The sequence below is a fragment of the Acinonyx jubatus genome, chromosome D4 (assembly GCF_027475565.1).
Source record: "Acinonyx jubatus isolate Ajub_Pintada_27869175 chromosome D4, VMU_Ajub_asm_v1.0, whole genome shotgun sequence".
Classification (NCBI taxonomy): Eukaryota; Metazoa; Chordata; class Mammalia; order Carnivora; family Felidae; genus Acinonyx; species Acinonyx jubatus.
The window spans coordinates 46,419,891-46,491,979 of NC_069391.1; the positions used below are offsets into that span (position 1 = coordinate 46,419,891).

Consider the following 72,089-nt stretch of genomic DNA (forward strand, 5'->3'; position numbering starts at 1 on the left):
TATTAGCATCCTGACTGAGGGTCTTCATATGTTATGAAAGTCATGGCCCAGGAGAAAGGAAATGAGATCCAGTGCTTTCCTGTACCACTTCTAGGAAGAGATGGCCAAGGAGAATGGACTTTTTCTTCCTATCCTGTGGCCCGGGAAACCACTTCCCTGGAAATCGTCCTGGGCCTCCTCAGTTTCCCCAAGGCAGCTGAACCCTTGCCAGTACCACAGAGACACATAGTAGGGCAAGTGCGAGTTTACCAAGCTGCCACCTCTGCAAAAATTCTTCCTCCCGTTGATGACCCCTACCCCAGTTCCACAAGCTGTATTCCATGGCTTCTTAGAGAACTCAGCTGTGGTAAACAATGCCCTTTTAATAGTAAAGGTTGCATCATGTGGTCTTCTAAGTGCTTCTTGAACAATGAGGCTCATTTCCCTATACTTAAATGCTTAGAATATATGATTCTTGTCTTTAAAGTCAAAGTGACAAATCAGAGTAACCTCAAGTAGCAGCACAGATTCCTTGGTAGAAGCTGCTGATCTGTCATACTTTATTAGGGTTCTGAGGCGACAATCAAGGCCTTGATTGATTAACAATATCTGTAAGTGGGTATGGGAAGGGGTAAGTGCAGCGTACCTATAATGCATTTTCCTATCCTGTTTTACAGTCCCTTTGATTCTTGTTCAAACAATAACTTTTTTTGTAAAGGTACAAAATGGCAGACTGAATGGATTAGAGGAGCTTTTCTTAGGAAAATGATAGGACACAAACTAAAGAGTTACCCGTTCCTAAGCAGAGTGTTTTATGATTTCAAATTGGAGGGTGCATTGTTGTATGTGCAAGATGGCTTTTCTGGTGCTTATGTCTACAGGCAATGAAAAGAAAAATATGTGTTCAAGTGTACATAATCAATATGTCGTAGCTTTTACCTCTGTCTGCTAAAGTAGGGGATGCAAGCTTAAAATTTTCAGTGTTTTACTTTCCGTGGGGGTGTTTGCACAGTGTCCTCTCCCACAATGGGATGCATTCATTTCCTCCTTTCCTTTTCTCTGGAGAGAACCAACATTGGTTCTCCACCAACATTGATGTGCTGGGAAGCCACTTAATAGTGTCTTGCTGCTACAGGTACCCACAGAAGAAGTTTGATATTGGTACCAAGGATCCCATCTCCTGATGCTCCAAAAGTGTAAATCCTCCAGGGCCAGTAGCGGTGCTGTTCAGTGGGGAAATGGCCCCTTCTGTCTGTGTCATATTTTATATCCTGGGCATTAAGGCAGCACTGAACTTAATGAACCCCTAACTTCTGCTTCCGTGTGCAGACCCTGTCACACAGGGGGATTGATCACCCATGGGACTGGGTGTGGTCTAGAGGCCACTTGAGGCTCCTGTCCCATGGGTATGCCCACTGTATTTCTCGCAAACCTACTTGTGCAAATTTCCAGTTGATGGGTCTGTCTCCACAGGACATTAGCCCTTGGATAGTTAGAGTCCTTTGATGTTTTGGATCATGAGTATTTAGTGATTTCAGGTTTTCTAATTCCTCACAGCCATTTTACTTTCAAGTAAAATGTAGTTTTTATATAGCATACTGGAATATCTGGAATAGCTGGGGTATGGAGAAAGGTTTGGCATTTAGATTAGACAGTCTTCTTTCAGATTTCACTATATTCCCTTTTGTTAATTTCTACCATTTGTTAATTTTTTATTCATACACGTATTCCGCATTTATTGAGCTGCTGTGATGTATCAGGGAGTAATATTGAATCCTGAACTGATAAATGTGAATAGTACAATCTTTGCCTTCAGAAGGCTTTCACAATTTGGCAGAGAACAGGAGATAAACGTGAACTTGAAATTCTATCGATGAGTGAAAAATGAAACATGAAAGCATCTGTGTCTAGAGAACAGCCCTAGGAAGGAAAAGATTAATCTCAGGCAGATGAGGGGGGGAATAAATGACTTTAACTTTGCCACCCAGCCCCGGACACCAGTCTCTCTGGGCTGTTGTTGACTTTTCCCAGCTCACAGAGACATCATTAGCAGGCACCGGACTGCCAGGATGGTTTAAAAACTAAAACAAATTTAACAACATCCTGAGCTGGAGGAAATCTTAACTGAAAACTGCAAGGAATAGCTGCCTTAGCATAAGCTGTGCAGAATCTTAAAAGGGAGCAGGTTTTGAGGCCAAGATTTATGTTCAACAGCTAATGCTTTAGAGACAGAGTTATATGTAGAAAAGCTGACTCTGTGTTTGTCCCTTATGGATGCAAATAAGAGGCGCATCTGTAATCCATGCTTTATTTATTTATTTATTTTTTTAGATCCTGACATGTTATAAAAGGTGAGCATAAGGTAAACCAAAGGCCTGTCTGCTCACCCAGGACTGAAATACAGGGAAAGGAGGAACAAGGACCATCAAAGTCAGTTACCACATCGCCCCTAACTGTAGGGGTTGGTTAGCTGTAAATGTCAATAGTCCTAATGAGGACTGTGGAGTAATTTGTTAAATAACTGAGTGAGCCTGCCAGTCAGAAGCTGCTGGGTGAGCGTGCAGCATCAGTTAGAGACAAAGGAAGTCTTGCTTTTCTCTGCATCAAGTGGGCCCTTGGAGGCTCAGAACGAGCTGGTCCAGAGAAAGCAGAAGAAGGAGTGGGGGTGGGATGAGACAACTCAGCCTCCTGAAGTCTGCAGGGTGGTGAAGAAAGAGACCCCTCACTCACACTGGGAAAACACACAGGACCTGAGCTGAGGGTGGAAAGAAAGGCCCACGGTCCCTGGGGAACTTGATAGAGCGCGTCTGACAGCCAGACTGAGTGACCAGCCTCACCATCTGCTCCCACACGTCTCCCCCCAACAATGGGGACTCGGGCAGACCTACTGCCCCTTCCCCTCCCCCACCTTCAGCATGCATTTAAATGAGGCCCCACTACCGGGAGGTGGCTGCTCCCGTGGTGATCCCTCACACACGGAGGGAGCCAGCCCTGCGCCCAGAATGGGAGGCCTGAGGGGAGAGGTTAAAATCTCAGCTGCCCAGAGAGATGATTACGGAGCTGCTCCCAAATTAAGCTGCTTCACTGCTGGTACTTGGGCATGTGTTGGGATAATTGTGCTTGAATACTTAATGCTTGATTGACTTGGCTGTTTTGTGTTTGACCATATTTTGAAATGCGATCTCACTGTTGGGGTAGGCAATTAGCATCGAGCCCACGGGGTTGGAAAGAGTGAAACTGAGTTGCTTCTATGGTGATTTCTGCTTCTTTCCTGGATGCAGCACAGAAAGCTGAGTGTTCTGCTGGGGCTCATTTGCCTATATTTGGATCATCTGGAATTTTGATCTTAAAGAGGAAGTCTGTTAATCCTGAACTTCAGTGTAGCTACCAGCTTTGATCTTTCCGCCTGTGGTTACAGCTAAGCTTTGCTTCCATTCCAAGTGACCTTTGTTCCAGTTCAGCAGGGGAGGAAGAGAATAGGAGAGGAGAGGTCAGGGCTCTGAAAAGGGAGATTCATGCCTGGTATCAGAGAGGCTGGGACAGAATGTGAGTGATAAGTTATGACACAGAATCCAGAATTTCTAGATGGCAGTCAGCTGAGTGGCTTTCGTGCTGTGTCTTGTTCAGTTCTTTGTAACTATGTCTTAATCATCTTCGTATCCCCAGCGCATAGCACAAAGCCTGGGCATTTAGTAAGCATTTAGTAGTCATGTTTGCGAAACATGTATATTAAAGCTAGCACAATTTCTAGGAAAACAGAGAAAGGGCAATTAGCTAATTTTTACAAATCTGTTTAATTTTATTTTCAAATGCCAACTTTGAGCACCACTCAGACAGTGTGTCCCGCTTTATTGGAATAAAGTGTTCCAGTTAAGAATGATAAAAGGCAGACAATGGATCTCACAGATTCAAGAACACTTTTGGGATATCTGAAACTACTGACTCCCTATTATAAAGGAAGGCCAGGCTTCTACTCATTTAACCTCATTAACAGCTGCATAAGCAGGTACCGATTTATTTAAAGAGAAGAAGAAAGTTAACTATGGAATAGTCAGATAACTTAATGTGTATCACTTATCCCTCAGAGGAATGTGCCCAGTCCATACATGAATGTATCACAACCCATTTATTGAGTCTTATGAGAAAAAATAAGAACCAGGGACTGATTACATTTATTATGAAACCTAGGTGATGGGTCTCATAAAATAATTCCAGAAATACAGAAATGTGTGGGCCAGGTCTAAGGCCAAATGTTGATATATGCATGTGGCCGCAATGTCTTTGTTACCTTGCAGGCCAGGCAGTAGCAAAATAGGCCTCTGCGGACTAGGTATGAGCAAAATAAGAGCGGTCGTGGATTTTGGCTCAGTGATGTGAAGTTCAACATATGTGGCATATACAAACTTAATTTATTTCTAAATTGGTTATGAACACTCCTTAATCAAGGCACAACTCTTATATTCTCATTGTTGTCACTGTTTTGAATTAAACATTAAGAAAGATTCTTGGATTTGCATTTGCTCTGGGCTCTTCACTCTTTAAAGCCTTTTTCCTGTCCTGGATATTTAATCAACTCTTTCAAAATTAGTTACTGATACTGCTTCTCTTTTTGTTTCCTCATCTGGAATTGGGGATTTTAATAGCACCTACTGTGTAGAATTGTTGTGAAGAGTAATAAATAAAATATCAAAAATGTTTATAATTGTGTCTCTCATGTAATTTATGGTGATAGTATTTGCAATTATGATGTAATTTGAGCACCTTCTTGTTTGTCGAGGATATAGCCTTGTTCATATTTTTTTCTCTTGAAGTACATGTGACTCTGCTTAAGAAGACTACAGCCTTCTCCAAAAGATGGTGCAGACACATTTATTATAGTAAATACTTTTGTAAGGTCACATAATGAAGTATAATAATTCTCAGTCACTGCCCTAAATTTGAAATTCTAATTATACAATTATCATAAATTCCTAGCAGCTGGGGAGTCTGGGTTAAGTATTAACAAGGCTAAGTATTTTAGTGCATCACGTAAGGCAGAATAGAGTAGTGAATAAGCAAGTGGGTTTGAATTTTGGCTCTTTCAGTTATTAACCTCTTTGTGCCTTGAGATTCTTATCTTTTAATGGAATAATCATATCTACCTCACAAAATCGACAAAAAGATTAAATAATATATGTAAAGGACTTAGCACAGTGTTTGGCTTATATAGAAAGGACCCAATAAATGAATAAGTGATAATGCTGCTGGTGGTAGTGATGAAGAAGATGGTGATGTTGAAGAAGATGATGGTGGTGGTGATCATCATCGTAGGTCACAGAAATTGAAACGTGGGCTTTTTTTTTTTTTTTTTTACTCCTCACGAAGAAACAGTCAAGAGAAGCTTAAGGGGGGCAATTTGGCATCTTAGAAAGCATGTTATGGTTTATTGCAAAGAAGCCAGAGGACATGGATTGGAATTCTCAAAATGAATGCCAGGCTCCCAGTCCCTCTTGGAAGGTTCGACAGAGCTGAGGATGGCTTTGCTGCTATAGTAGCAAAGGATGATCTCCTTCTACCCCTTCTCCCTGCCCTCAGTAATCCCAACTACCATCAGAATAAAGGCACCATTTATTGACTTCCTTATAGGTGCAAGGACTTTACTTGCATTATTTTTTTTAATTTTTTTTTTTTTTTACGTTTTTATTTATTTTTGAGAGACAGAGACAGAGCACACGTGGGGGAGGAGGAGGAAGAGAGAGAATGAGACACAGAATCCGAAGCAGGCTCCAGGCTCTGAGCTGTCAGCACAGAGCCCCACGCAGGGCTCGAACTCACAAACTGAGACCATGACCTGAGCTGAAGTCAGATGCCCAACCGACTGAGCCACCCAGGTGCCCTATTTGCATTATTTTTAATCGCCGTAGAAAATCCTATCTGCAAGTTAGGTGTTATCCCAATTTACAATTGTAAAAAAGTCACTTTGCCAGTGGGGTGGCAGAACCAAGGATTTAGCTGGGGTCTTGCTGACTGCTGACCCTGAGATTTTACCATTGTTTTCTGGCACATGTTACCACTTTAGCACCATCTCAAACGTTACCCTTAACTAAGGTCTCTAAAAACAGTTATAAAGAAACATTTTTGACGATAATTTTTTTTCTCAACTTGAGTTGTGTTTCTCTTCCTCCCCTACAGAGTACAAAATTATCAGAATCCACACATATACACACTTGTGAAACTATAGTGTGAGTCACTACTCTGAGTGGTGTTACATGTAGTTTGGCTGCAAGAAAATGAAACTATCAGGAAACAGTTCCCAAGACCAGTATTTCTATTTTTTACTATTTTGTATAAAAGCAGATGCCAACGAAGAGTGAATCTGAACAAAGTATCCCAGCCCCAGATAGTAAATACATATAATATTAGTTCAGTGTTCTAAAGAGGTTGCTCAAGGTTGGTCCCACAGTAAGTTAGTAATGGAATCAAATTAGAATCCACCCTTGGGGTATTCTTTCCAGCACTCTTTCATGACACCTCTGCAGCTGTTCACGTATTGGAGTTCTAGAACAGAGAGAGAACAACTTTTTAACAAAAGCGGATTGTGCGGGGAAAGTGTTTAACACACTACAGGAATGTGTTAACTAAAGAGAGTGTCTAATTTTTGAGCACTTTTGGAGGTTGCCCACATCTTTGGATATGTGTATCATGTGCATAAACAGCATGTTTACCTCCAGGCCACCACTACACTGGGCATGTTGCAAGGACCATTCATTCCAACTAAACATCTCTGCAGGTGTCAGATGTAGCATACTGTCCCTGGTGGCCTCTCTCTTTTTCTCTCATGGTCTTCTAACTCCTTTTGATATGTCTACTAGCCACCCCCCCCTCCCCCGCCCCGGCAGCTTCTGAATTCCTATTTGTATGTTTTGTTACTGAACAGTTTGTTCTGACATGAGAACTATTTTTAATGAAATTCCACAAAAACTTATCTGCTAATAGTAATCACTTGTATTTGTATAGCTTGTTACACTGTATAAAGTATCCACATATGCATTATTTTATTTGTCTTGTTAACTCTGCCAAGTGGACCAGATAACATGGGTTATCCACATTTTACTACCAATGAAACAGGGTTGAAGAAGCTTTTTAAGACTTACCCAAAGTCACACTGGGTAGTCAACAGTGGAGTTGATCACACTCCTGTCTTCTGAGACCTAACAGGACATTCATCACTGAGATGCATAAGAGTATTTTCACTTCTAGAAAAAATGCCTGAGAAGATTGAAAAGTGCTTAATGTAAAGACTGTGGCCATGTAATTTCAGGCTTTATGGCAGAAATTGGGCAAAGATACTTTGGCGGGTGTCACCTCTTGATTCATACCAGGGACACCTTAATGAAGGAAGGTCATAGGAAGCATTTCTCTAAGATCTTATCCTGCAGTAAATAACTGATAAATTTTTTGTTCAGAGAAAAGGAAGTACATTTTTATCAGTGTCAAGGTTAAACAGAAGTCAGTATCAAGTCAAAAATACTCAGTATTTCTTCCAGTTATGTTCTAGAGCATCTTCATTAGAGGTTTTTAAGTTCTGAAATAGATGTTAACTAAATGAATAGGAGCAATGGAATTTATGGGAAATTCAGATGCAACTAACATGAAATGGTGAAATTAACTACTGGCCATATGTTGTGTATCTATTGGGTCACAAACTCAGGAATTTCCTGGGTGAAATCTGTACTCGCCCTGGTACACGAGGGCATGGAGAGACTCTAAAGAAAGAGGCAGGTGAGTCCAGATTGGTAGGTGGCAGTTTTAATAAGCAAGGGAACTTGTCTGCCCTTCAGCAGCCACAAAAGTTTTGTCTTCAGCAACCACAAGATGAGTAGATCTCTATAGCTGGCCCGCCTCAATCTTAAAAGTCTATATAGAAGCCTTAACTGTGGCCAGTCCTTATGGTTTCAACAGTACCTTACTGTCAAAGATTATGTCCTTGAAACAGCTCCTAGTGGGGGAATGGTGAGTGGAACATACATTCCAAGGATAGGGGAGGGGGTGAGGAGCCCCCACCTGCCTGGATCCAGCAGTCAGGTCAACTGACAGTCATGTGCTCTCAGTGACCTCTTCACCAGCATCATGTTGGCTGTGGATCCCTCACAAGATTCAGTGGCATCATAATTTCTTAGGTTCTTTAGAAAATGAGGGCAAGCACTATAAATACTTTGAGGTGATAGCTGTATTATTTTGGAGCTGTTTGCTTGTATACCCTGAGGTATACAACTTGTATACCCTGAGGAAGAAAAGGTGGCATAGCCATAGTTACCAGTTATATAAAGCTATTAACAGAAGAGATAATGTTGTTGTTAATTGTTATTTTTTCATTTGAATTGAGAATTTGGAATTGTTTGTAGGTGCATTTTTATGATGGTTGCTTTAAAATTATAAGATAATTCTAATATCTGATTAATCTTAGTGTTGGTAGGTGATTGCCTTCCACAGATACAAGGCAACTTACAACTTATTTAAGTTGTAATATACCTGGTTCTCAGTATGACGAATTTTTTTTTTAATTGTATCCGGGACATTTTGGTTATATTTTATGATACTTTGGATCCTATTTAATCTTTTTTTTTTTTTTTTTTTTTTTCAGTAGGGAGTCTCCCTGTTGAGATGTAGCTTGGGGGCTGGATTGGTATCTATGTCTGGCTTCCTGATGCTCTGCCAATACCTCTCTTGCAAGAGTGTGGGGTGGAAATTCAGCTCCCCATTTAGTCCTACTGACCGCTTCCTGAAGAAGGTGGGACATCAGCTTGTACTGCCTGCGTTGTCTCCATGTGGTGTGGTAAGATTGAACCCTGCTGACACCACGGAGGGGGAAAGCAGAGGCCTGACTTGCCTACTTTGTTCTGCAGGGCAGGGCAGAAACTCCCTGCTGGCACCCAGAGACAGGAAGCAGGGCAGAGTGCTGAGTGCTAACTAACCACCCGCATCCCCCTCATACTTCCTGCCACCACCTCACTGATGCTGGGTGGGCATAGAGGTTCAGCTGCCCTCTGGGCTCCACTGACATGGGGGCGGAGGGTGCTGGATTCACTACCCAGTAGGAATGGGAGGCTTTGCAGGCCACTGGACCTCACAGACTATCCTGGCAGGGGTGTCCGTGTGGCACCGATTACTGATGTGGGGAGGAGAGTGGGGTGCGGCAGAACATCTGCTCCCTACTCAGCCCCCTGAAACCATGGGGGTGGGAGGAATGCAGTTTTTCTTTTCCAATTTCCTAGAGTACGGCAGTATTGCCAAAAAGGTTTTCTGCTGATAGGCTACCCTTTTCCTAGTTTGGCTGGAAGAATAGGCTTTTCTTAGAGTGCTTCCCCCCACACACCCCCCGGTCTGTGCATGTTGGTGGTTTCTAGTTAGAGGCTTCTGCAGCGCCATATCTGGTGTGTATGGGGGAGCGGGGGTGCCATGTGGTTCCTCAAGTCTGGAGATTCCTAGGAAGTCTGTCTTCTTCTTCCCACCTTTTGGAGTTTTTCAGCTTGTCTGTGCTCTTACGTTCACGAATTTTTACCTGTGAGAGAGCGGACCTTTGCCTTTGTAAAAGGGAGAAATGGGACTACTCCATCTTAGAACTAGAGGTCCTGTAACCATTTTTAAAGAACTCTCTGGCATTCAGTTTGGTCAGAATATCTGCATGACCTTGTCAAAGGAGTCGTGTGTGTGTATGTATGCTCACAAAGATGTATTTGAATGACTAAAATTGTCCTTCTTCTAATACCCATTATATTTTGCTTCCTTTCACACACACACACACACACACACACACACACACACACACACACATTTTGTGGTGTTCTTGTTGATCTGTCTTGAAAGTTTACTTGCACTTTTCTTTTACCCCAACTCCAAGCTCTTTCCATATCTTTCCCCGTGATTCCTTGCCTTCGGTTTGATGTAAAAAGTCAAGAGTAATCCCAAGTATCTACCTATTATTTTCCATCTGTTTGCTCATGTTGTGGGTATTATAATTTGTCTTAGTGGCCATGCATGGAGCTTAAGCTCAGAACTCTGACTATTCACCTTTGTATCTGTAGCATCTGGGCTCAGTACCTGAGACCTCACAGATTCTCAGTGACTATTTGTTGAATAAAGTACCCATATAAGCACATCATCTATTCACACTTGTATCTCTATGGAAACCCTTCTTTGCATAGCCTTATTTGCAGCTTCTTAATTTATTTGAGAGTGAAAGGTATGGCCTCCCTGATATTGAGCCATCTCACTGTGTAACCTTGGGTAGTTCAGTATTTCAGTTATCTATTGTTGTGTAATAAGATACCTTATCAAAAACTTAATAGCTTTTGGTGCGCCTGAGTGGCTCAGTCAGTTAAGTGCCCAACTTTGGCTCGGATCATGATCTTGTGGTCTGTGGGTTCGAGCCCTGCACAGAGCCTGGAGCCTGCTTTGGATTCTGTCTGTCTGTCTGTCTCTCTCTCTCTCTCTCTCTCTCTCTCTCCCCCCTCTCTCTCTCCCTCTCTCTCTCTCCCTCTCTCTCTCTCTCTCTCTCTCTCTCTCTCTGCCCCTCCCTGGTGTGCACTCTGTCTTGCTCCATCTCTTAAAAAGAAATAAACATTAAAAAAATTTTTTAAATACCTAATAGCTGTTGTGTTTTGTTTTGTTTTTAAGGGAGAGAGAAAATGCGTGAGGAGGGGAAAGGGGCAAAGGAAGATAGAGAATCCTAAGCAGCTCTATGCTTAGTGTGGAGCCCAATGCACAGTTCAATCCCACAGGGTCATGACCCTGAGATTATGACCTGAGCTGAAGTCAAGAGTTGGATGCTTAACTAATTGAGCCAGCCAGGTGCCCCAAAACTTAGTAGTTTAAAACAATAATGATTTTGCAATTTGAGTAGAGCTTGATGGAAACACCTTATCTCTGTTCCATTTACCATCAGGTGGAGTGTTCTGACTTGCTCTAGAGGATATACTTCCAAGGTGGCTCACTCACATAACAAGTCGGTGCTGACTGTTTGCTGGGAACTCAACTGAACCTGTCAGCCAGGGGTCTTGATAATTCTCCACATGAGCCTCTCCACATGGTTGCTTGGGCTTCCTCACAACATGGTGGCTGGATTTCAAGAGGTAGAAGCTGCCTTATTAATCCATGGTTTAGAAGACTTGTAATATTTCTTTCTTTGCACAATATTGCACAAATCATTCTTAGATCTAGCATAGAGTCAATGTAAGGAGGGAATGTAAGCTCCATCTCTTTATGGGAGTTGCAGTTTGTATGTAGAGGGAGAAACTGAATTATTTGGGGCCATCTTTGGAGACTAACTCTCTTCCTTCAGTTTCTTTATCTGTAGAGTGTCAAATGGGCAACAATAATGCATATATCATAGACTAACTATGAATGTTCTAGGAGAAAATGTATGTATCAAGTTTAGAATGATTCTTGGCACGTGGTAAGTGGTCAATACATTTTAGCTACTAAGGCTAATTTTTCTTGGTATGAGAATGGAGAATTGCAACAAAATGCTAAGTTAGAGAAGAACATACCTTTTCCTCCATGGAATTTGTGATATCTTCTCATGAAGTCCAGTTAGACAAGTTTAATATTTCCTTTGATCGCTTCAATTAATGCATTTTCTTTGATTTGCTTCTATTTCTTAAAAAACCAATAAAGGTTTAAAAAAAAAGAGAGAGACCTCAAATTAGTAGCCATCAAGTGGAAGGAATAACCCACAATTTTGTTGTCTAATAACTTTTGGTGTCTTTGTTAGAATTCTTTTTCTTTTCACACTCACTTGCGGGTATTCTTGTTCTTGATGTCACTTTTCAGTCCCTCCACATTGCACTTTGAAAAAGCAGTTCTCTCAAGAGATATAATGAAGGATATTGGAATGGCATGCCCTGGGAAGCTGCTCTTGGCCCGGTCTTCGGAAGCACTCATGTGCAGAGTTATTCCTTTAGGAAAGTTACATATCAGCAGAGGTCATCAGCCAGATAAAATCCAAGGAATAACCAGGTAACTTCCAAGTCACGTAATCTCTACGTTTTAGCAATTCCAGCAAAGTAATTTCTTGTTACTATAGACAGGGAGTGATGCAGAGTGCTGCTAAAATTCTTAAGTTCATTATTTCTAGCAGTTGAAATGTCAGCCAGGTCAAAGTGCATGGTGTCTTTGTAACTATCTTGATTTTGTACAAAAAGATCCATCATGTTTGTGCTAGGTTCTAATAGCACTGCTATCCTCTATTCTTGTATTTTGATTCTGTGTCTATACCTGTAATTTTTCCAAGTGATTAAGACCACGAGTTATTTCTTCTACAGCTGACATTTCCTTATGTGATTATTCATCTCTTTAGTTGTTTTAACAGCCACGTTTTATTAATGATCATTTGCTGTGCAGTAATAAACTCTGTATCATTTAGTCCTTCTGGAATTTCCTGATCCTTGATTACAGTGTAACATATCGCCTGATTAATTGCTCATCATTGCTGTTTTCAGCTTCTGCATGAACTAGTTAAGGTTATTTTTTCCCTTTTTGGTTTTACCATCCCCTGAAGATTTTCATTTTCAACAAATGTATTAGTTGTCTTCCACTTCTGTCACTTACTTTTTTGCATTCCCTGATAGCACAGAGCATATACTGACTCCTTGCAAATGGTTACCGTTTACTCGTGTTTCAGTCGAGCACAGTGATTCTCAGATTTTAGTGTGCCTTAGAAGCACTTGGAGGGCTTGTTAAAACATAGATTGCTGGGTCCCACTCCCAGAGTAGGTCTGGGTATGGCCAGAGAATTTGTATTTCTAGCAAATTCCCAGGGGTGCCCATGCTGCCTGTCTAGGACCAAGAGTGGAGAACGACTAGCATAGCAGGTTAGAATAGTGGTTAAGGGCCTAAGTTCTGGGTTCAGCTAATATGGGTTCAGACAACAGCTACCAATCTTGGGAAAGCTAAGGTCTTACAAAACTTCAGTTTCTGCATTAGTAAAATCAGAAGAGGGCCAACCTTTTAGACTCCTTGTAAGGATTAGATGAGATAATCCCCATAAAGCACTTAGTACTGTGGCAAGATGTCGATGCTCAATAAATGTTAGTATTGGTATATTTTACAAGATATAAGGAATTAATGTTCAAGTTTAATTACCAAAATTAAGAAAATGTGCCTCCTTTCACAAATTGGTCACTCTTCTTTGGATCTTGATTTTCTATATTGCTGAGTTAGAAATGCTATTTAAAAAAAAAAAAAAGATTAGCCATGTGGACAGAAAGATGCAGTAGAGAGATCATGAGATTTGGAATCGGGAAAACGCCTGGGTTCTAGTCTAGACTCTGCTATTCCTGGCTTTGTGACTCACAGCAATTTTCTTCTCTCTCGGATCCAAGTTTCCTGTAAATATCTTCTAAAGTGGTGACATAAATGGTAAGGATTGTTATATGGATCAAATGAGCTAGATCATTTGGTAAGTTTATTTGAGTTTAATGTTCTATAATATTATTGTCATTTTTATTGAGAATAAGGGGCTATCACAATTTTTTATTCACTGATTCGTTATCATTGTGGAAAGTCATGCATCTGTGGAGTAACAATTATTGAAAAAATTTTTTCATTAGAATTGTTTTGAGGTGGTATTGACTCTAACTGGGAATTTGTAAACGCTTACATATGTGACATGTTATTTTCTATTAGTAACCTAGTTAGATCTCTTTCTTATTGGCTGAAATGCTGGCTCATCTTCCGAACTTTTTACCTGGAGGGAATTGACATCTGAATGACCATATTTTCAAATGATGCTGAGGGAGAGAGAAATAATTATGCTATATCTGATAATGATTGGACCAAAAATGCACTTAGAGAAAGCTTTGTTCTCATGGTGTGAGTTGCTGAGTTTTGATAATAGATTTTAGAAAAAAAATCAGGGACTTCTTTGCATTGGATACTACAAGATTCTTTCAGAAGAGGAAAGAAGTTACACGTAATCAAAAATTTTAAATGTAGTGTTAAACACTGTGTTTGAAGATACCAAAATGAACTACTCACATTTCATGCTTTCAATGCATTTTTCTGTTGAAGAAAGCAGAACGACATGCAAAAGTCACGACATACGTTCCAAAGAAGGCCGAGTCAGGGGGCAGGGGCGATGCTGAGGGAGACAAAGGCAGGGAGATTGTTTCTGGCTGGGGAACCAGCACCCTCCCATTTTCAGGCTGCGTGCTGAGCCACATTAAGCCAGTGTGTCTGAGTATCATAAGGAGCCTGAAAAGGACTTTGTGAGCCCAATTTATTGACCTTCACAAAGGATTATATTTAAACCATCTCTGACAGATGAGAATCTATCCTCCATTGGGGGAAGAAATCCTTCCCTTGAAGGAGATTTTATAACCTTCCTTATTAACTCATTTCAGTATTTACCATCCTTTGCTTGCTGCACAGAAACCTGTTTCAGCTGCCACAGGAACATCAGGATTTGTCCTCTCTGGACTTGCTGAACACAAACTTACATCTTTATGTAACCAAGCATTGTCATCTCTCAGGGGCCGCCATGTCACCGTCTCATCAGTCGATTACACAATTAAACAATTCTCTAGGAATCAGGATATAGTCATGGGTAAGAGCATCAAGGGTCAGGCAGTTCCAGATTAGAGTATTGGTTCCGTCACTTTCTCGTACCTGTGACCTTGGGAAAAGTTACTTAAAACCTCCAAGCCTCAATTTTCTTACCCATACAACTAGGGTAATAAACACAACATGTCTACCTCCCAGGGTTATTGTGAAAATGAGATTAGAAAATGCATGTTTTAGGTTGGGCTACATGAAATCATTAATATGTGCCCATTTTGACCACAAAAATAGCAATCTCAAGTGGTTCACACTAATAAGTGGCTTAGCAAGGTACCTGAATTTTATCAAAGATTTGACATTAATAACAATTTTTAGAAACACAAAACTTTAATAATGTATTAACATATATGATGTTAATCTAGTATATATAGCGTAATATAATAATCATATTATTATTGTCATCATTGTTATTGCCGTGGTGTGCAATATTCAGTGTAGGTGCTAGAGGATATTCCTGCAAACAAACCATTCTGATTCCTGGTGCTGTGTGTGATGCCATAAATGTGTGGAAGATAGAGCGTCTAGGTCGGCCTGCAGAGGTAAGGGAAGGTGCCCAAGAGGCAGCAGCACTTGAACTGGGTTTTCTAGGGTCAGTTGGAGATTTCTGGATAAACAAACCTAGGGAGGAAGATAGAGCAGAAGAAAGAGCATGGACCTAAGCCACAGAGGTGGGAGGGAATAGGGGACACTCAGTGACTCACGGTGATTCTGTGCGGTGAGAACATAAACTGGGACGTGGGGGTGGAAGGAATTGAGAACGGAGGAAGGAAGAAAGAAATGCCTTGAAAGAAAGGTAGATTTTACTGGGGAAGTGTCATGACTGGTTTTGCCAGTTTGGAAGCTTCCTCTGGAGGTTTTTTGGAGCATGACTGGCCTGGAGCAAGGGTGGACGCAGAGGGATGTGGAAGGAGGCTACTGCAGTGGTCCAGCTGAGCAGTAACGTCAGCTGAACCCAGGGCGGTAGCAGTGTGCTTGGAGAGGAGTGGATGCAAATGATATGTTTATGTTTTAAAGGTCCTAGTGATGTGTGGGCTCAGTCAAGAGGGTGACATACAAGTTGACTTGTGCGTGTGTGGCTTGGGCCCTGGTCACACTGTTCCTGAGATACAGGACATAGGAGGAGCAGGAGGAGAAGACTGGGGCATGGAAACAGGGTGGGAGAGCGCTGAGGACATAATGAAATGAGCTTTGGGCATGTTGTGTTCAGAGTGTATGAGAGCATTCCATCCATATCCTCTGACTTTCCTAGGGACTGATGTCTCTGATCTTACTGCCACATAAGGTGTCCTTGAGTACGTACCAAGGAACTCATGAGGCTCTTGCCTGGGCAGTTTGGGAAGATTTCACATTAGATCTCAGTTTCGTTGGAGTCTTGCCTCCCTGAGGACATTGGTCATATACCTGTGCTTATTAGATAATGGTTGAGTACAAAAGGTAGCTAACACTAATAAATAGAACATTTACTACGTGTTAGGCACTATTTCAAGTGCTTTCTGTTAAAACATCATTTAATTTTAGCAACAACTGTATAAGGTGGGTAGTACTCTTTTTTTAAAGTTTATTTATTTTGAGGCGGGGGGGGGATGGGAAGAGAGAGAGGGAGAGAGAGAATCCTGGGCGGGCTCTGCACTGTCGGCACAGAATCCAACACAGGGCTTCATCTCACAAGCCATGAGATCATGACCTGAGCCAAAATCAAGAGTCAGACACTTCATGAACAGAGCAGCCCAGGCGCCCCAAGGTGAGTGGTATTCTTAACCTCATTTTGTAAACGAGGAAATTGAGGCTTGTGGTGGTGGAATGACCTATCCAAGGTCCTATAACTAATGAGTGGTAAAGCCGGGGTGCACACTGAGATGGAGGTCTCCAGGGATTGTGTTCCTAGAAAAATGCCTAGGTGTATAATTTGGCCTAGGCTGGAGAATTGAATTGTAAGTTCCCTGTCTGTCGGGGTGATTACAATTGGATTTTAGTGTTGTTAAAGCAAGCCTTATTTGGTCCAAAGTACTTCACATAGTGCTCTAAGGTTTGTAGATTCCAAAATCTAGTGTAGGGGTTAAAATTTCCTCTGTCTAATCCACATTCTCCAATGGGAATGATTCTAGGTTTTGGTCCTAATCTTACTGTATCTGGTGTATTATTTCATTTTGCATTCTAGTTTGGGGCTTCTAGTCTTAGGAGTCAGAGAGGAGTTACAATTCCAGGTGATATTTAGTCTCTGCGGTAATTTAAATTCATTGCTTATTTTTAACTTTGATGGAAATAGAGATTTTTGTCTTCTGTTTTCTCTTCTTCCTCCCTGAGCCACCTGTATGATGTGCTGGTGTCCAGCATTGTTACAATCCCTCCATTCATCCTTGCTGTGAACTACGTGTTTGTGTTTCCCCAAAATTCATATGTTGAAGCCCTAAAGGTGGGAGGTGGGGTTTTGGGGGAGGTAATTAAGTTTCGATGAGGTCATGAGTAGAGAGCCCTCATGATGGAATTATACCCTTAGAAGGAGAAGGATGCCAGAACTTCCATTTTGCCATGTGAGTACACAACAAGAAGGCAGTATCTGCAAGAGGACCTCACCAGTCCCCAGAACCATGAGAAACATGTTTGTTTGGAGCTGGACACTGCAGCATTTACAGAATGGTACACACAGCTTCTGCAACTCCTTTTACTATGGGCAAATAAGTAGTTAGCTTTTCTGACTACCAAGATAAGAGTGTGTAGGAACCATCTCTGCTTTCCTAGGTGAGAAAGGTGGCTGTTGTTAAATGGTTCCAGGTCTTTTGTAATGACTCTTAGAACTTTGATAGTAGTAGAAAACTTTGGGAGAATCTTCTAAGTGAGAAGCTGTTAAGAGCCTAAGGGGCATGAACGGGTCTGGGAGAATTAGCCATGGAAGACTTACCCATTCCTAGAATCCATGTTGATCAGTAACATTGGTTCTGAAAATGGCTTAGAGATAAAAATATCTTTCACAGAAAGATGAAGGTCTCCTTTCACGAGAAAAGGAAGATGCCACGTTTTTCTACAAGCTTTGTAATGGCCTCAGCTAATATAAATCATGGATGGGTGTGGGAATAGGAATAAAAAAGGCATGGTTGCTAGATTCCTTTCAAAGAACAATCTTCATGAGTCATAGTGACTGATTACTATGTGTAATGAAAGATAGGAATGTCAGTGATGATGGAGTTTTCAAGCCTGCCTAAGTGGGGAAATGTTGGTGTTATTGATGAAGGAAAGGAATTAAGCATGCTGAGCCCAGTGTGGATGGAAGGAAAAGGACGAGATCAGTTTGGCAAGTGTTCATTTGAGGGGAGAAAATGGAACAGCCAAGTAGGCATGTTCAGCAGGAATCAAAGACAACACAGCAGGAGCTCGAGTGAGAGAACAAGGTGGAAGGTATAAATTTGGGTGTCATTTATACAGGCATGATCCCAGAAGCAGACAGAACATTTGCAGCAGAAGAAAGAGCTCAGCACCTAGGCTGAATTTTCAGAAATGCTGAGAATTCAGAGTTAGGGGACAGCAAGGAGAAGAAAATCCAGGGGTGGAGACAGATCAAGCAAGGAGGTAGAATGACTTATTCTGGAAGTGGGTGGAGGCCATTTCAAGGCCTCAAGACAGGTGATCAATATGTCCTTGAGCTTCTTATTCAAGAAATGTGTCAGTAAAGGAGGAGTAATAAAAGGTGGTGGCTAGAGCAGACACCAAGATCATACTGAAATTTTCTTTCAAGGTGAAGGAGAAACACACAGGTTGGGTTGGAAGTCTACGCAGAGGGAAAGTTTGAAGATGCCAGTGAAGGGGAATAAATATAGCAACAGTATCTCTCAGATGGGATCTAGCTTTAGAGAAAAAGGGCATAGATTCCTTTGAGTTGGAGAGAAGGACAAGAAGGGTAAAAATGAAGGTTGAAAAAGATCTTTTTAAAATGAAAGTGTTAAAGAAGGGACTCTCTAAAGTTGCTCCTTAAAAATAGAATGCGGAGTTATTTATCAAGTAAGAATGTGGATTTCAGAAGAAGTAAGAGATTTTGGAGTAGCTATTGGTAGATGTTAACTAATCACCCACAAATGAGGAAAGAACTTTCAGCTAAGTAGCGAGTTGCTGAATTTGAGTAGCAATCACAAAATAAATATTTGTTGAGTTCCTTCTAAGTACCAGGCACGTGTACTTGAAGCCAGAATATAGGCTTACATCTTTTACTAGCAATTCTCTGTGACCAAGGCTCAGGGATACAGAGAATCAAGGGAGAGGACTCTAGAGTAGAAGGAAGGACCATCCTGAAGAACATGGTGGGCAGGCATCCAGAGTGCCAGGCCACTCATAACATATTCTTCCAGATTCTGATACTGTTTCTTCTTGTATATGGACAAAACTCACCACCTTCAACATTCCTTAGAAAATTACATCTGGATGTGGGGTTCCTGGGTGGCTCAGTCAGTTAAGCATCCTACTTCAGCTCAGGTCATGATCCCACGGTTTGTGAATTCAAGCCCCACATCAGGCTCTCTGCTGTCAGCCCAGAGCCCACTTTGAATCCTCTGCTCCCCTCTCTCTCTGTCCCTCCCCCACTCTCTCTCTTAAAAAAAAATGAATATTAAAAAAAATTACATCTGGATGTTAATAAGCTGGAGTCAGGAATAAGGAATAGTTCCCAGAAAGGGGGGAGAAAATTAGCATTCTTTGGAAAAACAAATAAATGAATAATTTTTAATAATGATGTTTGATCTTTTCAGCAGTTTTATTAGGACTCACTAGGTATGGCTTTCTTTGTATTTGTCCAGAATATTCATGAATAGTAGAATGGATAAGTAAAGTGTTGGCAAGTGTTCATTTGCCAGTGGAATACTATACAGCTAGGAAATACTATACACAATGGAATACTATACAGCTAGGAAAATGAATAAACTACAGTTACACACAACAGCGTGGGTGAAGTTCACAAACATTCTGTCGAGTGAGAGAAGACTTACACAAAAGAATACATATTTTTTTCATTTATTAGGAAGTTGATATGTGATGTTAGAAGTCAGGAGAGCTTTACATTTGACTAGGAGTGATAGTATGAGAAGTCTGCTAATGTTCTATTTCTTCATCTAGGTGGTTTCATTTGATCTAGCTGGTTTCATCTAAACTAGGTATTTACCTTGTGATAATTCATCGAGTTATATACTTCAAGTTTGTATGCTCTCTGTAGTATGTTACACTTAAAAGGTTTGTTTTTTTTTTCCCTACAGATATGCTTGTTATCAATGGGAAGAAAAAAAGAAACCCATTTGAATTTAGTTTGAAGAAAGCAAACTGAAAATCTATTGAATATCACAGATATAATATTCCACTCTTTATTTTACAGACTAGGAAACAAACATTTAGATCTAGTAAATGCCCGATTTTAGGTCTCAGAGATAGTACAGGGTTAGAACTGAAGGCCATTCTTGAATTCCAAATCAAAATCCAGAGCTTTTCACCAATCTCCCATAATATACACATAATATACATAAATCCTTTTAGCTCTCGAACCAAAGACTGCATTCATTCATTCATTCATTCATTCGGCATCTGTTGTGGGCCAGTCATTGTGCTAGGTTCAGGGTCTCTTGTCTGCTTCCCTGTAGCCCAGTGAGCGTTGTAGTACAAAAATAAACAGCTCTAAGGAACACATGTTGGGAGCTATTAGAGCCCAAGTAGATCAGGGATGTTGTCCTAGAGGTGTATTTCATGTGTGTTAGATATTCTGGGAGGCACGCGTTCAGTGGTTAGGTGGGTAAACTGGGGTAACACTGCCTGGGTTGAAGCTTTGGCCATATCACTTACCTGCTAGGCATTATGACCAAGCTGCATAACTTCAGCTTAGTCACACAATCGCTCTGTGCTTCAGTCCTCTCAGCTTTAAATTGGGGTCAAATTCTGGAAGTTAATATACATAAGTGCTTAGGAAGGTTCTGGGCACATAACAGCAGGTACCAAGGATGAAGGGAGGCTCATTGGGAAAAGTCTGCCTCAGTGGATAGGAGCATTTTCTTACTGACGTTGTTTAGAATTGTCAACACATGGTAGTCAAAAAAGCAGACTTGTTTTTGTTTGGGGGGGTGGTATTACTGTTTTTTAAATTCTCTACAGATGATTCAACTCCTTATTGCTTGCATCTGAAGCAGATCCTCCCACTACCCACCACCCCCCCCACTCCCAGCCTCTATATCACCAGGTACATAGTAAGCACTACATAAATGCATGCTAGTGTTATTCTTTAGGTTTGGAAGGCCACGGAGCAATTCCCCCAGAGGAACTGGGGGGTGGGGGTTGGTAGGATGGGAGGAAAAGGCCATCCTGACAGAGGGAAATAGCACTTGCAAAGGCAAGTAGGTGAAAAGATTGTGTTCATTCAAACCATCAGTTAATACTCAAACCAGGAAGAGAGCAGGGCTTTCCTGAGGATAGTGGTTCCATTATTGGAAAGGAAAGCGAATCACTGTGAATTTTACTTTGACAGGCATCAATGAAGGCCACTCACAGTTTCACATGAGATCCTTCTGCCTTCAGTTCAACATTTTCCCCACTCCTCGGCATTGTACTTGGTTGCCTTTCTGCTCTAGAGAGTCAAGGATGGCTTGAAGATATTCACCCTTGAGAGTGTAATTCTGCCAACAAGCTATTTCTGTGCAGTGCTTCTTACTGCACCCAATGTGAGAGCCTACTTTGACGGTAAGAATAATCAACTGCTTTGTCTTCTAGAGGGTTCTTAATGCCAACAGTCCGTACTTCTCTATGAGTGCAATTAAATAAAGGGAGGTACAAAGCCCAGTTAAATAATTCATAAAAGCACAACTATAGAGAGAAAAACTTAGCTTGGTTTTTCCATCAGTCAGTGACTGGGCCACTACCAAGGCAAGGGACTCCTTTACACTGAGGACTGTCATACCATCATGGGAGCCCACAGCGGAAATTGAAGTCATCTTACTGAAGAGCCCTAGGGAGGACGGTCTTACCCTGCCTGAGCTGCTATAACAGAATACCACGGGCCATAACAAACAAGAAAGCACCTCATACCTGTTAGAATGGTTATCATCGAAAAGAGAAGAGAAAACAAATATTGGTGAGAAGGTGGAGGGGAAAAAACCCTGTGCACCATCGGTGGGGATGTAAATTGGTGCAGCCACTATGGAAAACAGTATAGGTGTTTCTCAGGAAATTAAAAATAAACTTACCATGTGACCTGGAAATTCCACTTGTGGGTATAGATCCAACGGAAAGGAAAGCAGGATTTAGAAGAGATATCTGCACCTCAAGTTCACTGCAGCATATTAGTCACAATAGCAAAAATATGCAAACAGCCTAATAGTATATAGAATATTGTTGAGCTGTGAGAAGGAAGTACATTCTGCCATTTGTGACAACATGGATGGACCTTGAGGGCATTATGGTAAATGAAATCAATCAGGTAAAGACAAATACTGTGTATGTGGAACCTAAAAAAAGCTGAACTCATAGAAACAGTGACTAGAATAGTAGTTACCAGGGGCTGGGATGGGAGTGGTATAGGGAAAAGTGGAGATGTTGGTCAAACAGTACCAACTTCCAGTTATAAGACGGATGAATTCTGGGGTGCCTGGGTGGCTCAGTCGGTTAAGCAGTGACTCTTGATTTCAGTTCAGGTCATGATCTCACGGTTCATGAGACTGAGCCCCACTTAGGGCATGGAACCTGCTTGAGATTCTCTCTCTCCCGCTCCCTTTCCCTCTCCTTCCCCCTCTCAAAAAAATAAATAAATAAACTTAAAAAAATACGAATACATTCTGGGGTTTAATGTACAGGATAGTGCTTATAGGCAATAATACTCTGTTATTTACTTGAAAGTTACTAAAATAGTAGATTTTAAATGTTCTCACCACAAAAAAAAGAATAATTAGGTGATATGAGGCAGGTGTTAGCAACAATATGGTGGTAATTACTTTACAGTGTATACAAGTGTGTCAAGTCAACACATTATATACCTTAAACTTACACAGTGTTAGATGTCAATTGTATTTCAGTAAAGGTGGGAAAATATGTAGGGGGTTGGTAAAATTGACATATTTATTAGAGAAATTGTAGAGAGTGCAATTGTTCCAAATAATTGGTACACAGCACCTGAATCTACCTGGAACTTTTTGGAACATCTGGAAAGGAAGCAAAGTGCCATTTGCATAATGTCAGCGCATTCCCTCTGGAAAGTGCCCCTGCTCTCCCATCATTGGATGTGGGATATTATCACAGTGAGGGCTACTGTTTGAGGATACCATGAAATCTTTGCAAGTGTAGGAAGAGGTTTTTGTCTTTAAAAGGTTGTGTCAAGATACCGTTCTCTGGTCTGGGCTTTGGCTCTTGTCTTGCCAGCTTCTGTGATCATTGGCAGGTACTGTGAGGCCTCTCCACCTTCCTAAGGTTTTATGAGTCCAGCAGGTCTCTGTCCTTATCTTTGTTACCGTGGTCCCCAAGGAGGCTGAGATTGTGTTTTGTTTTGGTGGTGGAGGTTCCTATGACATTTAATCTTCGGAACAACCCTGGCACCATAGGTATTATTAAGACCAGTTTTCACACTAAAGGAACAGATGTAGAGACAGTACACAACTTGGCCAGGGTCCTGCTGCCAGGACGTGGTGGGTTCGGGATTTAAACCTCCATCTATCAGCTACTAAATCTTACGTATGCTGTTATGTGGCAGCATTCAGCAGCATCCCCGTTTGTGGAGATGAGTTCACTATTTCTAATCTGTTATTGATTAGCTTAAATTGTTGGAAACCTATTTCAGATGCTGAACTAGAATCGGTTTCTTTTTATTTATTTCTATCTAAAATTGCCCTGTAGGAGCTGTACAGAATGTCCACTTTTTTTTTTTTTTTCTGACAATCACTTTCAAATACTTGAAGGAAACTCTCATATATAGTTGGGGATGGATCCATAAAGAGGTGGAACATGAAGAAGAGCCATAGCATTTGAATTGATGGAAATGAGAGAGACGGACATTATATAGATAATCAAATATGACAATAGAATGATTTGTTGAATGTTTATCATGTCCAGTATTGTGGTAGTCACCTGCTACACATCATCCTTAGTCATTCTCATGATGCTGTAGGTGGATGCTGTTGTCACTTTATAGATGCAAAAACATACTCAAGAGATGTGGTATAATCCAGTTCACCCAGGTATTAAGTGACAGAGGTTTGAAACTGGGCTTCTGTGATTCCAAAAACTATGTTTTCTTCACTAGCCTGAGCTTGGGTCTTGGCTATGCAAATTAAGTTACAAAAACAGCGTAATCTGTTCATCAGTCTGAATTCAGTGGAGTACAAGGCTGGGAAGGCCTTACTGTTTTTCGGTCACCAACTTAAACACGCTCTGCCAATTGACTCCATTCTTGTCCTCCATTAACATCTTACAAGGATTCCATTGCTTTTTTAGGCCTTTTTAGTTAGGACAAAGCCCAGCCCATGTAAGTCTCAAGTTCCAGTCTCATTTCTTTCCCTTTGTCCAACTCGGACCCAACAACCCAAGCCAGGTAACCTGCAGTGCACTCATTTAATCTTTTTTTTTTTCCCTAACTCTTTCACAGGCACTTGAAGCAGAGAGCAGAGAAATGGTGAAGGTCAAGTGACTATTTACTGATGATGTTGGAAATGTCTTTGACAGTTGCTGCTTCTCAAGGTAACTCTGATCAGCTACTGGTGCTGTCGGTAAGGCCAGCATCCCCCAATGGGTTAGATGTCAGGAAATGAAGGAGAAAGGGGAAGCCAAGTTAAGGTTTGGATGGCAGGAAAGATGGTGTTTACGGAAATGGGCAGGCTGGAAGGAAGTGAGCTGATTGAGGATAGGCATAATCCAAAGGGCATGGTAGAAGCTTTTACATGATGACTTAAATTGGAAAGACAGCTTTTGCTTTATGGAACTGGTGTGTTCCAGCTGTTGGTTCTAAAATGAACTCAACTGTTCTTGTTAACTGTTATTATAAAATCAAGGATGTATCCCCACAAGGAAAAAGGAATATTCTCAATAGACTCAATTAAAAACTTTTGGTGAGGGTGTAGTTGAAATGGTGGCCAGTTTTCCTAGCCCCTGGGGGACTATTGTCCCACTTAGTGGTTCACTTCTCCTTTGCTGTGATTTTTTGACTCCTCAGTCTCCCCTAGGCTGTCAAGCCCAATCCTGATCCCTTTGGGATAGAATGTAGTGTGGTGTCTATTACTGGACGAATGACTGCACAGTCTTAAAGCACCTGGAATTTTCTGGCTGGCTACAGAAGATGTCACATTTGCATTCAGGTTTTACATGCTTACTCCACTGCCATTTCTTACCTTTGTAACATCTCTAAAAATAAAACAACCTACTCAGAGCACCCATGAGGGTAACTCTGACCTGTATCCCTTTATCTTTACATGAACAAAAATCCTCCCAAAAAATGGTCTGTAGACATGGCATCCATATTTCATCAGACCCTTAGTTGTCGTGTAGATTTAACATTCTTTGTGTCTGTATAACATTTATTGGTCTATTATGAGAGAGCTCTCTTTTGAACCAGTTATAAGAAAACCCAATTTAGCAAATGGTAAGTTATGTCCCTATCTTTGCCCCCTGAGTGATTTGATCTCAGGCACCACAGGAAGTTATGGAGGTTTGGAAGGAGAGCATGAACAGGAGACGCCAGGAGATCGAAGAACTTAGGGACACCTTGGGAAAGAGAAGAGACATAAGGGGGGAGGAAAGGGCTACTGGCAAAGATGAAATTACTTTAGAAATATTTCTACACTGGTTTCTATGCGGGAAACCTATAATACCAATCCCATTGAAAAGACTGGGTCAATAGAGTTACCTCCTGAACTCTCAATTTATAGCACCAACATTTTCTCTAACTTTGTTACAGCTGAAGGCAGGAGTCATGTTGATACAAAACACTATTACAACTCTTCTTGAAAAGAAGAAAAAGATTTTCACAAATGCTTCCCTTCTCGTTTATTGTCACTACCGTTTTTCCCCAGACTACTCTCATTCTCGGCCCACGTAGGAAATCAGAAGATAATTTAAAATTAAATGATGATGGCTCAGAGCTTCAAGCACTTAAAAAGAGAGAGGAAAGAAACGCATCACATCTTGACAGGGCTGCGAGTGAGGGCTGGAAGACTGCCAAGGAAGCCCATAAGAGCCATTGGCAAGAGGGGCTTTGGTACTTTGTGTGACCAGAGGGGACCTGTGCGACATTCTCCCTCATGCCCTGGGATGGGCATTTGAAGTCATGAAAACCTAGGGAAGAGTTGAGAAAGAATGGAAAGCAGGTGTACACAGAGCATTAGTGAGTTGGGAAAATCAGGTTGAACGCTTGATTTACTGGTTACCGTCTTGTAATATAAACTTTCTAGGCATTTCTTCCTGTACCTAAAATAGCCTCACAGAATATGAAGAAATAAAATAAAATTATATGTATGTATACACACATATACTTATATCCATATATATATATCCATATATATATCCATATATATATATATATACATACACCTATATATGTGCATGTGATGTGTATATATCACACACCCCACATGCACATAATTTTTAATCAGTACAGGGGTTGACATATAAAACACTTCTTCTAGTAATGGTATTAACTATTTTTATTATAGGATATAAAGCCAGCTCTTCAGCTTACTTTAGCATGAGTTCTACTTGCCCATATGTGATGATATGCAAATCACAAAAAGGGCCCTCCCGTTTAGCATTTTCCATATCTTTGCGAGGTTCTCTGACTGTTAGAAGTAAAAAAAGCATAGGTGTCAGAGTCTGACAAGTCAGAATTCAAATTTGTGCTCTGCCACTCACGAGCCATAAAACCTGGGACACGTTACCTTTCTGGGTCTCAGAGTCCACATCTGGATAATGGCGTTATTTATTATTTCACAACATGGCTGGGAAATTTAATGAGGTGAAAAGTATGTAACAGTGCTGAGCAGATTGCCTGGCATATAACATACACTAAATCAGGGGTTGGCAGACTTCTGCCCAGGACCAGATAGTAAATATTTTAGGCTGTGCAGGCCTAACTACTCAAGTTAGTCATCATAGCATGAAAGCAGCCAGAGACAATATGTAAAAGAATGAGTGTGGCTGTGTTCCAATAAAACTTTATTTAAAAAAGACCTGTGGGTCACTCTGGGCCTGTGATCTGTAGTTTGCAAATCCAAGCACTTAACCAATATTAGTTTCTTCCTCTTTCCCCACTTGTCTTCTTGGACATTTAGGTTTTCCATATGTGTAATGTTGAAAATGTTAGTTTATTTATTCAGCATCTGTTGTGTACCAAGGACCGCATAAAGCACAATGAAGAACAGAATGAATAAATTTTGCTTTTACCCGTGAGGGACTTAAGGAATAACAGAAAATGTTTAACTTATCTAAGTTTGGTCTTTCTTCTTAGCCAGAAAGTGATTTAAAAGTATTTATTTCATGGAGCTTTCATGACAAAGAATTATGTTTAAGTGTAGATGCAGTGGCAGCCATTGTGGAGAAACGGTTATGGGACTTAGCCTTTCTTCTCTGAAGAACTGTAAAACTGGGCAAAGCGTATGAATAAACTGTTTTCAGACGTTGGACAACAGATAGCACAGGACTGCGATGCTTGAGATAGGGAAAACACCATATTTTACTACAGCTTTCTGCCTGGGGCCACCATCCAAACCTCAGCTCAAATAAGTGAAGCCCAAATGAAAACAAGTTGAGCCCAATTTTTTTAAAAAGTGTGTTTGTTTCTTTTTGAGCAGTGGTATCACTGACTAGAGGCAGGAGAGAGTAGAGTTTGGGGCTGCTGATGTAGCAGGAAGTTACAGATCAGGTTACTGAGGAGTAGACAGATACATAAGATGGCTTCAGAAATCTGCATCAGGGTCTCCTTGAGTTTTGGGGTGAATAGAAAGCTGGGTATGCATAGATCAAGATTCAGTAAGATGAGGCAGAAAATAGCTATTGGATAACTGAACTGAGCAGAATCTTGGAGGTTGCATAGTACAGGAAGATGGAGTTACACCATCCAACATGGAGGGACCTCATAAACACCCCGGGCATTCAATTGAGACCCCGCAAAATTTATAACTGAAGAGTAGGGCTACTCTAGATTCATCATCAAAAAAGCTTAAAACCAAACCCTGATAGAATAAAGCTGATCTGTCAATAAATTAAATGCCATAACCAAATACAATAGTCTTAACATTCAGACTTCTATAACAGCATAGAATCCATAATTGAGTATACATAATATATGAGAAGATATGCAAGGAAGTAGGAAAATGTGACACTTAAGTAGGAGAAAAATGAGTCAATAGCAACAGACCCAGAAATAAGCACAGATCTTGAAATCAGCCGATCTGTTGCTCTTTTTTTTTTCTTTTGCCACACCCACCTCCCTTCCAGTCCCCGATCCCTAACCCCTAGCAACCACTAATCTGTTCTCTATTTCTATGACTTTTTCATCGCAAGAATATAATAAATTATATTACATAGTAGTCAACCTTTGGGGATTTGCTTTTTGCACTTGATTTAATTCCCTGGAGATACATTCAAGTTGTTGCGTGTATTGATAATTTGTTCCTTTTATTACTGAGTAATAGTCTATAATGTGGATGTATCATTGTTTGTTTCACTGCTCATCCATTGAAGGGCCTCTGGATTGTCCCCACTTTTTGGCTATTACAAATAAATCTGTGTACATATGTGGACAGGTTTTTTTGTACGGACATAAGTTTTCACTTCTCTGGGATAAATGCCCAACAGTACAACTGCTGAGTTCTATGGTAATCACAATGTTTAGTTTTGTAAGAAACTCTTTTCCAGAGTAGCTTTATCATTTTATAATCCGCTAGCAGTATATGAGTGATCCAGTTTTACTGAGTCTTTGTCACTGTTATTTTACTTCAGCCATTCCAATAAGTTACATGAGATGCATTTTAATTTTTTTAATGTTTATTATTATTTTTGAGAGAGAGAGAGAGACTGAGCACAAGTGGGGGAGGGGCAGAGAGAGAAGGAGACACAGAATCCAAATCAGGCTCCAGGCTCTGAGCTGTCAGCACAGAACCCCATGCAGGGCTTGAACTCACAAACTGTGAGATCACGACCTGAGCCAAAGTAGGACGCTTAACCAACTGAGCCACCCAGGGACCCCATATGAGTTGTATTTTAAACATAAAGACATAGACGGTTAAAAGAGAAAAAAAACCCATTGATCATGATAAAGATGCAATAATTACATCAAGGATAGACAAAGTAGAGTTCAAGGAAAAGAGTATTACCAGAGATAAAAAGGACTGTTTCATAATGACATAAATAATGAATTAATTATTATTCATCAAGAAGACAAAACAATCTTAAATGTGAATGCAACTGTGACAGAGCCTCAAAACGTGTAAGTCAAAAAGTGATAGGACTAAAAGCAAAAATAGACACATCCAGTATCAGAGTTGGACATTTTAACACTTTTCTCAGTAACTGATTTGACAAATAGACTAGAAACTCTGAAGATATAGATTTAAACACTGCTATCAGCCAACTTGACCCAATAGATAATTATAGCACACTATTCAACAATTTAGGACATTTTCTTTTGAAGTGTACATCGGATATTTATCAAGAGAGACTATTTGCTGAACCATTAAAATGTGTTCACAAATTTAACATTATTGAAATCTTTTAGAGCATATTTTCTGTCAAAAAATTAAATTAGAAATCAATAACAAAATATTGACACAGTTCTCAAATATTTAGAATAAGAAACACACTTCTAAATAATACATTCACCAAATAAAAAATTACAAAGATAATTAAGGACTATTTTAGTAAATGGTAATAAAAACATAAAGTATCGAAGTTTGTGGGGTACAGGGAAAACATTGTTTAGATGGAAATTTATAATGGCAAATCTTAGAAAGAAGAATGATTTTAAATCAACCATATATATTTGTACCTTAGGAAGATAGAAGAAGCAAAGGAAATTATACCCAAAGTGAACAGAGGGAAGGAAATAATAAGGAATAGAAATTGATGAAACCTAAAATGAACAGACAATAAAACAAATCAATGAAATAAAAAATTGATTATCAGAAAAGATGAATAAAATTGAGAATTGATCTTTCTCAGCTGGGGTTCTGCAAGAAAATTAGACTTAATAGTATTAGATTGTCTATTTTCTCTATTCTAAGTTACACAGCCAATACATTTTAGATCAGTAGAAAAAAGTTTATTTCATATTATACAATAGATGCTTTAGAGCATTAGGGCTTAATTCTTTTATGCAGTCCTACTTGGGAAGAGTTGTCCCAGCTATACTGATAAAATTTTTAATAGAAAATAGGAATTTCAAACTATCAATACCATAAATATAAAAGGGGCCATCACTATAGATGATGTGGACATTAATGATGAGGAAGAAAAATGCTATGAATGACTATGCCCTGAAATTAAAAAACTTAATAACATTATAACTGTGTTGAATTTAAATAAGTTAAATTTATAACTTAAGGGTGTTTGGGTGGCTCACTTGGTTGAGCAACCAACTCGATTTCAGCTCAGGTCATGACCCCAGGGTTCTGGGGTAGAATCCCCATGTCAGGCTCCACTTAAGATTCTCTGTCTCCCTCTCCCGTTCTTCCCTGCTCGCACACTCTCTTTCTCTAAAATTAAAATATAAATATATTTGAATTTAGAATAACTGAATTTAGAAATATATAATCAGATAGTATATTTGACAAAGTGGGATTTGTCCAAGTGAATGCAATATTGTTTCAACATTTGAAAACCAATTAATTGAATCAATTTAATAAAATTAATGAAATCAATTAAGGTACAATATCACATTAACAGATTAAAAAGAAAAATTATGTGATTAGCTAAAACGCAGAAAAAATACAAAATTTAACACTTCTTATGATAAAAACTTTCAGCATAGTAGGAATAGCAGGGAGTCTCTCAATCCAACAACACCTGCAGCAAATTAATGGTGAAATACTGAATGTTTTCCATATGATATTGGAACAAGACAAAGAAGGCTACTTCTATTACTTCTATTCAACATTGTGCTCCAAGTAGTGGCTAGTGTAGTAAAGCAAAAATAAAAAACATACAAAAGGAAAAATGGCAATATAAATATATACATAGAAAATTTTATGAGATTTATCAAAAAAGATCCTAGAACCAACATATGAATTTAGTAAGGCCACAGAATACAGTGTTGATATACAAAAATTAATTGCATTTCTATGTAACAGCAACACAATTTGAAGATTGAATTTTAAAAACCCATTGCTTGCACTAGCTTCAAAACATTAAATAAATATACCCAAGAACTCCTCATTGAAAACTAAAAAATACTACTGAGGACAACTAAAGATCTACATAAGGGAATAAATAAACAATATTCATGGATTGGAGGAATAGGTCAATGTAAATTTAATGTAAGATGTAAAATTTCCAAAGTTTATCTATAGATTTTCAATGCAATCTCAAAATCCCAAGGCTTTTTTCTTCTAAAAATTGGCAAGTTAATTCTAAGGTTACTTGGAAATGCAAAGGACCTACCTAGAACAGTTTAAAAAAAAAATCTTGAAGAGGAGAAACAAATTAAAAGATATATACTAGCTGATTTCAGGACACACCATGAAGTTACACTAATGAAGTAAGTGTGATCATTGTGATAGTGACTAACAATAGATCTTTAAGCTTGATGAAACAGAATAGAGAGTTTGGAAATAGACAATTAGTTATATAGTCAATGTGATTTTTAACACAAGAGTCAAAGCTATATTCAGTGGGAAAAAAGAAATTCTTTTCAAGAAATGATGCTCAATCACTGGATATTCACAGCGAGGAGGACAAAAACCTCCAAATCAACTCAGCCCTAACTTCGCATTTCACTCAAAAATTATTTCAAGATGGGTTGTGGAGGGTGCCTGGGTGGCTCAGTAAGTTAAGCATCCTACTCTTAATTTTGGCTCAGGTCATGATCTCACAGTTGTGAGATCAAGCCCCACATCGGGCTTTACACTGAGCATGGAGCCTGCTTGGGATTCTCCTCTCTCCCCTTCTCTCTGCCCCTCCCCTGCTCATTCTCTCTGTCTCTCTCAACCCCTCCTCCCTACCCCGCCCTCCCTCCCTCTCTCTCTCCCTCTCCCTCTTTCTCTCTCTCAAAATAGATAAACGTTAAAAAAAAAAAAAGATGGGTTGTGGACCTGACACAAAAGCTGAAAGTATGAAGTTTCTAACACTATATAATGGAATATCTTCATAACCCTGAGATAGGTAAAGTCTTCTTGGAAAATAATAATCATAAAGGAAAGAATTGATACATTGTTATTCAAAATCATGAACTTCTGTTCACTAAGAGTATTCATTAAGAAAGTGAATAGGTTATTGTGGGAACAAATATTCATAATACTATACAAGTATATGGCAAAGGACTTGTATGTAGAGTATATAAAGAACACCTTCAATTCAACAGTGAGAAGAGAGATCAATAACAAATAGGCAAACTAGACACTTTGTAAAGGAAGATCTATAAATGACCAATAAACACTTGAAAAATTATACATTATTGGTTATTGGGGAATGCAAATTAGTATTAAAATATCACTATATTTATAGGATGGCTTAAATTTAAAAAGGCTGACAACACTAAATGTTGGCTGGGATGTGAAGCAATTAGAGTCTCTCACATCACTGGTAAGAGTACAACTGGTACAACCAACTTGGAAACTGACAATTTCTTATAAAATAAAACATGTTTCTACCTTATAACCAAATAATTCCACTCCTAAGTATTTTACCAAGATAAATATGTCCACATATTGGACATATGTCCACAAGAAGCCTTTTATATGAGTATTCATTGCCACTCTATTAATGGCCCCAAACTGAAACAACCCAAATGGCCACCAGCAAGAGAATGAAAAGACATATTATAGCCATCAAAGGAAACTGTAGTTAGCAATTAAAAGGAGGGGATAGATTTAGACATCTCTAAGGTAGAATCAGCACCAGTTAGTGACTGAAGATGGCTTTGAAAGGATTAGGAGAAAGGAAAAAAATATATGAAGGGGAGAAAAGCCTTAGGGATGAGAATAAGTGTATAGATTAAGATTCTCTGAGATTTGCTTAGAAACATTTTTTTCCAGTGTGAAAATAGGTTTCTTTATTAATTGAATGTTCCAGGTGGTTAGAATTCATTTGTTGCCTCGTTTCAACCTCTTTTGTCCCTTTCCTGAGCCAATTTTCAGTGACTTCAAAGGATGTTTTAGCACTGTGAGTGTACCAAGAATGGTCTTGAAGAGTACTTAGTGTGCTTTAGTACTCTCCTCTTTTCTTTTTTTCCACAGTAGGCTTCACGCCCAGTGCTCAGCCCAATGAAGGGCTTGAACTCAAGACCCTGAGATCAAGACTTAGCTCAAGCTGAGATCAAGAGTTGGACGCTTAACCGACTGAGCCTCCCAGGTGCCTTCCCCCCTTTTCTTTAAGATTTTATTTTTAAGCAGTCTCCACACTCAACTTGGGGCTCAAACTCAACAACCCTAACATAAAGAGTCATATCTTCCACCATCTGAGCCAGCCAGGTGCCTCTCCCTGTTCTTTCTGTTGATGTTTTTGAAGTTTGGGTACTTGTGGGACAGCGGTGGAGTGGATGCCTGCTTAGTTACCTTTCTCTTAGATTGTGTTGCAGCTACAGGGATTTGGGGCTGAGATGCACTATTCTGAGTGTTCCAGAATGATGATAAGAAAGGAGGGGAAGAGCATACAATGCTCTTGTATGAGGAGTGTATATACCTCAAGTCCTTCAGGAGCCGGTCATCACATTCCTTGAGTTATTTTCTGTAATAGGGTTGTTTTCTTCTTTACTAGTGGGTGAATTTCTTGAGGGCAATGGCTGCCTTATTCATCTTTTTCCTCCCTGAAGTTTATCATGAAGTAAGGTGGCATTCAATGAAAAGATGCTGACAGAGGGAGTAAATTTGCCTCTGGACATTTTATTATCACTACTTCTTCTGAGATACAAAGTTTTGTTATTAAAAACAACAACAATAAAAGTAAACGACAGTTACAAAGTGAATTTTTAAAGAACTTTCCTCTCACAGAAAGGGGAAATAAGACAAGCCCGGTATAAAAACAGAAAGACCCTTGACTAAAAGTGACATTTAAAAACTAGATTGGAAAGATAAGAGAGAAAAAGGAGAGGGAAATCAGATACTCAGGCTTTCTGAACTCAGAAAAGAAAAAAGCAGAAGAGATCAAAAAATCAAAACTCCATTAAGGGAAACAAATGGGAAGTAAAGGGAATAGTATATCCCTGCAAGAGACAGAAGCATTTTGATTTAGCTGTTGAAACAGAGGAAGGTCGCACAAAAAGAGAGAGAGGTCACACAAAAACACAGGGAGGTTACGTGAAAACTGCCCACTGGTACTCGGGAGTGAAGCTGGGGTTGACATTCGCCTTGATCTCACCCTGTACTTGGTGATCTGCTCTCTAGATTATGCACCTCTTGATATTTACCCAAAGACGTGATAAGCAGCTTAGAATAATGCCTGCCCATGAAGGATCCCTGCTACCACAACTCAGCCACCTTGCATTTTTCTAGCCACTGTCCTGTCCTGTCAAACTCTTTGACCTTGAAACCACTTTGGCTTTACTGTTCACTCAGTGTGTTCCATTCAAAACACGGTATAATTTCTGATATCTTCCACGTCTAACAAAGGGGGTTAGTATGAAATGTATTCTTTTGAGTATACAAGAATGAATATGAAGAAGGAAAGTAAAATAATTACGTTAATAGCAGGATGTGTGGCTTTCTTCCTTGACTGTTACTGGGCATTTGAAGTCCACAAAGTAGGCACTGTGGTCTGAGAAGCAAGTTTCTTCTGGTCCAGTGTCACCTTCTACAAAACCAAAATAGGTTTAGATTTTATTTTTAAATATAAATATTCAAAGAGAGTTGATATTTGAGAATGAAGGAGGATACATTAACAGAAAATGCTTTCAGAATGAGGTTGTCATGAATTATATATTAGACACGCAAATGTTTCAACCAAAACATCGGCTGAACCTGGACAAGTCATTGAGTGTTTGCCTCCACGTTAAGCAAAACTTTGGGTGAAGAAAATCTGGGAAGAAAGCAGCAATAATTTTATGCTTTGGGAGTTTGGTCATTAGTTTCATATTTGCCGCTGTAAAAAACTGTCACAAATGTAGTGGTTTCAAGATCCACCAATGCATTATCATATAGTTCTGTAGGTCAGAAGTGCATTATTAAGTGTCGTGGGTCTAACACCAGGTCAGCTGCAGGGCACCACTTCTTTCTGAAGGCTCCATGGGAGAAAGTGTTTCCTTGCCTTTTCAGCATCTAGAGGCTGCCCACGCTCCTAGGTCTTGGCCCCTCCCCATTTCCCTCTCCAAAGCCTGCTTAGTGGGTGAAGCCCTCCTCCCTTCTCATCACTTTGACTTCCCCTTCTGTCTCCCTGGACTGCTTTTACTTACCCTTGTGATTCCACTGGGCCCACCTGGGTAATCTATTTTAAAGTCACTTGATTAGCAATCTTAATTCCAGCTGCAGCCTTAATTTCCCTTGTCAAGTAATTTCCCTCGTCAGGTAGCATACTCACTGGGGATTAGGGTGGGGACATCTGTGGGGCATTCTTGCTCTGTCACAGCTAGCTTTTGATTTCCGCCTCTGACACAGCATGCTATATGATGGCAGCCCTTCCTGAACTTGGACAGTCCCAGCTACTTTGCTTTTAAAAATATAGAGGGGCTCCTGGGTGGCTCAGTCGGTTGAGTGTCTGACTTCTGCTCAGGTCATGGTCCCATGGTTCGTGGGTTCGTGCCCCACGTCTGGCTCTGTGCTGACAGCTCAGAGCCTGGAGCCTGTTTCAGGTTCTGTGTCTCCGTCTTTCTCTCCCCCTCCCCAGCTTGCACTTTGTCTGTCTGTCTGTCTGTCTCTCTCTCTCTCTCTCTCTGTCTCAAGAATAAATAAACATTAAAAAAATTTTTTTAAATAAAAATAAAAATATAGATGTCCTAGCCAGCCCAAGTACACAATTGACCCCAACACATCATAGGAAAACATTTGAGGCTATTAAAATATGCAAAGTGTTTGTGAGTTGCTTTTTCAAAAAGTTTTTTGGTCTTTTACCCACCAAAACTAAGTTATAAAAACTTGATAATCCTGCCAAGAGACTTCTGATAAACTATTTTGTAATTATGTTTATAGTTAGCAGAAGTAGGGGTTAGGTTCGCTTTTGTTAAACACTCCCTGTGATACTTTATTGATATTTTAGTTGCCTTTAAATGACATGTGATGCTTTCCTAAATTTCGACTGGATTCTCTCCTTCCATGGACAGCTGCGTATAAGAGTTTTCTAAAAAAAAAAAAAAAAAAAAAAAGTTGATCCAGTTTTGAGGCCCTGGTTACAGGCATGCCCCATTCTTGAGCAGCTTTATGAAATCTGTACCTCAATCACTTCCCTCGTCAGGTTCTCACACTCTGAGGCCCCTAGGCCATTATGCACTAGCCTTAATTAATTACCCAGGGGCCCGGGTGCCAGACCACCAGTCCCTGTGACCTAGAGCCTCCGGAACTGTTCGAATTAGCCAATCCGCAGGGAGTACAGGACGCCTGGACGGAGCTGCGTTCCATTTGCCATCCATAAGCTGCTCCCTCTTGCCCCAGCTTGCTGTTACCTTGTCCTGGGTGGAACCCCCTGTTTGACCCTGCCTGACAGCCTTCTCTCATTTGGAACCCTAAGTTACAAAGAGTTCTGCCTCTCATCTCTCCGAGTGCCAGCGTGTCATGTCCCACCATCAAAGAATCTTTAAATCTTATAAAACAGTGAGCTTTTCATCCATCTACCTATTCTTCCACACCACTACTATTTATGGCACGTTCAGTGTGGGCAAGCCCTGTGCCAGGCCACAGGGGTGATTACCGTGTGGTCCCTGTACCCAAAAGCTATTAAAGATGCAGATTTCTCTTCTACCTGGGCTCTAGCATATTGCCAAGAGTTTCCTGCCCTACCCCACTTTGGAAAATCATTTGCTGCGGAAATTTATAGCTATGCATTGCTTTTGCACAACCCAATCAAGGTAGTTGGAAATGTGTTTGCATAAGAATTTTAGGAATGAGACATTCCATCTCAGCTTACATGGATTTCATTTGCCACAACACTGATTGGATATACTCTTTTAAGCACTTAGGGCCACTTGAAGATACTGACTCTTGCCAACACTTCTCTGCAAGATGCCTTTGATGCATGAACTGCTGAGGAGAAGAAAAAACAGAAAACCTACCGTAGTTAACATTGTGAACCAGCTGTGTCAGAAAAGAAATTCAAGCAACATTTTACCAAATGGTGCCCTCTGTAAAGAGTTTTGTTTTTTTTTTTTTTTTTTCTATCAGAGGCAGCAAGGATAGCATTTGTTTGAATGACCACTTCCTTTTCTTGCTTTTGTAGGGCAGCCAGAGCCATTTTAGCAGGATGGGAGACATGTCTCCAGCTCGTTTGAAACATGTCTCTGGTGGACAGGGAACCGTATGATTCACGCTTAAAGTTCTCTGTTGTTAGGAAGGGATGAAACCGCTTTGACTTCGGGAGGACCAGAGGTGTTAGGAGCTGCCTGGCATTTTGACTGTGTTTTTGAGACGAATGTGTATGTATGGCTGCCTCGGGAGAAACCACACACAACAGAACCTGCAGCGAGTTAACTCTGGGTGATATATTGCCCCTCGCCATTAGTCGTATCACATGCAAGGTAAACAGAGTGGAGTAATTTGCTACTTTCCTGGGTTCTGTTAGGTATATGTGTTTATTTAATCAGAACTAAATGATATTACGTGAGGTTCCCCTTGCCCTCCTGAGGAATCCAGATTCAACACTTTCAGCGCTGTTCAGTGCTGGAGAGCGAAGAAAGTGTAACCATAGTGATGGAATGGAAATGATTTTCTTTGTTCAGAGGCTTCAATATCCAACAGACATTACAGTTTTCAAGGTCAAAAATATATTAGGATGAGATAAAAATTAAAGAAAAATGTGCTGGCTTAGCTACAAAAGCTAATTTAGTTTATGCATTATAAATTATGTTAAAATGAGTAAAATGAGATTTCTCAGCAAGAACTAAATGTGTGGTTTCACAAAACTAATTTCCAAAGATGAACATGATTACAGAATTTAGCTTTAAAAGCTTTTCAGGCCATCAGAAAAAACAGCAAAGCTATCAATTATCAGACTTTAGTGGTGCCTCTGTCAGAAATATAATGGTATTTTTAGCATTCTGCTCAGCATTTACTAAATTAAGAATGTCTACAAACAAATCAATTAATTGGGACATTATTTAATTAAGTAAAACATGTGATCTGCCAAAGAACCTTAAGCAGACAATTGTAACAAATATCCCAGTAGCCTTCTTCTCCTATTGAGGGAGATAGCAGGCCAGCAGTAAGAAGGTGGAAGCTACAGAAAATGAAATGTTGATCAAACAACTAAAGACAGCCTCTTTTCTGATTCGTACTGCATACTTATGTAATTTTAAAAAGTGCTTGTTTTGAAAATCTGTGATTTCCTGGGAGAAGGTCAGTGCTATCTGCCAGTCATTCCTGTTCTGTGAGGTGGATGTGTGGCATTTTTTAGGTGTAGCAATGCGTATATAAACATAAAAGAATCCGCATTCTCACGCAGGGCACCCTGGATGCCAGGAAGTTACTGGGTTCCTAGTTTTTGATTCCATATTTCTGGAAAGCTAAAGAGTTCAGATCCAGTGAAAGTTTCTTTTGGGCCCCGCTAGAAGCCAGGCACTTTCCAGCCAATCATCTCATTCTGCCCTTTAAGGGTCCTGTGAGTCAGGTATCCAGACCCCAGTTTTAAATGAGAGACTGAGGGTCAAGGAGGCTAAGTACTTTGGGGGCGCCTGGGTGGCTCAGTCGTTTAAGTGTCCGACTTTGGCTCAGGTCATGATCTTGTGGTTCATGGGTTCGAGCCCCGTGCCGGGCTCTTTGCTGAAAGCTGAGAGCCTGGAGCCTCTCTCTCTGTCCCTCCTGGGCTCAATACTCTGCCTGTCTCCGTCTCAAAACCAAACATTGAAAAAAAAATTTTTTTTTTAAAAAGAGGTTAAGTACTTTCCCTATACTCATACCCCTGGTAATTTCAGAGCTAGGATTTAGATCCATGGCATGTGACACCCAGTCCTGAACACTGTCCATTATTCCAGAAAACCTTCTCTTCGGGAAAGCCAGTGTGGACTAGGCTGGATTTAAATGCAGTTGCACAATAAAATGCCACCTTGTTTGCCAACAGAGTCCTCTGAAATAACATTGTCTTAAAAGAGAGTTAAGCAATGATTTGGTTGGGGAAGGAGGGATCAGAGGCTGTCATCAAATACTGCTTGAACAAGTCAAAGTATCTAATTGCCTAATCCCATGAGGCAACATGGAAAAGATAAGACTGCCTCTTCACCTACAAACAACCCAGACTAGAGTTCTCACCTTATGGGAAGTAATTGCAAGTATGGACCGAGAGTAAGTTAAATGCAGTGAGGTGGAGAGCAGTGACATGATACTGGGTGTTCCATAGCAATGTTGTGACCTGTTAGAAACTTTAAAAATCTAATTCCTCCCTTTTTGTTAATGAGCATTATCTCCTCACACATATCAGAAGAATGAGCTTGTGTGTTTGGGAATATCTCATGAGCTCTATCAAATATCCTTTGAAATAATTTTCAGAAATCATTTGATCTGAGCCATTATTACTGGTTGTACCCAGGTAACTGTCACTATCCAGCCATCCAGGCAAGTCGGTCTCCTAGTGCCCTTTGTTCTTTCTTTGTTCCCTTTTCTCTTCTCAGATCAGGGTGTGTCCCTGCCACGATTATACATCTGAGCTTTCTTACCCTGCTGGGTTTATCTTTCTGAAAACTTCTCAAATAAGACATGAATGTAAGTCTACAAATCATGGGATACCTGATAACCTGCAAATGATCAAGAAACCATGAGAACATGAAAGTGCTTCCAAATTGTTGTCTCCTGAAATACTAATTTTTAAGTCAAAGCTTTGTTACTTGTTATTCTCCACGTTTTTATTACTAAGTAATAGATTAAACTTTCAATGACATGCCGTGTGGGAAATTTATAACTTTTCCACTCAATTCTAAAAATAACTTACTATGTTCGTCGTCAAATTGTAGAGAAAACATCCTAATTCTCAACCCATACCTGATGACTGAGGTGGGTGCCAGATGCCACGGCTGGAGCTACCGGAAGGGGCACCGACGGACTTTACTCTTGGCTCAGGATAGACAGCGGGTGAGCAAAATGCTTGGCTATAATTAGAGTAATTTTGTATGCGATGGGGAGAAACAACTCCTGAAATATCAGTGTGGGATTCAATAGCAAAATATGTCTAGACATCTGAAGTCTTCCACACTGAAAGAAGTTATTGAAAAATGATTCATTTTTACATCCTCCACCTGCTGCCTTATTCTTCATAATATTGATTTGTGAGAGAAAGAACTTTTCCAAATGATAGTACTGAGATGTGTTGCTAATAAGGTACATAATTTAACCACTCAGCCTTATTGAGCATCAACTATGTGTTAGATGCTGTTTAGAAAAATCAGAGTAACTGTCTTTATCTTAATTCAATTTTCATAAAAATTTTCTTTTGTCATTCATATGCTTCAGAGTTTAGGATCAACTGAACATGGATGATATTTGATTTTTTTTTTCAGAGCAGGAAATTATGACTTTGAAAATATGGTTTTCATGTACGGATAGATATTTATCATTATAAAATTAGAGTTGTTCTTCTCTGTTGGCTCACTAATCTGGATACTTTAGAGAGTGCTTTAGACATTCTCCTGCATCAGTTGTTGTTTTTACCTGTAAGTACAAGAATAAGGTCTAAGAGTACCTAAACAAGTAGTTTGGTTTTCTCACACATCAAGGAGTCAGAATACAGGTGGCTACTCTTGTTTGAGCAGCTTGGTGTCAAGGGCAGCATCTCTGTAATTTTCCTGATCATATCAATATGGCTGCTGCTGCTCCAGACATCATGCCTGTATTCCTGAAGGACATAGAGGGGCAGGCATAGTGTTAGAGGTATATGCTTCTTTTATCATAAAGCATAATTTTCTGGGTACTCCAGCAAACTTCAGCTTACAAATCGTTTGGCTAAAAGTCAGGTTTCCGGCCCTTCCTAGATTCAAGGAATGTGAGACAGTGGGTGTTCAGGTATTTGGGAATGGATCTCAGGTTACCTATGCAAAAGTCCCTGGCACCTCTTGCAACCAAATTTTTATTTTAATGACTAGGATTGATACTGTGGCTGAGTGAATTCAGCTATAACTTGAGGCTTTTTGTATAGGAAAAGAAAATGGACTTAAAATATATCACTTGGATGTAAATCTCAACTCTTTAGTTCCCATGTTAGGATCCTAAGCAAGCTCTTTACTTTCTGTAAGCTTCAGTTTCCTCGTGTACAAAGGGAGAGAAGAATTCCCTTCTGTAGGCATGCTGAGGATTGAATGTATAAGATGTCTTAGGGTATCAAGTATAGATTTGAATAGATAGAAATTCACTGAATTGCCCATTTATTCATTATTTCTTTCATTCACATATTCAGTTGGCCAAAATAAATTTTATTTAGGAGAAGCAGTCAAGAAGAGGCCACCACTGGTCAGGTTTGCATCAATGAGGCCAAAGATGCAACAGTTGGTCATTTCAGGATCTTGTTCCTGAGGTGTGTGTGTGTGTGTATGAGCGCGTGCGTGCACGAGCATGTTGTGCGTGTGTGTGTGTACACATGCATGCTTACGTGCAGGTGTTTGTGGTTATTCCTGCCTCTAGAATGGCGATGAGGCAGAGAAGGAGGGAGAAAGGAAATTAAATTTTATTGACCGCCTCCTACATGCCTCTCTTATCCTCATATTGTTTTTACCTGATGAAGCTGATATTTCTTTTCTTCAATGTTCAACCAGGCCATTAAGCTACAAGCAGAATGGCTTTGACCTCTCATATTTCTAAGTTGCACATATTATACAGATTTTTCATCTTATTCAATCTTTTATTTCCCTGGGAGTCCATCAGAAGTTCCTGGGGGCTGAGCAGAAACACAGAGACGGTTTTGTTAAACACTGTTCAAGGTCGCACCCCAAATCTTTCCTTACTTTCAACCTCCAACGAATATTCCACAAATAGATTGGTACCTAATTATCTCTCTCCTGAGAGTATATTCCTTTCCTATCTAGAATTCTTCCATCCAGTTCCTATCAGAGATAAAGAGTAGCCACTACTCAAGACTAATTTGGAGTCTGAACTTTAGGAACTACTGTCCACTTTTTCAAGTATTGCGTCTTTTCTGAAGTTCATTGCACCATCTTTGCTTCCATGCCGGTCTGCCCAGATGTAGCCTACATGGCATATCCAAATTTGCTATGGGTTTATTCCCCAGACCCATGATCTGGAAACCTTGCCACATACAGATTATATAACATTGTCACGTGCAGTAATTTCTAAATATGAACATGTGAACATATGAATAAATATGTTTTCTGAACAGGGTAACACATTCTCTTTTTTTCCTTTACTCATCCTTCTGTCCATTTATCCATTCTTCCCTTCCTTCCTCCCTCCATCCTTGTTTGTCTCTATTTCTCTCCTTTTCCCTCTCTCTCTGCCTCTACCTCTCTCTCATCAGAATAATCTGCAAAAGAGGGGCACTTTGAGGGATGACAAGCAATCTGTATGTAACACACTGATGTGTTCCTCACAGATTGAGAAATGATCCCTCCTGAAGGATGGTCCATGGAATCAAACCAGTCATTGAATTGTTGCCAGAGATGCTCTGATCAGCCTCTGTAAAAGATAAAAATAGACATGATGATTAGAGTTAAGTAGTAATTCCTCACTTTCCTCTAGAGGGAGCTAATGGTCAGGCTAGAGAAAACCAACAGTGAGCTTGGTCAAAAACTAGTGAGAAAGCTCAAAGGGAGGCAGCATCACAAGACTGAGTGGAGCTTAGCAACTAATCCTAAACCTGTGGACTTAAAAGACATCAGACACTCCCAGGAAAATATCTGAGAAACAACTGTTGTGAACCTCATCTTAATGCTATTTGCTCATGCTATAATGCTAATATCTTGATTTCAGTCCTAGAGACTAATTCAAAGATAGTATGAACTTTCAGCCACCTGTCTATTTATCTGTCAACTTCCTGTTAAAATTTGTTGAGCTCATATTATGTACCTAATGTTGTCCCAGATTCTGGCCATGCCAAATCAAATGGTCATTGTCCCTAACCTTAAGGAATTCACAATCTAATGGCGAAAATAAATATAGAAGCAGAGAGTTAGAGTTTAGTGCAAAAGTGCTCATTTGAAGATATACATGTTACATAATATTAGGGAAGAAAGCAGATGGGAGATTAGCATCAGGAATTGATCAACCTACCTATAGCCATCTCAGAAACCAGGAGATAGGCTGACAAGGCATGAGACAGGGTCATCGTAAAAACCCTTGGGTCAGGAGCTTCCCATCACCTACCATATAACTTCTTCACCTGACATGCAAGGCTCACCACTCCACAGTTGGCTCTCAACTCCTACTGGTGGTTTGCAGAACATGTCGTATTATTTTATGTGTTCATTTCATTGTATATGCTGTTTCTACCACTTGATATCCTCTCTTCTTTCATTCTGCCCTCTTATCCATCTGATATTTAGACTGAACCACCCTAGTCAATTTTGGATTGACTTCATGCTTCATTGGGTGTCAGCTCAGTTATTACCTATTCAGAGATATCTTTCCTTCTCACTCAGTCTAAAGTGGCAACTCCATCCACATTCACCATCACATCACTCTTTTTTATTTTCCTCAAGGCACTTTTCTATATCTGAATTTCTAGTTCATTTATTTCTTTACAGTCTGTGTAGATCTTGATTAAGAAGTAAATGCCATGAGATGGGCTTTGATGGTCTTAGTCACTGCTGTATCTTATGGTCTAGAATCAAGCCTAGTGCATAACAGGTGTGTACTAAACATATGTTGAATTGATGAAATAATTAACCAGTAGATCAATTTTTTCCACTAGGGTGCATGCCTCTTGGGAAAAGGGATCATCACTTTCTTTTTGTGTATTCTATGTCCTTGGTATATTCTCTGACACATAGTAGATAGTCAGTAAATATTTATTGACAATGAATGGGGGCCAAAAAGAGTTCTTTCCATCACCAATGAATTCCATCATTTCCTCCCAAAACAATTAAATAAAGATTATTCAACACCACTTGGCACACAAATTATATGATTCCTATTGAAAATCAAATCAATATGTAGAGAATCTTTTGGGGCAAATCTATTTTGAGGAGCCATTTTTATTGTTAATAATTTTATCAAATAATTTTATCCTTGTATCTGAAGAGAGCTCACTTAGTATCAGATTTCCTGGTGGAAGAAGCTCCATTATTTAGTTCTCATTTCTCCAAAGGCTCAAGGGGAGAGTGGGTGGTGAGGAAGTCGTTTTCTCTCTAAACAATGCCTTCTGAAACTTTCCCTTGAACAGAAAGTAGTGAACATTTTTTTCCAAGTTAATCACACATTTTAATGTATTAGAACCTTGGAAATATTTTGAAAATATGTTATAAATCTGAATGAATCAAATTATCTGGACCTTAATTTATTCAAAACATTGCCTTGGGTCATTTGGAGGGAAAGAATACTGAATCTTTGCCCCCAGGCAGTGTATAACTGTTGATGCAGACAGGATAGTTGGCACACAAAAGGTAGTAAACTGCCCAATGAAGGGATCGCTTGTGAAATGATAGAGGAATTCAAAAAGAATGGCTGGCATGTCTAGGTCTCACGCTGAACAAAATTGAAGAATCACTCGGGGCCTTTGGGTAGCTCAGTCAGTTAAACTTCTGACTCTTGATTTTGGCTCTGGCTCATAATCTCAAGGTTACATGAGCCCAAACTCTGTGTTGGGCTCTGCACACTGACCTTGGAGCCTGCTTGAAATTCTCCCTCTCTCTGCCCCTCCCACTCTTGTGCTGTCTCTGTCTCTCTCCAAATAAATAAATGAACTTAAAAAAAAAAAAAAAATCAGCCAGTACAACCTGCCTTTCCTGCAAACTTTTCACACATATTCCCATTTGGAGTAGAAGTGTTGGAATTGGAGAATGTATATTTCAACCTTTGGAATGATTTGAATTATCCAAAGTTTCAATATATATTATTTTAAGCTAACATAAATGATTTTCCACAAGAAAATTGTATATTAGGAGGATAGTGATGTTAAAAAGAAATATCCTGGGGTGCCTGGGTGGCTCAGTCGGTTAAGCGTCCGACTTCACCTCAGGTCACGATCTCGGGGTCTGCGAGTTCGAGCCCCGCATCAGGCTCTGGGCTGATGGCTCAGAGCCTGGAGCCTGCTTCCGATTCTGTGTCTCCCTCTCTCTCTGCCCCTCCCCCGTTCATGCTCTGTCTTTCTCTGTCTCCAAAAAAAAAAAAAAAAAGTTAAAAAAAAAATTTTTTTTAAATAAAAAGAAATATCCTGGAAAGAACCTACCCCAACTCCTTATATGTTCCAAAGGCTTGCAGTACCTCTCCCAAATCAACTTACAGTGACATATCATGAGTATGTATCTCCCTCACTTGGACAAAGCTGCATGGAGACCGTTTGTCTTCTTCTAATAAAGTGTTTGATGGAGTAGGTGGAGTGTTCATTAAAGTAAGGAACGAAAACTCTTTTATCCTCCCTTGTGCTACACTTGGCTTAAGCTATTGGATATCTCTGATCATGTTGGCTTCTCTTCAGTTTTTTGAATTTACCAATCTCTTTCCTTCCTCAGACTTTTGCAAATTCCTTCTCTTTTCTGAGAAAGTTTTCCGTGTTCTCATTCTCTAGCCATGTCCTCTGGCACTATCACCTGCTCAGAAAGAACCACTCTATTTAAAGTAGGTACTCTCTGCTACAGGGTGCCTGGGTGCTTCAGTCGGTTAAGCATCCGACTCTTGGTTTTGGCTCAGGTCAGGATCTCACTGCTTGTGGGTTCAAGCCTTGTGTCAGGATCCATGCTGGCAGTACAGAGCCTGCTTGGGATTCTCTTTCTCCTTGTCTCACTGCTCCCCACCCACCGTGCTCGCGCTCTCTCTCTCTCTCTCTAAACAAACAAACAAACAAACAAACAAAAAAGTGGGTACTCTCTGATACTAGCTCAGCTCCTTGTTTTTTCCCCCTAGTAATATAGCTAATGTTTCATTATTATCTATTTCCTTCTCCACCCCACCCAGTACCTGCTGTTTTGTAACCTTCATGATGGCAGGCACATGTCTTATTGTCCATTCCTGCACTTCCAGCTCCTAGCACAGTGCTGGGTACACAGAAGTCACAAATCTTTGATTGAAGAAATAAGAAATGCTCCTGTATCAGACCCACCTGTTAGTAACATTTTCTGTCAGGCTGCAGTACACATATAAATGTAGTGGTTTGTGATTTAGGCATAGCTTCCTATGCACAGATGTAACCCCACATCTTTTTTCACTGATTTAGCAATGCGGTGTATTGACACAGCATGGTAGGAAATCATTTGGATGTAATGTACAGTTTCGGAAGGAACAGAAGGAGAGCATGAGTTCTTTGAGAGTGAATATCTCATTTGGGAAGGTGAAGTATGTGATAGGCTCTGGAAAGCACGTATGTTGATAACTTCCTATGGTTTACTGTTTGGGATTTCTTGGCCACCTGAACTCTTCATGCATTCTGTCTCTGTCTCTGTCTCTTTCTTTCTCTTTCTCTTTTTTTCTCAGAATGTGGTTCGTGGATCAGTAGAGTAGGCATTATCTGAAAGCTTGTTAGAAAGATGATTCGATTAGCTTCCTACCTTCTCCCTGTTATTGCCACCAAATTAGCTTTTCCATCACCAGTCACTCTCTTTTGCCTCAGTGGTTATGCATAATGGAGTTTCTTAGTGTCTCAAAGGTCTTAGTTCTCTGGACAGCTATAAGCCCTCTGTGATGCGTGTGAGGCTTCCAGGTGTCTGTGAACTTGCCTGAATGTGAAACAGATCTTCTGTGAGCCCTTGCATTGGAGCTTCGGCCACATAAATTGCAATCAAAAAGAAAGATAGTAACACCAGCAATAATACATGCGTTACATTTCCATGGTGTTTCTCTCTTTTTAAAGCACTTGAATTTGTTATATTCACTGTGTTCTCTAAAAACTCAGGGATGGGGTAGAACTGGTGTTATTACACCTGTTTTGCAGATGAAGAAACAAAGCTCATAGAGATGAATCTAAGTCCCAGATAGCATACTTGGCACATCTTTGGACTTCAGTTCTTTTTGCACTGCGCAAATCAAATCAAGTAAAAACCGAATGTGGGGATGCCGTTATGACAGAACATGGCTGCTGTTTTAAAGATTTGTGAAGTCATCGGGAAAAGCTTAATATAAGCTTTAAGGCCCCAAGAAAAGGTCTTCATGCCTTGTGGGCTTTTAATGCTAAAATATTTTATTAAACAGAAAAAACCTGAGAAAAATATTTCAGATGAGAGATGCCATTTGAAAGCAGCTGAAAGCCTTACCAGCAACATTTTGACAAGTTTGCTTGTGTTGAGGCCATCACTCTCTTCTTCTGTTGTGTTTGAAAATGCTCGAGGAATGCCACCTCTGTTGTTTGCATCTCTTCAATTTATGACCACAAATGAATTTTAGTTCAAATGGGATTGTTTCGGGATCAGGTGTTTTATGCCAGCTTCAGAATAAATCCTCAGGTATACCTCTAAGATGGCTGCACTCTTTCGTGATGAGACTGACTGTTGACTGGAAACCATGGCATTTGAAATTCCTACTCAGAATAAGCAGAAGATGAATTGTTTTATTTAAAAAAAATTTTTTTTCCCCTTTCTCAAGGAGAGATTGGTTTCACACCTTTGGAAAAGACTAAATGTGCTTTCTCATATTCTCTTCAGGACACTTGGGTTACTTTATGTGTCCAATGTAATAAACCTCTTCCCATGTATGGGAAGGGGCGCCTGCCTGACTGCTCAGGGCCACGCAGACGTTCTCTTGGCTGTGAAACACTAGGAGCCGAAAGACAAATAGGGCACTGGCTTAGCCGGGAGATCTTTCCTAGAGAGCTTTCTCTGCTCTGGGTACCCTGATGCAACCACCTACAGTCTTTCTATTCCCAGGCCAGGCCTTATTGCCTGCACCCCCCAAAACCCTGAACGCCCCTGCTTCCGGCTGCCTCGGCCCCTATTTGGGTCCTTTCCCTTGGCTCTCTCAGCAGTGTCCCTAATTTGGTCTTCAGATTTCCCAGAACTAATGAAGCTTTTCTTTCCTTTGAATTTTTTTTTTAGACATTCATCTCTTTTCCTTTACCATCTCCCCTTCCTTCTGCTCTGCTTCTTCTTCCTCCTCCTCCTTTTTCCTTCTTCTTTGGGACAATCCTGTACTCCTTTTGGCTTCTCTGCGATCAGTTTTTCATGTGAGATGAAGACCAGTCTTTTCTGGTGAAATCATGGAAGTCCCAGGATATTGACAATCTGAAGGAATCACTGTAGAAACGCGTCCATTATACTAAGAGAGTAGCATTGTCCAAATGGTAGGACACCGTTTGCCTAATACCTATGTATTTAACCTGGACCCCTGATAAAAGGAAGTCCCATTTTCTCTGCTCTGTTCATGACAGGAAAAGCCTGTACCTTCTCATCTTGTTGCTGCACCAGGTCAGCATTTTTATTTAGCTGCAGTTGTGCAATTACCTACATTTTATCACTTTCCCTACTGTTCCTGACTTTACCTTCACCATGATAATAGATTTAGTCTCTGTGATTTTTGATAATTTGAGATTTACTCTTCAGTTCCCTCTGTATGTAACATAATTAAGTCCTGACCCTTGTGACCCAACCCTGGGGCTGCTTGATGCGGTTGGTTTTTCACTCCTCCTACTGCAGCCTTCAAGAAGTGCTCAGTTGACAGACCCAAGTCTTAAACTTCTGTTTCATAATTAAATAGAGCTGATAATCCGTGTTTAAGAAATCCTTGCCTGGGAGCGCCTGGGTGGCTCAGTCAGTTAAGTGTCTGACTTCGGCTCAGGTCATGATCTCACAGTTTGTGACTTTGAGCCCCACATTGGGCCCCATGCTGACAAAGTGGAACCTGCTTGGGATTCTGTCTCTCTCTCTCCCTCTCTCTCTGCCCCTCTGCCACTCATACTCACTCTCTCTCTCAAAATAAATAAATAAACAATAACAACAACAAAAATCTTTGCCTGATTAATGCGATGAAGCACAGGGCTATCCCAGATATAATTAATCTGATTTTCCTACAAACTCTTCTCCTCTTTATCACTGTTACATATATATTGAAATGCATATAAGTGAAGAAGGCAACAGGGAAGATACAGCTTACTTTCTCTAATAGGTGTACTCTAAGAACATGTTGTATAAACAGAACGGGCCTGTATGTGAATTCTTATTGAAATATCTTAGGGGATATTTAAAGATACATCAGGATAAAACTTTTACAAAGTAAAATCAAAAAGTCTTTGTATTCTGTATCAGTCAGGATAGGCTGGTTTATGTTGCAGTAACAATTAACTTCCCAGTCATCACAAACATATTTATTCCTCAAATTATTTGTCCAAAGTGGGTTGGTCAGGAAAGTCTGGAAGTTTGGTAGAAGTTCGGTCTTCACACATGCTTCTAGGATCACTCCAGCATGGGGAAGAGAACTCAGGAGACACTTGGACAAGAAATTAAGTATGCTGACCTGGAAATGGAGATCCAATGTTCGGAACTACTCCTGTTGTCCTGGCCAACCAAAAAGGGCTAAGATGATCAATCTTCTGTATGGGTGGAAGGAAATAAGAACTGGATATTAGTGAGGAGCACTAATGATGATCACATTCTGCCCTTTCAGTTACCAAACTTTTGCTCCTCTCTCCTCCCCGCAGGTAAAATACACTCTCTCTCCCTGCTCCTTTAAGGGAGACAACCCAAAATCCATCCAGTCATAGCACCAAGCACAAAGTCCAGAATCTCTGGTAGTTTCATATCAAGAATGATGCAACATATAGTCCAGATATAGCTCCTGGTGATCTAGAGACCTATACCTAAAATTGCAGGTTATCAACCTCTTTACTCACCCACCTACCCACACCCAGTGACAGGATAAAACGGGACCTGGATAATTTCAATGAACACTCTTGCTTGGGTAGTGAACAGACAGGAGGCATACCTCAATTACTGGGTTGTTGCCACTCGGAAGTCTCACTGGGTAGATGTTATCAAGTGCCTCTTCTGGTAGAAGAGGGGCTTCCTGGTTCATTATACTTATGGTCCTTGGCTCAGTCCAGTTTCACTTTCTATGACCTTCCATGGCCACGTTTGAAGTGGGTATCAGGGAATATACGGCCCTTGGGGTTAGGCAGACTTCTTACTTTGCATTCTAACAAATGATGGCAAAAGTCTCAGTGTTACCTTAAGTCATGAACTGTCATGTTCTCTTTTATTTCAGGTTGATTTTGGGGGGCAAGATAATTCTCTCAAGAACTTCATTGGATTTCTTTCTCTTTGATTTCAGTGTCATGTACCAAAACACATGACAGTTCCTTTCCTATTTGATGAGTGTCTTTGCTTCCTCACTCCCATGCCTTTCCCTTCTCTCACGCATTCACTTCCCTGATGTCAGTGTGGGTGTCTTATGCTGGTCAGGTGTTCAGAACAACACTTTTTATCTCTCTGCTCTAAACAATGTTGTTCATTTTAAAGGATATTCTAGATGTCAGTGTGTGGTAGGTATAATAAGTGTCCCCCAAGGATGTTTACATCCTAATCCCTACACTTGTGACTATGCTGTTATGTGGTAAAGGAGAATTAAGTTTGTGAATCAGCTGACCTTAAAACAGGAAGAGTATCCTAAATTATCCAGGTGGGTCCAATGTAATCAGGTGGGTCCTTAAAAGCAGAATTGGCTGTATGGCAACTAACTTAAAAATAAATAATAATTTTTAAAAAAGCAGAATTGGGAGGCAGAAGGAGAGTCAGTGTCAGAGTCCGAGTCATGTGATAGGAGAAAGACCTGACCAGCCATGGCTGGCTTTGAAAGTGGAAGGGGACCATGAGGCAAGGAATGTGGGCAGCCTTTAGAAACTAGACAAGGTAAGAAAATGGATTATCCCCATGAGCCTCTAGAAAGGAACACAGTATTACCAACCCTTTGATTTTAGCCCAGAAAGAGCCATTTAAACTATCAGAACTATACAAGTAGATCTGCATTATTTTAAGCCATCAAGTTTGTAGTCATTTGTCACAGAAGCAACAGGAAATGGGTACACACGTTAAACCCGCTCAGAGCTTTTACCACTACCTTTTAACCCTATTGCCATTATCCTTAATTTAGTTTTAGCTGCACGGCAGAGTTTGAATCAGCCTTTGTTGCTCAAAACCCCTTCTCAATTACATATTTTACTATTTAGGTATGGGGAGTAGCCATTTCTTCTAACACCACAAGCCCTTGAATTTGTGACCTTTCTATTTCCTTTTTAGTCTAGCTTGTAAACCAACCAGTTCATTCCGTAGCATACCTCTACCATAAGCTGATCTCGCCTTGTCACATAGAGCCGGTAGCAGCCAGCACGTTCCTAACATTCTGTTTTCCAACTTCCTCCCTTAGTTCTCCAGTTTTGTTCGGTATACAGTATGCATTCTGAGATACCGCACATGAAAACATACCAAAAAACATGGATCACCGTTCTTCCAGCTCCATGGATGGTTTCCTCAGCAGTTTCTAGTTAATGCTACATTTTTGTTATGGTAGGAGCTCATTTCTGTGTACTAATTTTTGTTGGTTATCTACTCATAATGGAGATTATGGAGAGAGATTACGCTATGCAACAAACAATCCTAAAATCTTGGTGGACTAAAGAAGGAAGGTGTATTTCTCTTTCACACTATGTCTTTTCAAGGGGCTCTGCTACCTTGTACCATCTCCAGATCCTAAACTAGGAGAATAACCACAGTCTGGAGCATAGCAAATCTCTAAGGGACAGGTAAAGAGTGTAAGGCTAATCACATAGTAGCTCTTAAGCTTTCAACCAATAAGTGACACACTTGTTCAGTTACATTACCTGTAATCGGCCAAATCAAATAGCTCACTACCTCAAACCCAAGGGAACGGAGAAATGAAATCTTATGATACGCCTCTAAAGAGAGCAGGCAATATTTGGCGAACAGAAATAATGACTACCACATCCTTTAGTGGGTTTTGTAAATCGAAGTTTATTATAGTAGGTCTCAAGTATATTCAGAAATGGGAGCTATATTACGAGAAAAGATGACTCTGCAGAAATATTTTTTTTGCATCTTTGCAATGGAATTGTAAGTGATAGACATATAATCATAATTATATAGTCATAATCAGCTTCTTATTCTGACTTCATATGTTAAAAACCTGTTAGTTTACAAGCATATTTTAGAATATAAGGAATACTTTTTAAAAAGACTGACATAATACCCCAACTCAACACTTCAGTATATATCCAGGAAAAAATCCAAAATTCCAACAAAGTAAAAATGTGTAATTCAATGTTATTTATAAAGAGAAATTTGCAACATCCCATGCACTTTTAAAAAGTACAGTATAGGGCACCTGGGTAGCTCAGTTGGTTGAGCACCTGACTCTTGATTTTGGCATAGGTCCCAAAATTGTGGGATTGAGCCCCATTTCTGGCTCTGTGCTGAGCATTGAGCCTGCTTAAGATTCTCTCTCTCTCTCTATCTCTCTGTCTCTCTCCCCCCTCCCTCCATCCCTCTCCCTCTCCCTCTCCGTCTCTCCCCGCCCCACTCTCTCTGTCTCTCTCCCCTGCTCATGCTCTCTTTCTCTCTCTAAAAAAATAATAAAAAATAAAGTATATATACTCACTATAATATTGTGTGGCAATTATGTAAGTATTAAATGCTAGAAATTGCTCCCAACCTGACATTAACTTAAGAAGTAGAATACTGCACATGTAGTTTGAACTTCAGCTTTTATGAATATGAGAAGAAGAAAATGAGACAGAAAATATAAATACTAACAGTGGCCATATATAGGTGATGGGTTTATGGTTGGTTGTGATTGATTTTTTCCATTTTTATTTTCCAAACTTTCTGCAGTAACAATATTTACTTTTATTTCCAAAAGAGTCAACATAATAAAGAAGAATAAAAAAATTATTCTTTTCTAAAAAAGGCTTATGATGCCTTTTATCAAGGCCCTTCAATAAAACTGTTGAAATGGAAATCAAAAACTAAAACCATGTTTGGTATTGATGTCCCTCCAAAATCCCCATTACCTGGAATTTAATTAAACAGTAATCTGAGTATGCTGTGAGGAGGCTTTGAAGATGGAGTTGAAGTTCTGAATCCACTGACTTCTAAACACAGTGAGTATCCTGAGTTATCTCATGGGCTTGATGTAATCACATGAGCCCTTAAAAAGAGAAGAGGCAGGGAGAAGGGTCAGAGAGACGTGGCAGAAGGTGGGGGGGTGGGGAGGTCAGAGATACTCAAAGCACAAGAAGGACCCTGACCCGCTGTTGATGGCTTCGGAGATGAAGGGCACCACGCGTCAAGGAATGCAGGTAGGGATTTGAAGACTGAGAACCAACCCCTGGCTTACAGTTAGCAAGGAAGCTGGGACCTCACTTCTACTACTGTGTGGAAACTGAATGAGTTTGGAAGCAGATCATTCCCCAGAGCCTCTAATGAGGAACACAGCCCCGAGACACCTTGATTTTAGCCCAGTGAGACCTGTCATAGACTTCAGACACATGGAGACAGTGAGATTACCTATTTATGTCATCTTTAGCTGCTAAATAAGTTGTAATTTGTTACAGCAGCAATAGAAAACAATTACACCATGAAATGGAGGTGAAAAAACTATACTCATTCAGAGGGCTCATACAGTTACTGTAAATGAGGATTAAATATGGCTTTGAACTTCTTGACAGTCAAGGCAGAAAGGGAAACAGCAGGTGACAGTTTTATTCAGGAGAGCTCCAAACATTCCTGCGACAATTGCTTTAATCGGGACCTCCTCATAGACCTCTTTGCCTTTAGTCGTAGGCCATCCCAAGTCCAACTTTTATATTTATTGCATAGAATGATCTTTCCACAATCAAACTGGATTGTCATTTTCCTGCTTAATATCCTTTGGTTGTTCCCCATCATTTACAGGATGAGTTTCAGGCTCCTCAACATGACACAAAAGCTCCTTCAAAATATGACCCCTGCTTCCACTTCCAAATTCACCTTCTGCTGTGGCCATAAAAGCACCTGCACTCCAGCCACATACTTACAGTTTTCTCACACCAACACTGCTTTTACTCCTGGTGTTTACAGATGTTCCTCGGGCCCAGAATGGCTTTTCCTTCTTATTCTCCTGGGAAATGGTTCATACATCATGACTCAACTAAAGTGTTTTCTCTTTGGTGAAGCCTTCCTCACTACCTCCTCACTCATCCCCTGCAGGAATACTAAGTCACTCCTCTCTCTGTCCCCCTAGTGTGCCCTGTTCCTTGTTCTGTTGCAGTATTTAGGTATTGCAACAAAATCACTGCCTTACATATCAGCCACTTGATGGTGACTCACCAGAAATACATATTATCTGAGTCTCGCTTTCCTCATCTGTGAAGCAGAATAATTGCTTTCATAGGTTCTTGTAAGAATTAGTTATAATGTCTGTAAAATGGACAGCACAGGCCCTGGCACACTATAGATATTTGGGAAATGGTAGTGTGACATAGAAAAAAAAAAGCATCTATGAATATGGTTGTTACTTAAGAGACGAATTTTATTTTATTTAAAAGGTTGAAGGCAAATACCAAAATAACTGTTGAGATAAAAACAAATATAGAGGTGCCTGAATGGCTCAGTTGGTTGACCATGTGACTCTTGATATCAGCTCAGATCTTGATCTCAGGGTCATGAGTTTGAGCCCTGTGTTGGGCTCTGCACTAGGTGTGGAGCCTACAGAAAAGAAAAAGTTAACTGACCTAGAAAGAATGGCAATGAGTTAGCTCTAAGTTCTCACATTCAGTAACAAAGACTGGGAAAAATATGTGGTTAGTAGTGAGAGGAACTTAAAAGGTCACAAAATGCTTTCTCTCACCTAGAGAGGAGTCATAGCTAGCATTTCAATTTTTAATTTCTTATGAAAAATAGGTTAATAATTACCTTAATCTTCAGTAGATCGGGCAAGTTAATTCATACATTTTACATTGCTTTTTTTCAACCAAAGGCAAAAAAATAGTGAACTTAGCAAGAAAGAGGAAAAAGAGAAATTAAGAAGATAATGCAGAAGTGTCAAACATATTTACTATAAACACTGGCAAACAACCCTACTACAAAATAAGTACATGATATTAGTGATATACCTAAAATAAATGAACTTGGAAAGGTAGAAAATAACTCTTTGGGCAAGGCCTCACCCTGCCAATGAAACCTAATGGAAGTAGGAGCAGCAAAGATGTTAAGTCAAAAAACAGAAATAAAGTAAAAGGCATTTTAGTAGGAAAAAAAAAAAATTTAACATTATAAAAGATACAGTCACTGGTGAAATGTGTCAGTGTATAACATAAAATATGTGTGTGCAAAGCACCAGAAGAAATCATCAGTGACACAAATGTACAAAATGTTGTTAGATCTCTTAGATCTCTTTGGACATTCACATATTAAGTTGGCAAAAGGATTGAATCAATATGAACATAGAGAATTTGATCACTATCTTAAGATTGGTATTTGTTTAGAATTTAGGAGCCTTTGTGTATCACAGAAAATTTAAAAAAATTAATTTCAAGTGTAAAAGTTCACTGGTCAAATTCTCTGAATACAACAGTTAAAGAAAGACAATTCCACTAGAAATTATAAAAGGGGATGCTTGGTTAAGCGTCTGACTCTTGATCTCAGCTCAGGTCTTGATCTCAGGGGTCATGAGCCCCTGTGTTGGGCTCCATGCTGGGTGTGAAGCCTATATAAAAAAAAAAAAGAAATTGTAAAAGAACTTTCTATGTATTGGATTATAAGGGAGATCAAAACTATCATTATAAATTGTTAATATATATCAAAACTTGAGGATATATCCACATCTATACTTATAGATACATCTTTAATGCTATGATTAAATAAGAAAAATGAAAATGAATGGATGAGGATTAAATGGAGAAATCAGAAAAAACAAGAATAAGTTCATGGAAAAGAAGATAATTATAAAAGTAAAATCAGCAATTGATGAATTAGGGTTATAAAACAGTAGAACTCACGAATGATTTCAAAATCTGGTCCTTTTGGAGAGAAATTCCTCTTTTAAATAGCTTAACGCATACATAGCATTATCAATAAAAAACTAATGAGATGAAAAAAAACAAATAGTGAATGTAAAACTAGGACCAAGTAAGCATATAAAAGCACACGTGTCAGCCATTTTCAGAGAAATGATGAATTACCAAAATGATGTAGAAGTAGCAAACTTAAGTTCATAAAAAACCATGAAGAAACAGGAGAAAAATGTTTGGCCACAGTTTTATGAACAAATATTCTTTTAAGGACCATATAATTTCTGTGTTTTTGTGCTATGTTAGAAAAGTTTTCCTGTTTGCTTATTCATTGCCGCTGATAATTCAGTTTGATAAAGGCACTCTCTTCCCACATAAGCACACTGAACTGTACATAATTTCACTCATGAATAAACACAAAACAAAAGATCTAACTAAAATGCTAACAAATCCTATACAGATACATATTAAAAGAATAATAGATTATGACCAAATGGAATTTATTATAAGAACATAAAAATACATTGTTGTCTGATATAAGAATAATGACCCCAGAACTATGACCCTGAAAAAATCTGCAAATAAAGAAGAATTTGGTATATAATAAAGTGATGAAAGAAACCAGAAGGGGGGTCTAGGAGTTATTCAAGAGATAGTGCATACATACTATTGGTTTACTATTTCGGCAAAATAGAAGTGTTCATCCTTATCTCATGATTTATATCAATATCAGATAAAAGTTAAATGATAAAATAATAGGGTGCCTGGGTGGCTTAGTTAAGCACCCGACTCTTGATTTCAGCTCAGGTCACAATCTCACAGTTCATGAGTTCGAACCTCACATTGGGCTCTGTGCTGACAGTGCAGAACCTGCTTGGGATTCTCTGTCTCAATGTCTCTCTCTCAAAAATAAACTTTAAAAAAAAAAATGATAAGAGAATAGGAAGAGAATAAGGGAAGGAGAGAGAGGGAGGGAAAAAGATAAATGATGACTAGGGACAGAGAGTGACTGGAGGAAGGGACAGGGAAGGGAGGATAAGCAAAAAGAACATAGAAATCACTAAAGATAGTGTGGGCAGATTCTCTCTGAGGGATAGGAAAGGACTTTCTAAGCATAAAAGCAATGGTGAAAAGCATGAAGAAAAATATCAATTGATTTAATTCCATAAACATTAAAATTTTGGTACATACAAACCCATCAGTATCAGTGTCAACTAACAAACTGTTTTTAAAAGGTGCCATGAGTAAGAGACTGGGTTAGTCTTTTTGATGTATAAAATATATTCAAATGGAAAAATATACAAATCAAAAAAAGAAATACAATTGATGAAGTGTTATGAAAATACCCTTGGTAGCTTTGGTACTAAGCAGAAAAACTATGGTTTAGGCGAGAATGTCCTGGAACCATGATAAACCTATAAAATTAGAAAGAATTAGGAATCCAAGGCTGTATGAACAAAACAACACCACTCATTACAAAATGTTTGTAGGGAAAATATATTTAATATTTTAGTTAAGGAATAAACTTAACAGGTGGAAAAATGTGTAAATAAAACCTGAGTAATGAAAAAAGAAGAATTTGGTCAAATGATAGATTCAAAACTATAGAGCATAATTTAAATGCATTTTCAAGTTATTATGTATTTTTTGTGTTGGATTTAACTGTTGTAGGAAAAGCCCAAATTATAGGGCCATCTCTGGTTACTGGCACAAAGCTTAAAGAATCCAGGGGCCGAGGAAGCAGATAGTTGAGAGCACAGGTGTTTATAGCCCTTCTCTGTTCACTTGGCATCACTGAGTTACCCTGGGCTGGTAATTTAATATCTGCAAGTTTCATGTTTAGTCATTTGAAAAATGGGCAACTGTGGCTATTGAGAGAATCGAATTATATAACCCATGCAGAATGCTTACCATGGTTCCTGACACTTAGAAAGTACTCAAGAAATGTTGACCGTTATCCTTCTAATCACACTGGCACAATGCATCAGGAAATGTAATTTGGTGTTTTCTGAGTGGTTGTGGAAAAGAGACGAAGTGAAACCAGCTGAGGTGCTTTGGGACCCAGTTTGAACTATCAAATGAAGTTGTACCTTGGCTGAGTCATGTTATCTCTGTAATCAATCTTTAGTTTCCTTCCCTTTAAAATGGCGTTATTGCCTGCTTTGCCTCCCTCCTAGAGCAGCATATTAAAGTGCTTTGGAAGCAGAGCACAGTGGAATTTACCACTATTAACAAGCCACCACCATTACTATGGCCAGAGTCCCTCTTTTTCTTATATTACTGACATCATTTCCCAGCTGGTGAAGGGAACTCACAGTGATCTTGGAAAACCTTCATTTGGCATCTCCCCAGTGTGAGGTCTAGTACAAGGGGTCCAGGGCTGAAGAAGATGGGCTGTATGATAGGAACTCTGACCTCAGGCAGAAAGATTGGTCTGCTAGCCATATTGATAGAGAAGAAAGACCAGACTTGGGGAGACCAGCCTGGAGGAGTTTGCAATAACACAAGTAGGAAGTAATGAGGGCCTGTGCTAGGCAGAAGTGATAAGGGAAGTGGGTGAGCCCTCTGAGTTATTGTCTGAGAATGGGGGTCTGGTTGGTGAGAGTTTAGCTTACATGCCTATTGCATGGTCATCTGTGTTGCTGGAGCTCAGCATATTCCCATCCAGTCACTTCCTGTCACCCCAAATCCGGGATCAGAGATGATGGTCAATAGTGATGACAATCATTATGAGACTAGTTAGTATTTATGGAGTGCCAGCTGTGTGCCAAGCAAAAGTATTAGTTTACTTACATTGGCTCCTCAGAGAAATCTGATAAAATTGGTGCTGTTATTACCTCTATTTTTCAAACAAATGGAGGAAGAGAAATGTTAAATAGTTTACTCAAGGGTACACTGTAGTAGGTAGTACTTACTAAATTTAAGCCCCAGGCAGTCTGACTCCAGAGTCCATACTCTTATCCATGGTTCCCCAGTGATAATAACGATGACAGTATTAAGACCAAATATTGTGGGCTTTCTGTGTTATACCCAGTACTGAAGGCCGTACGTGAACTCTCCACTTGATTGATCAAGTATCGGCAGCTCAAACCCAGAAATTCTTTTAGCCAAGGCCTCCACTCTTGTACTAAAGAATTAAACCAGGCCAGTGCTCCTGACTGTAGCTACAATTCCTTTGGGTGTATGGTCCACATCCAGGGCATGGAGCATTCAGGGGTGGAAATGGGTCTTGCAGAAAAGCACATTTCTATTCTCTAAAGTTCTGACTGCTGCCAGAAGCCCTCCAGGTCTCATTCATTTACTCCATCTGGAAGGAAGCTTGCCAATGCCTCGACCCAGTATTGTGCCATCCTTAAATCAAGGCAAGTACCCTTATGTCAATGCGGAGAGGCTTCCGGGCCACCACCTTACTAACATGAGCCCTGCAGCATATTATGTCACTTATTATTGTTAGTAATTCCCTTTCAAAAGCATTGTTTCTCCTCATTTTCCCTCAAATTTTTTTCCCCTGAATTTTGGCTATCCCACTCTCTTGGGCAGGTTAATGAATTTCTGTGAGCCTTAGTTTCCTCATGTATAAAATGAGGATAATAGTTGTGGGGATTAAATGAGATAGTCCATGCAATACAGTACTTACCTCAGCATTTGACCCATATAGTCAGTGCCCCATAGACATTAGCTATTACATCATCTTCTGAGTTTTCAACAACCTCACCCCATGGACAAGGAAGGTATGGTACCCTGGCATCACTGAAAAATGTTAATAAGTATAAAGAGTTCCTCAAAGAGCTGCCTTATGTAGAAAAAAAAATAAAGAAAGATGGGGTTCTGGTTCCTCATACACTTTGGGGTTAAGAATAATTTAGGAACACAGGCTGGTAGGAAATTAACTAGCCTTCTGAAACATAACCTAAATTGCTAGAGAAACATGCTGCGTATTTCCATACAAAAGGCTCAAGCGAGAGCTATAATTATTGAGATACTAAATCATTTCAACTTTGCCCATCCCCAACATTGTCACGTTTGTTTTTCTTTATAGGAGAAAGGAGGTTGAATCTTGGATGGCTGGCGACTTGGAGGATGATGAAGGGGTAGGGAGAGTTTTATAGAAGACCTTCGACCCGCATAGTCTCTAGGAGAAGGCGGATGGAAAGGAAAATCCCAGGAGGAGGAAACACAATGGAAGGAGGAATGTGAGATGCAGGTGGATTAGAAGCAGCATCCCAGGGACATCAGTGTGTTAATGACTGATGGGGAGGGGAGGCGGAGGCAGGGGTTGGAGGCTTTGAACCCCTCCAACTTTTGGGTTTTCATATACTTTTGGAGCCTCCAAAAGTATATGAAAGGGGATCTTTGGTGGAGCAAGAGAGGAATGGCGAGGCTAAGCCACAACACCAGGCACTGTTTTACCTTTGGAGCCACGGTGCCCCTGGCGGTGTTCCCTTACTGTCAGGACTGAGGAGAGGTCCAGGGGTGGGTGGTAGCATGACCCTGCCTCGTCCCTTTAAACCCTCACATCTCCCCCTGAGGACATGCAGCCAGAGCCAGGGACAAATGCAGGTTATCATCTCAACTTTTTCGTGGCCTCTTCCCTAACTGCTGATTCTGACCCATCTGCGCTCTGTTTCTGAACTCTTTCCATTCTACTCTGGCTTTGACTACATTACTCTGATGGGTACTTACGACTTCTCTTTGCTCTTGGACCAATAACTCCTGGCTACAGACTGGCACCTCCTTAGTTCACACACGCCTTTGTCCACCCACATTCCCAGGGGACCTGGAGACTCTGTGTAAATAACTGGTTGATATTTACCAGTTATTTCTGGCCCTAGAGTGTGTTCTGGCCCAGCAAGGTGGACCAGATCAGGTGAAAAGCCTCATCTGGTTCAGCCAGAAAGTGCTCAGAGACTGGGAGGAAGAGCACCAGGGAGCTTATGCCTTCACACTGCTTCTCTTTACTTATTTGCTCTAAAGGAATCACTCCTCTCCCTTCTAGGTATGATTGCTCCGGTTCTTTTCACATCTATATGGTTGGTCGTCTGCATATTTGAATTACATTAGTGAAAAAAATTCAAATGAACAAATCCAATAATGTAAAGACTTTCAAAACTGGGCTGAGAAGTATTCTGAAAAATGAATACAAATGATTTCACTATATATATATTTTTGTTAATACAGAATACACTCAGCCTGGAATAATTTTTAGCTTCCCAGGGAACACGAAGTTTGATTAAAGAAAAATATATGCGTTTATGAATCCAAAAGGAACACAAGTTAAATGTGGTAAATGCAGACATTCTTATGAAAGAGGAACAAAGAAAACAGAAATCAAATGAGAAAATAGCCCCAGATATTAACATATGAAGAAATAAAATTAAAAAAAAAAAGAGGCTTCTTTGCTTCTAACTCTTCTTGAAAAGTTTTAGAGTTAAGAGCAAGGGAAAAATCCTGAGCTCATAAATTTATGTTACTTGATTACTTTTTCAAATGTAAAACAAAGAAAATCCTTGAGAGTAGAGAAGATACTGGGAAATGGGAAATGCTTCCATGCAGCATTTTCTATTTTCAAGAGAAAAATCTCAGGCTCGGAAAGAAGTACGTAAGCATGGATCAATAGCTCTGATATTTACCTTTCCTTGTAGAAGAGATTACAGCAATCTACAGTATCCGATTCATTGTCTAGATAGTACTCTGGTTGCTAGTGCTGAGGCTACAGCATGTAACCCTGAGCAGGACTGACTTTTTAAAGGAAGAAAAGGCCAAAAAAAAAAAAAAACCCAAAAACCAAACCAAACAAACAAACAAAAAAAACATAAACACCACCACCACCATCACCACCAACTACAAACACACACAAACCCCTCTTATACTCTAAAACATATCCCTGGCTTTGTCCTCCTGAAAACAACGTGAAGATGATTGCACAGTAGCAAAAAGGTCTCTCGACTTTACTCAAATATAAGAAATGTCGAAATTGAGCTAAAAGATTAGATTGCCTAATAAAACAATTGATAAACACAAACCATTTGAGATAGATACAAAGAATGGACCATGACAACCCTAGAAGATTGTTTAATATAATGTCAAAAGCTACCAATATAAAAGATTCCAATTTACTCCTGTCTCCAGATGCTGGAAAAGCTTTTGACAGTTAATTGGAAGCTTTTATTTTTGACACTGGAAAGCATGGACTTGCCACAAGAATTCATTTCATGGGTAGAAACATTATCTGATCATCCAAAGGCCAAAATTAAGGCTAATGTGTGTAATTGGAGATCTTTTCTTTCTTTTTTTTTTTTTCCATTTTTGACAAGGAAGCAGCCATAGGCCGTTCACATTTTCCTCTATTATTTGGTTCATCAATAGAATCTCTGGCAGGCAAGATGAAGGAATAAAAATGGGGTACTTAAGGCCCACAATTTTATTGTGAGTAGATAATGCGGTTCAATTCTGGGTTGCATGTAGATTTGTGAAATCCACTTCTGGGGAGTCAAGTGGGAGGCCGAATCCCCTCTCCTGGTAGAGGGGCCTATTTGGTTTAGTTCAAGAGGTATTTTCCTCTTAGGAACAAGCTCTTTATTGCTAAATAAAGATGCGTGTTACAGATGGTGCCTTCTTTGTCCTTGGGAGCAGTAACCTATTCGGAATTCAGCCTATTTCTCCTGTTCTTGCCCAGTTTTTTTTTTTTTTTTCCAGAATCTCTATGCAGCGGAGCAGAACTTCCAGTATTAAGTCATATATTTTTCTAATTTCTCTTTTCTTTCCTAATTGAGTATATAAAGAACTCAGGTTATCTGATGAGGAAATAGGTGCAAGAGTACTACAAATTTTTATATATAAACAGAAGGTACAGATGTTCAACAAATCACAAAGGAAGCAGGGTAGAGAATTGCTTTAAAGCTAGTTGCACCTAATTGTAAAAAAACAGTGGGAGGTGTGCAGTCCTTATCCTCTCTTTTTAAACAACTTTATTGAGCTGTAATTAATATATCCTGCAGTTTACTCATTTAAGGTGTACAATAAAAAGCGTACAATTCAAGGGTTTTGGTATATTCACAGAACTGTGAAAGCATCACACAATCGATTTTAGAATATCGTATCATCTCTAAGAGAAATCCCATATGTAATAGCAGCCACTCCCTACTTCTTCCATCTCTGAAAGCCCAAGGCAATTATTAACTCACCTTCTGTTTCTATGTATTTGCCCATTCTGGACATTTCATATAAATGGAGTCATACAGTATGTGGCTTTTTGTGCCTGGCTTCTATTATTTGGCATGTTTTCAAGATTCTTCTCTGTCGTAACACAAATCATAACTTACTTTCTTTTTATGGATGGATGACTTTTAGTTGTATGAATGGACCACATTTTATCCATTCATCAGTTGATGGACATTTGACTTTCCACCTTTTGACTATTATGATTAATGCTACTATGAACATTTATGTACAAGTTTTTATGTGAACATGTTTCCATTTCTCTAGGATATATACCCAAGAGTGCAATTCCTGGGTCACTTGGAAACTCTGTATTTAAACAGACTGTTTTCAAAGGAGGGGGTACCATTTTACATTTCTCCCAGCAGTGTATGACAGAGTTTCTTCAGATCCTCATCAACACTTGTTATTATCCGTCCCTATGATTATAGCCCTCCTAGTGGGTGTGAAGTATCTCATTGTGATTTTGGTTTTCATTAATATCATGGCTTAACACGAAATAAAACATCTTTTTAGTTGCCTATTGGTCCTTTATATATCTTTTTGAGAAATGTCTGTTCTTACATTTGCCCATTTTAAAATTCATTGGCTCCTTACTACTGAATTTAAGAGTCCTTTATATATTCTTAATACAAATTTCTTATCATATATATGATTTGCATATCAAATGTCCCACTCTGTGGGTTTTATAGTTTGTCTTTCCATTTTTGTCATAATGTTCTATAACCCAAAAAAGTTTTTAATTTTCATAAAGTCCAATTTACCTATGTTTAGTTGTCTGTGCATTTAGCGGTATGTGTAAGAAACCACCAACTAATCCAAAGGTATAAAAATTAGTACCTATGTTTCTTTTAGGAGTTTGTAGTTTTAACCCTTACATTTAGGCCTTTGATTCATTTTGAGTTAATTTTTTGTATGTGTTGTGACATAGGAGTTCAACGTCCTTTTGCCTGTGGCTGTCCGATTGTCTCGGTGCCATTTGTTGAAAAGACTCTTCATTTCCCATTGGTTGGTACTGGCACTCTTGTCAAAAATCAATTCCCCATAGGTATATTGGTTTATTTATGGGCTCTTGATTCCTTTCCATTGATCTATGTGCCTATTTTTGATATCAGTACCACACTGTCTTGACAACTGTAGTTTTGTAGTGCATTTTGTGTCAGGAATATGAATCTTCTAGTTTTTTTTTTTTTTTCTAAGACTGTTTTAATTGATTCATCCAGATGAATCTTGGGAACAGCTTATCAATTTCTGCACAGAAGCCAGCTGGGATTTTGATATTGTGTTAACTCTGTAGATCAAAAGATGTAGGGAATGTGCCATCCTAACGATATTAAGTCTTCTGATCCATGAAACTGGGATGTCTTTAATCTTTACATAGACTCTGAATTTCTTTCAACGACGTTTTGTAGTATCACAGAACATAATTTTAGCCCTTGCTTCATTAAATTCCTAAATATTTTATTATTTTTAATCCTATTGCAAATGGAATTGTTTTCTCAATTTCGTCTTCAAATTCTTTATTGCAAGTGTGTGGAAATAGGACTGGTTTTTGTGTATTGATTTTTTTGTTTGTATTCTTGCTGAATTTAATTAGTTCTGGAAGATTTTTGGTGACGTAGAGACTTAGGATTTTCTTATATACAAGTTTGTTGTCAGCAAATAGTCATAGCTTTGCTACTTCTTTCCAATCTGTATGCTCTTGCCTGATTGCCGTCACTAAAACATCCAGTGCAAGGTTGAACAAAAGTGGTGAGATCAGACATCCTTGTTTTTCCTGATCTTAGAGAGAAAACATTTGTCTTTCATTATTAAGTATGATGACTGTGGGATTCTTTGTTGGTTTGTTTGGTAGATGCCCTTCTATCAATAGAAGGAAGTTCCCTTCCATTTGTACTTTGTTGAATGTTTTTGTTATGAAAAGGTGTTGGATTTTGCCATATACTTTTTCTGTGTCTATTGAGATGATTTGTGGGCTTGTTCTTTATTCTCATGATACGGTATATTACATTGATTTTTGGATGTTAATGCTACCTCCCATTCCTGAGATTAGTGCCCCTTGGTCATGATTTATATAATATTTTATGTATATTGTTAGAATCCATTGTTAGAATCCATGCTAGTACTTTGTTGAGCATTTTTGCATTTAATTCATAAGAGATATTGGACTATAGTCTTCTTATCTTGTGATACCTTTGTCTGATTTTGGAACTGGGGTAATACTGGCCTCATACAACGAGTTGAGATGTATTTTCTCATTTTCTGTTTTGGCAGTGTTTGTAAAGAGTTGGCATTAATTCTTTCAGCATTTCATAGAATTCACCAGTGAAGCCATCTAGGCCTGGGCTTCAATAGTTACAGGCTTATTCAGGTTTTTAAATTTCTTCTTCATGAGTTTCCATAGTTTGTGTCTTTCTAGGAATCTTCCAATTGCGTCTAAGTTATTTAATTTTTTGGCATATAGTTTTTAATGATATTCTTACATTTTAATTTCTATAATGTCAGTAGAAATTTCTTCTCTTTCATTCTTAATTTTAGTAATTTGAGTCTTATCTTTTTCTTTTGGTCAGTTTAACTATGTCAACTTCGTTGATCTTTTTCAAAATTTTTTTATTTAATTTTATTTTTTTAATCTACATCCAAGTTAGTTACATATAGTGCAGCAATGATTTCAGGAGTAGATTCCTTAATGCCCCTTACCCATTTAGCCCATCCCCCCTCCCACAAACCCTCCAGTAACCCTCTGTTTGTTCTCCATATTTGAGAGTCTCTTATGTTTTGTCCCCCTCCCTGTTTTTATATTATTTTTGCTTCCCTTCCCTTGTGATCATCTGTTCTGTGTCTTAAAGTCCTCATATGAGTGAAGTCATATGATATTTGTCTTGCTCTGACGAATTTTGCTTAGCATAATACCCTCTAGTTCCATCCACATAGTTGCAGATGGCAGGATTTCATTCTCTTTGATTGCCGAGTAATACTCCATTGTGTGTGTGTGTGTGTGTGTGTGTGTGTACACATACCACATCTTCTTTATCCATTCATCCATCGATGGACATTTGGGCTCTTTCCATGCTTTGGCTATTGTTGATAGTGCTACTATAAACATTGGGGTGCATGTGCCCCTTTGAAATAGCATCCCTGTATCCCTTGGGTAAATACCTAGTAGGGCAGTTGCTGGGTTGTAGGGTAGTTCTATTTTTAATTTTTTGAGGAACCTCCATACTGTTTTCCAGAGTGGCTGCACCAGTTTGCATTCCCACCAGCAGTGCAAAAGAGATCCTCTTTCTCCACATCCTTGCCAACATCTTTTGTTGCCTGAGATGTTAATGTTAGCAATTCTGAGGGTGTGAGGTGGTATCTCATTGTGGTTTTGATTTGTATTTCCCTGACAATGAGTGATGTTAAGCATTTTTTCATGTGTCTGTTGGTCATCTAGAGGTCTTCTTTGGAGAAGCGTCTATTCATGTCTTTTGCCTATTTTTTCACTGGATTATTTGTTTTTTGGGTGTTGAGTTTGATAAGTTCTTTATAGATTTTGGATTCTAACCTTTTATCTGACATGTTGTTTGCTAATATCTTCTCCCATTCCGTCAGTTGCCTTTTGGTTTTGCTGATTGTTAGTTCATTTTTCTTTTGTTTCCCTTGCCTCTGGAGACATATTGAGTAAGAAGTTGCTGTGGCCAAGATCAAAGAGGTTTTTGCCTGCTTTCTCCTCAAGGATTTTGATGGCTTCCTGTCTTACATTTAGGTCTTTCAACCATTTTGAGTTTATTTTTGTGTCTGGTGTAAGAAGATGGTCCAGGTTCATTCTTTTGCATGTCGCTGTCCAGTTTCCCCACCACCACTTGCTGAAGAGACTGTCTTTATTCCATTGGATATTCTTTCCTGCTTTGTCAAAGATTAGTTGGCCATATGTTAGTGGTTCCATTTCTGGGTTCTCTATTCTGTTCCATTGATCTGAGTGTCTGTTTTTTGTGCCAGTACCTTAGTGTCCCGATGATTACCGCTTTGTAATACAACTTGGAAGTCTGTGATTGTGATGCCTCCTGCTTTGGTTTTCTTTTTCAAGATTGTTTTGGCTATTCAGGGTCTTTTCTGATTCCATGCAAGTTTTAGGATTGTTTGTTCTAGCTCTGTGAAGAATGTTGGTGTTATTTTGATAGGCATTGCATTGAATATGTAGATTGCTTTGGGTAGTATTGACATTTTAACAATATTTGTTCTTCCTATCCAGGAGCATGGAATCTTTTTCCATTTTTTTGTATCTCCTTCAATTTCTTTCATAAGCTTTCTATAGTTTTAAGTGTATAGATTTTTCACCTCTTTGGTTAGATTTATTCCTAGGTATTTTATGGGTTTTGGTGCAATTGTAAATGGGATCGAATCCTTGATTTCTCTTTTTGTTGCTTCATTGTTGGTGTATAGGAATGCAACTGATTTCTGTGCATTGATTTTAAATCCTGCAACTTTGCTGAATTCATGAATCAGTTCTAGCATTTTTTTGGTGGAATGTTTGGGTTTTCCATATAGAGTATCATGTCATCTGCAAAGAGTGAAAGTTTGACCTTCTGGCCGATTTGGATGCCTTTTATTTCTTTGTGTTGTCTGACTGCTGAGGTTAAGACTTCCAATACTATGTTGAATAACAGTGGTGAGAGTGGGCATCCCTGTCTTCCTGACCTTAGGGGGAAAACTCTGTTTTCTGAGGATGATATTAGCCTTGGTTCTTTCATATATGGCTTTTATGATCTCGAGGTATGCTCCTTCTATCCCTACTTTCTTGAGGGTTTTTATCAAGAAAGGATGCTGTATTTTGTCAAATGCTTCCTCTGCATCTATTGAGAGGATCTCATGTGGTTCTTGTCCTTTCTTTTATTGATGTGACTAATCACATTCATTGTCTTGCGGATATTGAACCAGCCCTGCATCCCAGGTATGAATCCCACTTGGTCGTGGTGAATAGTTTTTTTAATGTGTTGTTGGATCCGGTTGGTTAATATCTTGTTGAGGATTTTTGCATCCATGTTCATCAGGGAAATTGGTCTATAGTTCTCCTTTTTAGTGGGGTCTCTGGTTTTGGAATCAAGGTAATGCTGGCTTCATAGAAAGAGTTTGGAAGTTTTCCTTCCGTTTCTATTTTTTGGAACAGCTTCAAGAGAATAGGTGTTAACTTCCTTAAATGTTTGGTAGAATTCCCCTGGAAAGCCATCTGGCCCTGGGCTTTTGTTTTTTGTAAGATTTTTGATTACTAATTCAATTTCTTTACTGGCTATGGGTCTGTTCAAATTTTCTATTTCTTCCGGTTTCAGTTTTGTTAGTGTATATGTTTCTAGGAATTTGTCCATTTCTTCCAGATTGCCCATTTTATTGGCGTATAATTGATCATAATATTCCCTTATTATTTTTATTTCTGCTGTGTTGGCTGTGATCTCTCCTCTTTCATTCTTGATTTTATTTATTTGGGTCCTTTCCTTTTTCTTTTTGATCAAACTGGCTAGTGGTTTACCAATTTTGTTAATTCTTTCAAAGAACCAGCTTCTGGTTTCCTTGATCTGTTCTACTGGTTTTTTGGTTTTGATAGCACTGATTTCTGCTCTAATCTTTATTATTTCCTGTCTTCTACTCGTTTGGGGTTTTATTTGATGTTCTTTTTTCAGCTCTTTAAGGTATAAGGTTAGGTTATGTATCTGAGACCTTTCTTCCTTCTTTAGGAAGGCCTGGATTGCTATATACTTCCCTCTTATGACTGCCTTTGCTGCATCCCAGAGGTTTTGGGCTGGGGTGTTATCATTTTCATTGGCTTCCATGTACTTTTTAATTTCCTCTTTAACTTCTTGGTTAGCTCATTCATTCTTTAGTAGGATGTTCTTTAGTCTCCAAGTATTTGTTACCTTTCCAAATTTTTTCTTGTGGTTGATTTCGAGTTTCATAGCATTGTGGTCTGAAAATATGCATGGTATGATCTCGATCTTTTTGTACTTGTTGAGGACTGATTTGTGTCCCAGTATGTGGTCTATTCTGAAGAACTTTCCATGTGCACTGGAGAATGTATATTCTGTGGCTTTAGAAATGTTCTGAATATATCTGTTAAGTCCATCTGGCCTAGTGTGTCATTCAAAGCCATTGTTTCCTTGTTGATGTTCTGATTAGATGATCTGTACACTGTTGTAAGTGGGGTGTTGAAGTACCCCCCCCCCATGATGGCATTATTATCAATGAGTTTCTTTATGTTTGTGATTAATTGATTTATATATTTGGGTGTTTCACATTTGGAGCATAAATGTTTACAATTGCTAGGTCTTGGTGGATAGATCCCTTAGTTATGATATAATGCCTTTCTTCAACTCTTGTTACAGTCTTTATTTTAAAGTCTAGATTGTCTGATATAAGTATGGCTACTTCGGATTTCTTTTGTTGACCATTAGCATGATAGATGGTTCTCCATCCCCTTACTTTCAATCTGAAGGTGTCTTTAGGTCTCAAGTGGGTCTCTTGTAAATAGCATATAGATAGATCTTGTTTTCTTATCCATTCTGTTACCCTATGTCTTTTGATTGGAGCATTGAGTCCATTGACATTTAGAGTGAGTACTGAAAGATATGAATTTATTGCCATTATGTTGCTCGTACAGTTGGAGTTTCTGGTCATATTCTCTGGTCTGTTCTAGTCTTTGTTGCTTTTGGTCTGTCTGTATTCCTTCTTCCTTCCTTCCTTCCTTCCTTCCTTCCTTCCTTCCTTCCTTCCTTCCTTCCTTCCTTCCTTCCTTCCTTCCTTCCTTCCTTCCATCTTTTCTCCTCTCAGAGAGTCCCCCTTAAAATTTCTACAGGGCTGGTTTAGTGGTCATGAACTCCTTTAATTTTTTTTTGTCTGGGAAACTTAATCTCTCCTTCTATTTTGAATGACAGCCTTGCTGGATAAAGAATTCTTGGCTGCATATTTTTCTGATTCAGCATATTCAATATATCCTTCCACTCCTTTCTGGCCTGCCAAGTTTCTGTGGATAGGTCTGCTGCAAACCTGATCTGTCTTCTCTTGTAGGTTAAGGACTTTTTTTCCCTTGCTGCTTTCATGATTCTTTCCTTGTCTGTGTATTTTGTGAATTTGACTATGATATGCCTTTTTTTTTTTTAAACGTTTATTTATTTTTGAGACAGAGACAGAGCATGAACAGGGGAGGGGCAGAGAGAGAGGGAGACACAGAATCGGCAGCAGGCTCCAGGCTCTGAGCCATCAGCCCAGAGCCCGACGCAGGGCTCGAACTCACGGACTGCGAGATCGTGACCTGAGCTGAAGTCGGCGCCCAACCGACTGCGCCACCCAGGCGCCCCTGATATGCCTTTTTGATGGTCGGTTTTTGTTGAATCTAATGGGAGTCCTCTGTGCTTCCTGGATTTTGATGTCTGTGTCTTTCCCCAGGTTGGGAAAATGTTCTGCTATGATTTTCTCCCATAACCCTTCTAACCCCTTTTTCTCTCTCCTCCTCTTCTGGGACCCCCTATGATTCTGATGTTGTTCCTTTTTAATGAATCACTGATTTCTCTGATTCTTAAATCATGTTCTTTTGCCTCAGTCTCCCTCTTTTATTCTGCTTCATTATTCTCCATAAGTTTGTCCTCTGTTTCACTGATTTTCCACTCTACCACATCCATCCTGGCTGCTGTGGCACCTATTCGAGCTTGCAGCTCAATTATAGCATTTTTTATTTCATCCTGAATAGCTGTTACTTCCTCTATCTCCACATAAAGGGATTCTAATCTATTTTTGACTCCAGCTAGTATTCTTATTATCTGATTCTAAATTCTGGTTCAGATATCTTGCTTTTATGTATGTTGGTTAAGTCCCTGGCTATCGTTTCTTCCTGCTCTTTCTTTTGGGGTGAATTCCTTCATTTCATCATTTTGAAGGAAGAAAATAAATTAATGAGGTAAAAAAATTTTTTAAACAATTAAAATTTAAAAATTAAAATTAAAATATTAAAAACAACACACACACACACAAATCAAACAAATGATGCTAGGTCCTAGGTGTGTTTTGGTCTGGGTGCTAAAAGGGGTTTGATAGATTAGAGAAAAAAGGGGAAAGAAAAAAAAAAGGAAATCATTTGAAAATTTGAAAAAATGAATACACCGAAATAGAATAAAATGAAATGATGGAAGTAACACAGAATTTGGAAAAAATTACAAAAATAAAAAATATAGTAGAAAAATTAAAGAAAAATATTTTTAATAAAAACTGAAAATAAAAATAAATTTTTTCTTTCTGTATTCGAGAAAAAGAAACGAAAAAGAGCCAAACAAATTTGAATAGATGGATCAGCGAACAGACTGAAATATGATTGAAATTACTTTGTTTTCCCCTAGAAGTCAAACTATGAAGTGCTTTATAGTCCATAAACTAAGCAGGCAGAGAGACTTGTATTCTTGAAGAGCTAGGTTGGCCCAGTTGGGCGGGGCTTAGTGTAATGGCTCCATTCATCACTAGATGGCGCTGCTAGCCTATTGGGGTGAATTGTTGTGGAGCTTGTAGGTGCGTATGCGCATGCGCGGGAACAGTAAAAATGGCGTCACCCAGCTACCCCCTCTCTAATGTTGGAACTCTGTCCTCCCTGATCGGCAATCATGCACCTGTCCTTTGTCTTCGGCTTCCATCCACTCCCCGCTTTTACACTGTCTGTGACCAAGCCGCAGGCAGCACCTCCCTCCTGAGTTTTATCTCAGATGCGGCTGTTTTTCCCGACCCCTTACTTCTGAGGGACTGCGGCTTTGACTCGTTCTGCCCCTCTGCGGGTCCTCTCACAGAGACCTGGGGTCTCCGCCCCCCGGGAATATTTGTGGGACCGTGCTGCTCTGGACACCCAGAGACCATGGCTGGGTGCTAGCCCGCCCCAGAAAAACTTCACACAATTGTGTAGTAGCAGCATTTCAGGGATTATGGTATCA

General features: G+C 39.5%; 1 long non-coding RNA gene across 6 annotated transcripts; it reads left to right on the plus strand.

The window, feature by feature from the left end:
- The first annotated feature begins 4,703 nt into the window (after positions 1 to 4,703).
- Positions 4,704 to 52,381, plus strand: LOC106986380 (uncharacterized). 6 transcript variants are annotated; one of them, XR_008291162.1, is made up of 7 exons: positions 4,704 to 5,849; positions 8,603 to 8,749; positions 10,904 to 11,090; positions 11,791 to 21,276; positions 24,167 to 24,258; positions 32,958 to 33,072; positions 51,294 to 52,381. It is a non-coding gene; the product is annotated as an uncharacterized LOC106986380 (long non-coding RNA). The 6 variants fall into 6 exon arrangements; XR_008291161.1 differs by lacking the exons at positions 32,958 to 33,072; positions 51,294 to 52,381 and adding an exon at positions 25,472 to 26,110 and having other exon boundaries at positions 11,791 to 17,214; positions 21,065 to 21,276; XR_008291163.1 differs by lacking the exons at positions 32,958 to 33,072; positions 51,294 to 52,381 and adding an exon at positions 25,472 to 26,110 and having other exon boundaries at positions 8,603 to 8,794.
- Positions 52,382 to 72,089: the final 19,708 nt, after the last annotated feature.